Source organism: Ascaphus truei, chromosome 4, assembly GCF_040206685.1.
Source record: "Ascaphus truei isolate aAscTru1 chromosome 4, aAscTru1.hap1, whole genome shotgun sequence".
NCBI classification, from domain to species: Eukaryota; Metazoa; Chordata; class Amphibia; order Anura; family Ascaphidae; genus Ascaphus; species Ascaphus truei.
The window spans coordinates 312,830,703-312,894,328 of record NC_134486.1 but is presented as its reverse complement, the minus strand read 5'-3'; the positions used below and the strand labels follow the sequence as shown (position 1 = coordinate 312,894,328).

At 42.9% G+C, this 63,626-nt stretch overlaps 1 protein-coding gene across 1 annotated transcript; it reads right to left on the bottom strand.

The window, feature by feature from the left end:
• Nucleotides 1–39,323: 39,323 nt before the first annotated feature.
• Nucleotides 39,324–50,016, bottom strand: CGA (glycoprotein hormones, alpha polypeptide). Its single transcript, XM_075594815.1, has 4 exons — nucleotides 49,907–50,016; nucleotides 43,774–43,880; nucleotides 43,089–43,273; nucleotides 39,324–39,569 (listed from the first exon to the last, which is right to left on the bottom strand). The coding sequence occupies exons 2-4, from the start codon at nucleotides 43,871–43,873 to the stop codon at nucleotides 39,492–39,494; spliced, it is 363 nt and encodes a 120-aa protein (XP_075450930.1). The 5' UTR covers nucleotides 43,874–43,880; nucleotides 49,907–50,016; the 3' UTR covers nucleotides 39,324–39,491.
• Between the last annotated feature and the right edge of the window lie 13,610 nt (nucleotides 50,017–63,626).

The following is a 63,626-nucleotide window of genomic DNA, read 5'->3' as shown; positions in this document are numbered from 1 at the left end:
TTGGGGCCAACGGGGAGATTGGTTCCCTGCCGCACGGCAACACCAACCTCCCCGATGGGAAACGTGGCCGGGAACTCCACGTGCCCCCCCCCCCCTCCAGCATGTGCGCGCGTGCAACCCCCCACCAGCGCGTGCGCGCTCACCCCCTCCCTTAACCTCCTGCCCAGACTGCTTCCCTTCTTCCCCGCTCCTATTACCCTGCCCGCGCGGGTACCAAAGGAGCGTGGGACGGAGGGGAAGCGCCTACCTTGTCCTCCAGCAATGGGCAGCAGCCGCAGGGACCCCCACAGCAATGGGCAGCAGCCGCGGGGACCCCCCCCCAGCAAAGGGCAGCAGCCGTGGAGACCCCCCCCAGCAATGGGCAGCAGCCACGGGGACCCCCCCGTGAGCAATGGGCAGCAGCCATGGGGACCCCCCCCCCAGCAATGGGCAGCAGCCGCGGGGACCCACCCCAGCAATGGGCAGCGGCCGTGGGGACCCCCCCCCCAGCCTACATCCCGCCCCGGGCAGCAAGCGGGGATCGGTGCAGGTACTGACCCAGAGCTGCCAGCCAGCCCTCTTCCTGGCGTCAGGCCAATCAGGGAGGGGGATTAATTATTTATTTATTATAAAAAATAAAATAAAAAATTGCCGCGAGCAGGGGAATTCATAGAGCCGCAGCAGCGGCCTAAATCCACTCTCCAGCAGCCTAAATCCACTCGCCACGGGCGTGTGGTTATCATTAATTGTCGAACACTGACAATGTATATCAAGACATAGCCTTTGCTACCATGTTAGATCAATGCACTACTTACTCAAAATAAATCACGGGAAATTTGGCAAACTTGAAGCAAATCTCTAACCTTTGATTGTAACAAATAAAAAAATAAAGACATTTCACAGAGATCTCATTAAAAAAATTTGTATACTGTAATTGAGACTTTTCATATTACATCTCTGTGTAAGTATAGTGAGGATATTATTTATTGAAGTTGCAAGCCCAACCACACAACATTGATACCTTTCCTTCTTCCTTCAAAGATGCAACAGTTATACCATTACTCAAAAACAGCAAGCTTGACCCTACCTGTCTTTCTAACTATCAACCTGTCTCCCACGTGCCTTTTGCACCTAAACTTCTTGAACGTCTTGTAGTCTCCTGCGAGCTCCATTTTCTCAACACCTATTCTCTCCTAGACCCTCTACAATCTGGCTTCCGCACTGCTCACTGCACTGAAACAGCCCTCACTAAAATAACTAATGACCTCCATGCTGCCAAAGACAGAGGTCAGTACACTCTGCTCATATTACTCGACCTCTCTGCAGCATTTCATACTGTGAACCACCCTCTTCTCTTTCACATTCTCCATACTCTTGGCATTCATAACAAAGCTCTATCCTGGATCTCCTCTTACCTCTCCCATCGTACTTTCAGTGTCTCTTTTGCTAACACCTCCTCCTCCTCTATTGATCTCTCTGTGGGGGTACCCCAGGGCTCTGTCCTGGGACCTCTTCTCTTTTCTCTTACACACTATCTCTAGGTGACCTAATCACATTTCAAATATTACCTCCATGCTGATGACACACATTTATTTTTCTACCCCTGACCTTACACCTGCTGTACATACTAAAGTTTCTGAATGTCTCTCAGCTATATCATCCTGGATGGCCCTCCGATGCCTTAAACTCAACATGGCTAAAACAGAGCTCCTCATACTTCCTCCCAAACCTGGCCCTATTACCTCCTTCCACATTACTTTTGGAAGTACTATCATTCACCCAGAAGCCCAAGCACGCTGCCTAGGGGTCACACTCGACTCCTCTCTCACATTCTCTTCTCACATTCAAAAGGTAGCAAAAAACTGTCGTTTTTTTTCCTCCGCAATAATACCAAGATACAACCTTTCCTCTGTTGTTTGGTTGCAAAAACTCTGACACAGACCCTTATTCTCTCCCGTCTCGATTACTGCAACCTCCTGCTGTCCGGTCTTCCTGCCTCTCACCTGTCTCCCCTAACAATCTATCCTAAATGCTGCTGCCAGAATCACTCTACTATTTCCGAAATCTGTCTCGATGTCACCCCTGCTGAAATCCCTCTCCTGGCTTCCTATCAAATCCTGTATCACACACTCAATTCTCCTCCTCACTTTTAAAGATTTACACTCTTCTGCTCCTCCTTAGGCATAGTGAAAGTGAGCGCGAGCGCTACAGTGCTACTTGCCTCGCACAAGCTTTCCTCTCCGGCGATGTGTGGCCTGTAGGTTTTTGGAAAGCGAGCGAGGGGGTGGCATAATGCCATGCAATTTACAGAAGTATTCTGCAAACACTATGTCATGCAAGACATGCCTTGTTAAAAAAAATACATAAAATGCGATGCATTGAAATAAGCATTGTACTGTACACTACAAAAAAAAATAACAATTATATACAAGTAATGGACGATACATCAGAAATTTCTCTCCATAAATTATCATTGATATTTCTGTCATGGTATGAATTAAAAGTTCACGTTTCTAAACCTCAGAAATAAACTTTTCAATAGTTGAGTTGTCCATATTGTCACAGCAAGCACAACTCAACTAACAAAAAGTAATTTGAACAGTATCCAGGTAGAATAGCTTACTATATTTTCATTGGCTGTTAGCCGCTCATATGACCAAGCAGTCTCGCTGCAGTAGCAAACATGTTTGTCTCCTCTGCTTTTGGTATCCTTGTATCTCAAGTGCACATGCAAGCTCTCGCTCACGATGGCCATGCACTTTGGAATACACACGTTTGCATCCTGACTTGCGTTCTGCTCAAGGATGTCTTCTCTCTACCCCTATTGTATCTAAAGCCCTTGCCTGCCTTAAACCCTTCTCACTGACTGCCCCACACCTCTGGAATGCCCTTCCCCTCAATATCCGAGTAGCACCCTCTCTATCCACCTTTAAGACCCACCTAAAAACACAACTGCTTAAGGAAACATATGAGTAGCTCCATGGCTGATAATTAACACCTCATACATAAACCTTGGCCCCTTGCAGACACACTTACCAGAAAACCCTCCTATTGTCTCTGTACGTTCTTCCTACCAACCAATTAGATTATAAACTCTTCGGAGCAGGGAATACTTTTCCTAAATCTATCCTAAACATTCCTAAATGTTACTTTTATATCTGAAATTCTTCTCCCCTTTATGTGTTATCTATATTATTTGTTATATATATGATTGTCACGTATATTACTGCTGTGAAGCGCTATGTAAATTAATGGCGCTATATAAATAAAACATACATACATACAAACAAAAAGAAAATATAGTATGGTGCTATCAGTGGGAGTGGATATTAATTAAAGGCATGTGCAAAAAAATTAAAAGAAAAAATAGGAAAATTATATGTATGTAGCAGTACACATATGTATGTCTCAAAAAATCTAGTGACCCGTAAAATCACAAATGGTAGTCAGCCAAATACAACCTTGTATTAGCGGAAATCTCAAAGTTTTATCCTTATGGAAAGAAACGAAAAGCTTTTAGATCCTGCAGCTAGAGTTCCAAAGGTTTTCAAACCATTATTCAACAGATGTGAGAAAAGAATGACTCGACGCGCATGGATCGCAGTTTCCGAAATGGAAGAAAAGAGAAAAAAGTATAATAATGTTACAATAGTGTGGACGTAATGGTGAGAGATGTATTCACATGTTAATGCTGTTCTTTATCTTTATCCCTTGTACAGCTTGCAAGTTCTTTTTTTGCATGTGACCAGGCTAATTTATTTACTGTATATTGGAGAGTTTCCTTCCTTTAGCAGATAAAATGATATAGGTATATAAAATATATTAAGATTGAAAAAAAATATTGGTTTAAAAGACAATTTTCAAGAGCAATAGCTATCAAGTAACATGTTCTGAAAAGATTAGAAATGTCACTGAACAAAGTCCCACAGTAGGTCAGAAAGGGATTGGAGATACCACAATAGGCGTCAGCTTAAAAGGCTCAACCCTCTATTTATCTGTTCCTCACCCAGCAATCTCTGCTGTTAGGGAGGTATACAGCTAGGGAGATATGCAAATCCTTGTTTACTCCTAGCACAATCCTCTAACTTTATAGTGGTTCATGTTATTGAGGTAAGAACCACTGCTCTCTCTTCCCTTCCAAAACCGGATCGGACGTGCCTGCTGCTCTGTAGACACCAGAGGTCTGGAAAGGTGCTGTTTCCTCACCCTCCGCTCGTGCCTGCTTCAGAGTGTGCACGTGCAAAGGAATGTAGCGCACTTTCCCCCACCCCCTGGAAGATATGGCAGTTACGGTGTGTGTGTGGTGCGGTACCTGTGGCTCACAGGAGGGCCGAGCCTCCGCTGCTGGGAGCCTGGGGTGTGTCTGATCCATCTGGTGACAGCGCCTCCACTTGCGTGGGATCTTACTATGTTGGATAACACCACCACGGACCCAATGCAATAATACACACACTGATAAGAATAACAGTTTACTGTATGCATGAGAGAAAATACAATGCTATAAAGTCCCCACTAACTGGGCCTCGCAGGATCGTAACCCCATAATATCCTCCAACCAATATCCCCACAGTACTGAGGGGCCCTTGGGCACCCAACCACCCTGGTGTCCACAAGAGCAACCCACCCAATGTGTGAGACAGCATTGCCCACAACTAACATGTGTAAAGTTGGTGCACCTGTTGATACCTGCTGGGTACTCCAGCACCCGGTAGTGCCACGGTAGACATCCGGTCCCACGCCGTCGTCGGCAGCAACGAGTCCACTTCCACGTTGGGTGGTGTCCAGCAGGAGTTTCCCACTCTCTCTCTGTATGGTGGTCTGGTCCCAGACCACCGGATTGCCAGTTCGCCACCACATCCTGCCTGTGTCCCTCACACTGGTGCTACAGGGGCAGTGTCCCTAACTACTGGGCCTGTCCCTGCAGCGACCACAAGCTGAGGGGAGTCTGGGCCTAGCTGGGGCCTAATGGGGTCTCTGGCCTAGTGCAGGGGTCACAGATGCCCTGCACACACAACCTACCCTATCCTGGTCCCAGCTCTGACTGGCGTGCTCCTAGCACGCAAAATGTATTTATATCTTGAGCAGGGAGAAAACTTTAGCCCTATTGGCTAGTTTGCGCCATGTGAACTGCAGCCCCGGGGGCTGCTGAGCTTGTAGTTCCCATGGAGGACCTTCCCTGCTATGGCCGCCTCTCATGCCTACACTGCGCATGTGCGGCATCTCGCACATGCGCGATCACAGCCAAGATTGCGGCGCCCTGCAAGGGGAGACACCAGTAGCCTCTGGCAACCGGGTCACCTGCCATAACCCCCCACACTCCCCCCCCCCCCAGCCTCCACTGCCAGACGCAGCTGCAGCCAGAAGTAGGGGGCAGACGGGGGGCATGGTGGACCCAGGCTATAGGAACTTGAGTATGGAAGCCCCAAAAGTGCAGATCAATGCCACTTAGGCCAGCGACAGCCACATCTGCCCCACTCTCATCAAGTGCACCGCCACCCTTTAGATTTTTAAGCCTCTACGACAGCATGACTTAGCCCTGTTTTTCATCAAAGATCTTCAACAATGTGCAGATATTTTTTTAACATAGTGTGAGAGTGAGGGTGCAGTACTCATTGTTTGTGCTGTGTCATTGTGTAGCGGGGCAAAAGCAGGGGCTCATCTGAGTACCACTGTACAATATAGGGTACATGAGTAATCATCATAAGTTTACATGGCAATAAGGTTTAAGCTCTGAGAAGGGCAACATTGGCACCACAGTAATAAAGAGCGGTGATTCAATTCCTGATTGTCAGGAGACAGGTGGTTTTGGAGGGGAACGTCATCATGAGGTTGTGGGGCTGCTCTAGCAAGATGGGATACTCATGGTGGGCAGAATAGGCATGGGGACTGTCGATGTTTGCAAATTCACAAACAAGGGTTCGTTTGATAATGTGTTGTTTAATACAAGCTCGTACAGCACAGAGTCTGAACTTACACGGAAGTTGTCCATTAGACACTCTGCCACGGGAGGGCCCGAGCAGGCTTTAAATTAATTTTAGATTCCCTTGTTTAACATAGGTTACTAGGCAGAATATAATGACATCATATCATTCCCTATACAGTACACGAGGGGATAATCCTATTCTAAACCAATCAAGTTACAGGTCTCCTTATCTATCCCAGACTGACTCCAAAGATTAATACATCTAACCTAAACTGGTTCTTTTAGCTGACCACAACGCTTGAGTGTTTGAGCAACAAGGCTCCGTCCATATCCCCCCTCTTGAGTAAAGTTTATTTTTGCATCAACACGCAAACTAACATACTGTACAACACACACAAAGACAAGATGGATTCCGCACACTGCTAACAATTTCCTCTCCATAAACCCCCCCAGTCCTTTTCAGTAATTTCAACAGTATATTCATTTCAGCAATATTACTTAGTCAGGACATAAAATAAATTCTGGTACATTCAGCGTATTACGTGATTACTTTTGGTGGCACTTCTGTCTAGATCCCAGTGTCATGCTGTATGAGTATCCAGTAGACACACTCGAAGGTACTCAGCAATTATAAATAAAACAGATGCACTCATGGGATACCATGCCACACAAGCTAACTTTGCTTCCCTTTATTTATAAGATATCGCCATTATAGAGTGCATTTTTAGCAAAAAATCACTAAATGCACTTCCTGGCTAGAATTTCTTGATATTTCTTTTGAAAAACTCATTAAAGACACTGAATCTTCAGAACTTGTCATATAAAAATACTTTCCTTTTTAAATACAGAAATTATTCTGTCAAAAAGAACATTTAATCACCTTTTCATCAGTACTCAAAGAATGTAGTAAATGACTTTTACCTCTACAACGATGATATGAGAAAACAACATTAGGAATGTCATATTGGTGGGGGGCTAAACATCCCTTTCATCAGCATAGGTATTGGGGTAAGGGGTTTTCTGGCAGTAGATACACATTAGGACCAATTATGTCTAATCCAATACACCAACCAAAGGGGTTGGGACACTTTTGATGAGGTGTGCATGTAACATGGCTCACATCATATGGCCCTTGTGCTGAATAGCAAATTGGCCAAAATGCTTGCAGTTGTCATGATGCCCTGTAGCTTTATAATTGATCAGGGCTTTAGGAAGCTACTCAAATGCACTGACTCTTACTGGAAAATAACTAGTAGGGCAAATCTTGTATTAACAACAATTGACAAAACACAAAACCCCAGCAAGCTCTTTTTGGGAACCCCTGAGCCCCCACAAAATATATATATGTATATAAGTGTCAAAAAGGAGTGCTATTGAGCGTGGCATATGTATACAGTACAACAGACAACAGAGAAGCCCAATGCTACATCCAACATGACAAAAATACACAGTAAAATACTTACATATTCACTTGAAAAAGGGTCATTTAGTTTAACCCTTTGGTCAAAGCGTTGTAAGCTTGCGAGCCACGACAAGGCAGACCCAGTTCTCAAGTCTTAACACTACCAGATAAAATACTAAGTTAGTCATTTTTGTCATGTTGGATGTAGCATTGGGCTTCTACATTGTCTGTTATTAACAACAATTGGCAGTTAACTCCAGATCGCGAAGTGAGAACCCATATCAGAGGTAGAGAATCTCCCACATAGAGTTCCTGTTGTGGGGGGACATAAATATCCGGTCCTTCAGTCAAATTATTTCTAGAATAAAATAGTACTTCTAAGTTAAAAATGTTAAGATGTTGATTTTTAGGTAAAAATATTCAAAGTGACACTGGTATCTGTTACCTGCATGTTTTACTTGTTAGAATTTCAAAGAAATATGGGTATATTATCATAATAAATTATTTTGCTAATTTAGGTAATTTAACAATCTATAAGTGTATGTATTAAGTCAATGTATCCAAAATCATTAAAACGACACAAAAGGGGCCATGTATAACCATTAAAAACTGGTGCAAATTGCAATGCACCAGGACCTTGCTTGTGATTGTGCTGGTGTTTTTACAACACGATTTACTAAAGTATTATAATTTGTTACCTTAGATGTGGTGCTTAAGCTTATTAAAAATATGTAAATAAAACAAAAGGGATGTGTTTGATGCAAATATAGTGATCGTTGCGTGATGCAATAATTAAGAGTAATATACAGTATACCAAATAAAACGTCTTCAATTGTTTCATTCACAATCAGGATGGTAAATCAACCTAAAAATGTTTTGGCATATAACAAAAGGTCCAACTCCTTTAACTACAATGTTGGTAAATTACCCCTCAAGTTTATTTTACAGTTGCAAAGATATAACCTTCAGGTCTTCAATATCAATTAATTAATCAGCTTGCAATTACCATTCATTCATTTGAATCAATTAGATCAAAAATATAAACATACTTCTGCAGGACCCCTGGTAGTAAATGGGTTATATTTTAATACTGTATGTTGCACCTTATTCTAGCATCTCTACTATTGTTTCTGAAGAACACTATAGATCTTGGTTACATAATCACAAAAAGTCTCCAGTAGTGTTTACATTTTATCAACTACTAAATCAGATTTACTCCCATGTTTGAGAAATGCTACATTTAATACAATGTGAGGACAGTGTTTTTTCGGGCTTGTCGGTACACATGCCAGATCTTGCTGGACATGTCACCCTGAAGTTAATAGCAAATGATAAATGGCACCTAACATGGAAGGGCCAGTAAGCTAGTATAGACCTTTATTCTGTAAGGTGTGATAAGTGCAGATGATGTGCTGTCACATGAAAGTCCTATTGACTTTAATAGGACTTTTCCTGCGATAGCACGTCATCTGTGCTTATCACACCTGACAGAATAAGGGCCATGGGCTGCATCATTGCACTGCTAGTAAATATGAATGTACAATATGTACAAATGTGATTCGTGATACAAAACAGAATGTGACCATCTAAATCAGCACCACGTTACTCGGTTAGTGCTAATACGTTACTGGGTTAGTGCTAATACCAGCTGTGGGTGATAACTTTGACTTTGATACAACGCAAACGCTTCTATGTTCGTGTTTTTCCTTTTCTAAGTTATTGCTTAAAAAACGATTGATTGAGTCAAATAAAGTCTTCTCTAGAGCAGGGGTGCACAAACTGGGGTGTGCGCCTCCCAGGGGGGCGGGAGATTTTTCTGGGGGATGTGGGCGGTTGCAGAGGCCCTGCGCTCTTCCCCAAGGCATTTAAATTAAATGCCGACAGATCACGTGAGGCCTCTACAACACTGCACTTACCATGATTCAGCCGGCTGTGTGACGCGCCGTTATGGCAACGCGGCGTCAAATGACGCAGCGGTGCCATGTGATGTGACATCACACGCGTCAAATGCTGCCGCTAGTCACGTGATGTGACGTCACGTGACCCCACAGCGTCATTTGACATGGATGCATGTAGGTGGGGGGCGCGAGAGCCGGGGCAAGCAAGACAGGGGGGCGCAGCAGCAAAAGTTTGCGCTCCTCTGTAGTAGAGGGTTCTTGCTGTGCTGTGCTAGTACAAAATAAAACACTTTTGAGCTCTTTCATGAAAACAGATATGAATACATTGACTGCAGTATCCTCATGGCCTCTCACAGCTTTTAATGCATGGTAAACAGTTGCTCTGGGGGAGTCTTCTTGAAGTGCACTGAAATATGTAAAATTGCCAGGTTAAAATCATTGTAGTGTTTTGGCACAAACACATTGCTTGAGATTCTAAGATTGTGACTCATCCATACTTTGTAATGAGTAATGTTCAAGCAAATGAACTGAATTATTTCTGCCTGATTAACATTGGCCCATCCAAGATCCCTTGAGCACTACTAACAGTCATTTTCTGAACACTTTCATACATCAGGCACATATTAACCTACAAAGCTCTTTGCTTAATCTTTGTCCCTAACCATATACTAAGACTAATTCATAACTTTTTATAGTATGTATATGAGCCCATATGTGTACCAGATGACTATAATGTCATAAAAAAATAATTAAGCAATATAAAGCAAAGCAGTTGCTATGCCAACTAAAGGGAACAAACACTATGAAAAAAACCATCTGGCTTTTGTTTGGGATACTGATTACAGAATGAGATAAAGACATTAAGTAATATAGTGATAACATATATAGTAACTAGATATAAGACTTGGTATTATGATTAAAAGTAAGTTTCTAGTGATTCAACACAAAACAAATAGGATACACATTTGGTAAAAAGGGCCAACTGGGTGATAGCCACAGAGTGGCAAAGGAGTATGATTGAGTGACTCTGTATGTGAAAGTTTTAGACCTTATGGTGATTCAACCAGTCACCCCTTCTCTTCATCTCAGGAAGCAGCAGCAACTGTAGTGAAAACCTGCATCTATAGTTGGACAGCCCCGAGAGGGCTTTCAGATACTTTACTTGTACTGAGAAGTATCAACATTTCTACACACCTGTTCTTAATCTGATTATTTATGGACATATGTTGTTACCTTCCTATTTTAATCCAGTTCAGAACTGGCCAGAACATGGCCTGACATAATGTATCCAGTCCCTACTTACCTGTCTTTTACTTGATTCCTGACACCATGTCTTCCTGATCTTGTTTCCTGTCCTGATCTTAGGCTTGTAACCTGACCACGTTCATGTTTTGTCTTCTGTCCCAGGCCTCCAGTTCAGCATAGTTGTTTTTCTGTAACATTTATCTAGTCAGTCTTGTCTTAACCTATATACAAATTATTAATATTATTAACCTCTCCCTGCTTTTTACACTCATCCTGTTTTAGTGTACTGCTATTCCAACTGTATTACAGACACTGGGTTCCTCTGACCTCTGATTTATTGCTGGCCATGTACTGGTAACAGTGTCAAAAAGGCAGCCTTAAATATGCTATAACAGAATGAATTGGGGGACTGGCAGAGGTGCCATAGGACCTCTTAGAATCCTAGGTATAAAGTCATGTTTTGTATAGTAGTTATTTCTGGACCATAAAAAGACAATATGAACATGAGACAATAAATAAGTAATTAACTAAGGAGTAAGTGCTTTATATGGGTGTCTTTAATCTTCTAGATGTGGTTTGAAGCACTTCGACTTCAGCCAGGAGTAGGCCTATTTGGGATAACTTGAGGCTTCCAGTAGTCAATTAGCAAGCTAACCAAATTGTGAGAGATCATTATTAGAAATTCTACTCATGAATCATCCTCAGAGTCAAAGGCCATAGTGGGAAGCAGTGATCAATGTAGAGTGTTGTGTATTAACAGGAACAGTGTTGGTAACTAGTCTCTATCACTTTCTTTCAAGCAGCCCAGTTTACATCCCAGTGTCTTCTCCTTGTGACTTGGGCAAGACACTTTTACCTCCCTGTGCTGTAGGCTGCAATAGTTTAGATTGTCAGCTCTCTAGGATGTGTGCGTGAAAAATCCCATGTAAAAAAAGTAAGGTTCAAGTTAACTCCCTTTTACAGTATAATTAGAGAAATAAAAGATCAAAACACACTGTTAAGACATAGCTTGGTGAAAGTAACAAACGTCCTTGTGAAGCAAAGTTTAGAGATGGAAGGGATTAAAACGGAGGTTGTAACCTTCAAAATAAAGTGAGGAGGGAGGTGGACAGGTCACTGTATTGGGTACAGCAGAAACAGGAAAGGGAAAATATTTGTTTTGTAAAGTCATGAACAATAGAGAAAGTTATCCAGGTAAGAGCCACAGAAGGAATATTAATCATAAAGAAAAAAGGGGGTGTAAAAGGAAACAATACAGATATCTTAAATATAAGAGAAGGAGAGGTACAGTTAAGCATCATGAATATAAATGAAAGAAACATACCACCCCTGATGAAGTAGCTAAGTTGCTACAAAATGCGTTGGGTTATATGTCCAGTTGTTTGCATTGTACTCTGTGAAGAGACCCCCTCGGCAACTGTCTGCAATCCTTTCCAGTGGAATAGTCTTTTCCTGTGGTCCAATAGAAGAATCCAGGATAGAAAAAACGGAGCACAAGGCACAAGCCAAATAGGTTAAAAATAATTTATTGGAGTTACATCAGGGAGGGCGGCATGGAGGAGTATCACTGATGAGATTCGTGGTCTTGGTGCTTTGTCAAAGACACTCTTTGACAAAGTGCCAAGAGCGCAAAAGGCATGAGGTACTCCCCCATGTCGCCTTCCATGATGTCACCCCAATTCCAATAAATAGTTTGTAACCTATTTGGCTTGTGCCTAGCCCCCGTATTTTGCCTGCTGTGCTCCGTTTTGCCTATCCTGGATTCTTCTATTGCACCATACAACCGGAAGCACACCTCAGAGGAGAGACCACATAGTGAGTAGCTTAACAGGTCATTTGTTGGTTCACATACCTATATGAAGATGACATACTCTATTCAGCTCTAAGGGTATTTGTTCTTGAGAACAAAGAAGAGAACCAGCCATCACTGCCAGTTAGGATACCACAGGCTGCATTCTCCCATGTAGCGGGTATACATTTACCCCAATCTATGAGCCTTGAGGATTATATAGTTCATTGTTTTGCATCATCATCTCACTCCTTATGGGTTTCTCCCAAAGCAACCAATTACAGCTTCAGTCATAAGCTGTTTCTGCCCAATACTGAGTAGCACTGGTTCAAGAACTTTGTTCTATCTCTTTCTTTTCCTGTGGTCCTGTGATCGAGGATTATCAGCATAGACATTCAGGCATACTGAGACTATCGCTACAACACCTGGAGGTTTGATTGCGAGTGACATCAGATGGCAGAAATTACACAGGATTCAGCTTACCAAACCAGACGGTGACAGTTTTGGGGAGAATCCCCTCTAGAAGACTGCCCAGAACTCAGCTATTGCAGTTTAGCAACACGCTAATTTGAAGGCTGTTTGTGAGTTTATGTCGAGTTTTTTATGCTGTTTTTAACTTTTTTACATTAAATATTACACTATGGTGGTTGTGCATCCTTTGCTTTGTTTTTTTAGATTCTTTTTCAGTATTATGGATGTTTATTATAAACTCACACCCAACATTGTAGGGTGTACATTTTCAAACCTTCATGGTAACAACAGGAATTTTATCTCCCAATGAATTTAAGCACATTTATAATAAAAATCGACATACTGTATTCCCATATTATACCATTTCCCCAAATGTGTATGCAACCCCCTGGTCATCCCATTGTATCGGGAATACTCGATCACATCCAATTGATTGCAATGCGTTGACACTTTTCTTGCTCCACTCATAGCAGCACTTCCCTCTTACATACGTGGCAGTGTGGATGCACTCAATTCATTACAATGTTTTGTTTGGAAAAGGGAATTAATTTGGGTCACTTTAGATGTAGCTTCTTTATGTACTTGGGCAAAAACAAAACAAAGTTCCATGGATCGGTGCTGCCAAGACTTGGTTACATACACAAGTCAATATCAAAACTGATTTGAAGGTGGCCATACTCAAAGCTAATCTCAGAACACCGAAAGAGAGACGGTTGCATGAAAACAAATTTATGAAACTGTTCGGGACACTCACCGGTGGCCTAAACTGAGACCGCAGCTCCATGAAGCTTTTAAGTCTGAAGCAATTATTCCCATGATTTGTTATTTGTATTATTTGTTATTTATATGATTGTCGCGTGTATTACTACTGTGATGCACTATGTACATTAATGGTTCTATATAAATAAAGACATACATACATACATACATGAGCCACTACACGGAGACAAGAGAACTCTCTTCCCATGAGTGCTAAAGCCCATGTCTATAAATACTGCGCTATATGAATGTACACACCTGTCTCTTACACATACATTTGTACAATGTAATTCCATCCCTATATACCAATAGGGACTATATAGTCGCCACACACATGAACAGAAATGCAACACCCTCTTACATTTCAACACCAGCCCACATCATTGTGATCGTTCATCTTATGGCCAGAGTCAGAGAAATGTTCGCTGACAGGATTGTCTCTTGTTCCGCTTGTGATGCTGTGGCGATGTCGATACATTCTCTTGTTTAGCCCCTGTCCCATCTCACCTATGTAGTAGAAGCCCCTTCGGCATTTCATACACATGATGAAGTACACGACATTGCTGGAGGACTAGGTGAACCTTCCTTTGATTTTGTACTCCAGATTCCTGTGTGGTATTTGTATTGTGCCCGCTGAACGGTATAGACAATCTGTTTTTGATTATTAAGCTCGGCTAACACGGTACAGATACCTCTACAACAAAATATGGAAGATACCACATTGTACTGCACTCAAATTAAGCTAAAGAACTTACTGAAACAACAGGCACAACTAGACAGTGATATCATCTTCCTCAGCAAATGCAAAAGGAGCATCTGATCACAAAATAACTGACTTTGAAACTTTGCGAACACATACAACACAAGATACTCCCAACAACTGCGCGTCAGGACCTCGGAAAGATTAAGGAACCATCTTATTAAGATCTGCTACAGCAACAGGAGAAAGACAAAAGAGAAGATAGATAGCATCCTGAACTCACAAGAAATACACACAGACACATGGAGAGGAGTCCAAACATTCTAGAAAGGATTCCAGAAGGGTCTAATAGCAAAAAGGAAAAGAAACTTCACAGACTGAGGCTGAGAATGGGATACTCTGAAGCAGCCATCACAGCCACAAACAGGGACAATTACCAACAGCAGGACTGCACTGTTAACATCCCAGACTACACACCGCATCAAGCAGAGTCCTCAGTATTATCAAAGGGACTCTGTAACAGGGACATACTGTATCCCTGTTTAAATAAAGCAACCTCAGAGCTCTGAGAATCCATCAGAAAGATAGTTAATTGCAGCCACTCAAATAACTAGTCTCCACCTGGACTAATGAGAGCTCTGTAAAAAGCCTCATGTGAGACACTGGAGACATTCCTTAGCTCACATTTGGGCTGACATAAGGAGAAGGAGGACTGCAGAGATTTCCTTAGCCCAGAGCTGGGCTGACATGAGGAAAATATGATGTATTGATGCACACAGAAGGACCATATGCTGACAGCAAAACAAGGGGACAAGACCTCTATACCTGGACACAGAGAGTAGCATAGAATACAAGGATGCTGGCCCAGTAGAGCAGAGAGGCTTTCCCCTACAGCAACAACAACAGAAACAGATAAGAGACTTTCTTGTTGGACTGGTGTGTGTGTGTGTGTGTGTGTGTGTGTGTGTGTGCGTGCGTGCGTGCGTGCGTGCGTGCGTGCGTGTGTGTGTGTGTGTTATTCTTCAAAGTGGAGCAGGTTTTTCTGTTATGTTTTGTGTTTACATTGTTAAAGGAACAGGCAATAAACCCTTATATTAATTTCACCCTAAAACTGTCTCCATTTGCATACCTCTGCACCCATCTCTTACAGACTTACATTCTGCCCTACCGAGCCCATGGACAAGATTTAGCTGTGCAGTGACCTGGAAGAGTTCTTCAGAAGATTGCGTCTTAAGGAGTTCTTCCATGGCAAACAAGCCGGTCATGGTAGCCATAGGGTTATAATATACACCAAATACTCTGGGTTGAATTGAATACGACTATGATATAATAAAGAGATTTTATTCCTTAAAAGACAGGTGGACACACAATGTTGGACAAATAACAAATGGAAACATATACACTTACTTAGGAAAGGGACAATGAAATAGCCCAGGACTCAGACTAGCAGTTCATCAGCGACAGGAACAATTCAGGTAAAATAACGAAGACCCTGGGCATAGAGCTTACAATCGTTTATATGTGATTTGGGCTCTATCCCTAACTTTGGGACTCAGGTATTGGATGACAATTTAAAACCAGAGACAAAACATAAAACACAGACAGAGCTCAGTGCACATCCAGTGAAATTCATATACGGTACAGTGCCTAAATATATATGTATAAATATCTATTAAATAAAATGGTCTTTTAGTTTAACATTTTTGGCCAAAATTGTTGTAAGCCCCTGAGCCACTGCACGGCAGACCACAATTCCAGGGGTCCCTAACACTAATATAAATTCTTAATAACCTGTGCAATACCAATAATTGAAGCTTACCCCCTCCCACATTTAAATGGTTAAAAGCTCACTCCATAGCATCTCCCACTCAGGGGAACTTGCTTGCTTGCAGTTTGGTTGTGACAAATCTAATACAGAGTGCTTTTCCTGGTAATATACAGGTTATTAAAAGCTTCAATCAGACTTAGAACTTTGCAACTAATATTGACAGATTTATTATAAAAAATTCTTCCTGGTATTGCACAGGTTATTAAGAATTTATATTAGTGTTAGGGACCCCTGGAATTGTGGTCTGCCGTGCAGTGGCTCAGGGGCTTACAACAATTTTGGCCAAAAATGTTAAACTGAAAGACCATTTTATTTAATAGATATTTATACATATATATTTAGGCCCTGTACCGTATATGAATTTCACTGGATGTGCACTGAGGTCTGTCTGTGTTTCATGTTTTGTCTCTGGTTTTAAATATATATTGCCATGCTCAGTAGCACTCCTCTGTGACACTCATATGCTTATATATGTTGTGGTTATTTTGGGGGTTCAATAGGAGCTTGTTGGGAGTCCAGTATGTTTTACAATTGGATGACAATTACCTGGACCCAATTACCTTTTGCCAGCTAACGTGGGAAGCAGCAAGGTACCTGCCCCCAGGTGGTTGGCACATGCGCACAGCCCTCTAGTCAGAGTCCCATTTCCTGAACCCCACACTAAAAGGTTTGCCATTTGGGATTCCCAAGTCTGCCATTTGGGATTCTGGCCCGGGAAACTCCGACCAGAGGTGTGAAGTATGACACTTAACTTGAATAGCCATGTCCTGCTCTTTCTCCGCCCTGCATACTTAATCCGGGGGGTGAGCCTTTGTTAAGTGGTTTCCCTACAGACACACTGTCGCCCTCTGGCCATTAACATACCTTATGAGCCAGTAACTTTCGCGGGCTTTACAGTAGGCATGAAATACAGTAAACCTACAATATTTTATACAGATTAAAATATTCCGTTTGGTTGGGCCGAGCGGGCTAAAAATTGCCACTCCCTCATACCGGAGGGGACTCTCCATGGTGGCCAATTTTCAGCTCGCTGAGACCCACTTAACTGGAGATAACAATATTGGATTTTAATACCTCATGTTAAACAGACTGCATTTCTCCGCCATTGGAGTCAATGGCAGAACCACACTTTACACAGTGAACCGCACTCCGTTCGGTTAGCCCGAGAGGGCTGGGAATGGCCATGCAACCATGCCGGAGGCATGATTACCTGGTGGCCAAATCCCAGTCCTCTAGCCCCCACCGAACCGAAGATGCGGATTTCAAGTTTATACAATTTTACACTTAGCCATTTTCAAACCTAGCGGTTTTTCTCTGCCCTTGTGATCAATGGCGGTGACCCTCGCGACGGGCGCAACCCTTTCTCGTGGCCATTGCAGTCAGCCAACCCGGTTATAATGTATCACCTCATTCTTAGAAAGCGGACTCGAGGTATTTCCCATTGAAATGCATTACGTCATTAATTTCAATGGGGAAGCTCCGCACATCCTCTCGGGCGCCATCTGCTGGTCTTCCTAGGTATAGGGTCAAAAACCTCCCAATCTCCATTGACTTCTATGGAGCTCCAATGGCGACCTATGGGACACTGCCGGCAAATGGTGGGTGAAAAGGCGGGAAGGGGAACAAAGGGCTATAAACATTCAAACACAGTTAACCCTTTCCCTCCTGACCTGATCCCAGTGTATGTGTTTGGTGCCTCCATGGTAGAAGTAAAAACACATGTAACTAGAAAAATACATTACAACCAAAGGGGAATACACATTGTACTGAGGCAGGGGAATATAAATACATTTAACCATTTTTATAGTTAACCCCTCGCCTCCCAAACGATGGTAGGGGTTGCCTGCTGGGGAGTAAACCCTTCATTACCGGGCTGGTAACCCCCCACTCGTGACAACGACCAAGATTGTGCCATCACTGCAGAAGGAGGGCAGCTGCCCATGAGCAGGGAGAAGCAAAAATCCAACTGGATCCCACAGACTGTCACAATCCCAAACTGGAGTGATACATCGAACGATTTAGACACAGAGCCAAATCCACCATCCTGGACAAAAGAAAGGAAACAAACGTATCATTTGGCACCGATCGAGAGGAGAGCCATAGAATCGCTATTGGCCAACCACAATATAACAATCAAACCTGCGGACAAGGGAGGAGCAGTGGTCATAATGAACACCCAGACTACCTGCGGGAAGCGCACAGACAACTCTCTGATGCAAAGTATTACACCAAACTGCAGGAGATCCAAAAAAAACAGGATCATTAAAACACTCCCGATTCACACAGGAGAACAAATTCTGGACCTGATACCAGCTAACCCAGTACCTGGCATGTTCTACTTGCGCCCTAAAATTCACAAAGAGGGTTACCCTGGGCGCACTATTATCACTCAATCTGGCACACTGACTGAGAATATTTCTGGCTTGGTGGAAGGCATTCTAAAAACACATGTCAGAAACACACCCAGCTATATCCAGGACCACTGACCTTTTAAAAAAACTTAATACCATTGGCCCCCTGCCAACAGGAACACTACTAGCAACCATGGATGTAGAATCCCTTTACTACATTTAAAAATAGATTTCAGGCAAAAGGTGACACTGTGTGCTCATTTGCATATAAATATGTACATATATAATTCCTACTGACACGGCACTTAGATGATTTGTCAACAGAGCGACAAAGATTACTGTCTGATTGGTAAGTGGTAATTATTGACCTAGTGATTATACAGGTCTTACCTGCACCTAACTTACTGCATAGCAGTGAGTCATCAGCTGAATTGACGTGCCTGATAAACTGTTACTTCTGTAATTCTATGTTTTTTCAGGCAATTACAGCCTGACAGGCTGTTTTCTGTTCTATTCAGTTTCTAGATTTTTAGTTTTATAGACATTGTTTTTTGAGTCAACTCACTACCTCACCTCCCCCCTCCACTTATTTTAGTTAATTTCCATTAAAAGTTATATTGTAGTACATTGAACTCTAAGGAACAAACTGCTGAAAGAAAGTTGTCCTCTGCACGAAGGCAGGAGCCTCACTCAGTTACAAAATGCCATTACCAGATTGTTTTGGAAAGATGGGGTACACCTGTCAGCTATATATATTTAACATATATCTGCAGGAGGATGTAGAGAAGGCTGGCGTTGCCCAGGTCAATTAAGAGATACATATCCTTGGCCATCGCGGGTGGTGGACCTTCCAGGCTGGGAGAGCCCAAGAGGTATAAGGATACCAGATATAATGGTGCCCTCATTGGGGCTGGTGGAATAATTCTGCTATGCCTAATAAGGATAGCAGCGGGAGTTACGAGTTACAGTGATGCCGTTGGGGGTTCTGTACTAAAGTTAGACTGCCTGGCAGGTGGTAAAAAGAGTTGGTAAAACTCAGGTTAGAAATATAAATAAAGCTGTGGTTATTTTTTGGAAAAAGGTATTTACATGCATCAACACCCTCCTGGCAGCTCGCTCAGACCCGAGCTTTGGGCAGTCCTATTGGGTAGGCCTTCCCCAGACCAACATGGTCCCAGGACCAAATTATCAAAGCACATCCTCACAGCAGCCAGTTGCTGCATTGCAGTGTCCAGTGTGAGGAGGCCAAACCAGCTGGACCTGCGCAAATTAAAAATAGAATTTGGCACGTTATAATGAAACATGGTTAGTCCACCCTGCCTCTCATTTCCTCCTGTCACATAAGTCCTTAGCAGTCTAGACTGTGACAGGCAGTCCTGGGAGTAATTGACTCCCCTCATGCTACTCTCTGAGTGACAGAGGAGATGGTGACTCATGGTCTCTGAACCCACCCTTCTAGTTCCTCAGGGAGGCAGTACCAAATTGTAGGACTCTGCTTGCACCCTTCCTAAGGAGTGGAAGTGTGTGCTATCTCCTCCCGGCTGGGAGTGAGAGGTCAGTCAGCCCCTCATGGGCTGGCTGGGCCAAAAGATCTGAGGCTCTCCAATGCAGAGTACGGACCATTCAGAGACCTGGGATTCTCTGAGACCCCTGAAGCCGCTGTAAGACCACCTGCTGCAGTGATGCAATAAATTGCTTTGTTCATTTACACCCCTGCCTGAATTCCAGTCTGTGGGCAGGGATGTATGAGAGTTTGCTTTAGTGGGGACTGCCTTTAGAAAACCTTTGTTCACTGAAGATGGAGGCGCTGAACAACAGAAAGAACATCAGAGGTCACCAAAAGCCTGTCCTGGTCTCCATCTCATCGCAGACAGCTCAGCTGTTCTGGACCCTCACTGGTACACCACACCACAACACCTTGTAGCTGAAGCAGTATCTCCCAGAGGGTGGGGGTACATGTGTTACAATAACAATAGAAAGAATCACATCCTTTCTGAGAGAAAACTGTAGTAAGTTCGCAGGTGTTTGGAGTCCGTGGATGGACTCTACAGGATCATAACCCAAATTGATCTCACAAGCCCTAAAGGCTTGCAGACAACATGCAATTGGGTTCCCATTCACTGAAACAATATAAGGTCCCACTCCACATCAACAAAACCCGATCCTGGCGCTGCGCACTTCAGGCATGTGTGAAGGGTGGGGCCTATGGCAACAGTTGGTGTGATGTTGATCCACTGATAATTTGTCCCCTGCCTTCCTCCGACGAGCTTCATTTTTTGTACCCATAAGCCCCTCCCACCCTCTCCCCTTTTATTTCTTGTACCCCATACGTTTCAAAATTCTAATAAAATACAAAGTTAAAAAAAAATGTTTGTAAGAGAAAAAAGTGACCCTCTCACCAATTTGCTAACGAATGATAAAACCTGAAAACTTGATATTTTATAACCACCTTAAAGTTTTATGCCAAGAGTTCATGCTCACTACCTATAAGTACACAGGTATATCTCGTAGATTTCTTTTTCTATAGACATTTCTCTTGTGTTCTGTTGTCTGAAATGTCTAGTTTAATCTGTCTTCCCTAATCAGTACTCATGGATAAGGAATAATAAAATTAGGACATCTGGTCAACCATGCTGATGGAAAGCACTTGTTATGCCTCAAGTATTTTACTGTAGCTGGAAGTAAAGAGAGGTGAACCGTGCTTATAGCAAATTTTAGCTAGGGGTAAAGTGCTTCTACAATGCACTTGCCTCTAGAATTCATTGTCTATGCCAGTGTAAAGTATTCTCAATATAAATACTACTTACTGATATACCGAGGAAGTTTGCTAAATTACTATGGCTAAAACAAAATGGTGCTAACAAGTTGAAGTCAAATTGGCTATTAAAATAGTCAAATTTAGCATTTGTGGGAAAATCAGGAAATATGGGCTACATAATGTAGATACATCTTTAATCTCATTGCTTAACATGTCATTCTGTGGGTTTTTTTTGTAAATTATGCAACGTAACTGTGATGGTAAAATTATCACTAATACGCCACTATGTATGCTTCAAAACATAACCACGTGACTTTAATGCTATATGAATTTTTGGATGAAATCCAAAAATTACAACAACAAAATTGTATACATTTGCAATAATTTGACTTAACTGCGAAGGATGTAATTCAAAGATCCACTATATGGCACTCAAAACCCATTAAACATAAATTTCGCGTCTCAGGTACTATACTTGGTTGGTCAACATAGGAAAGCTGTGGTTGACATATGTTTTCAGGCAATCGGGAATGTTTACAGCTATTCTTCATGTAGAAAACTGCAGATTTTTAATTCCAAATTTCCAATAAATGTGTTAATTTCATGTCTTTTTCTAAAAAAAAAGAAATGTGAGATAACTGCAGGACATGCAGTCTTTTAATGGACACACATCAGAGTTCTTCATTGGTGTATTTGTACAAGACTTCCTTTACACATAATGGGGGATGTTCTAGCACACAGGAGGCCAATTCCAGTCCTCAAAGGCCACCAACAGGTCAGATTTTCAGGATATCCTTGCTTCACCACAGGTTTCTCAATCAGTGGCTCAGTGGAAGAGTGAGCCCCTGACTGAGCCACCTGTGCTGAAGCAAGGATATCCTGAAAACCTGACCTGTTGGTGGCCCTTGAATTAACTGCTATCAACAATAACATACACCACATCATACACCACCAAAGGCTAAAAGAGTCCATGTTGACAATGAATAAGTGAGTCTTTACTAGGGGGTGTCAATAGGCAGCTAAGTAGGCCATGTGCCTTTTATTTTAGGTCAACTGTGATATTAGGAAACTATGGGCATGTAATTTGGGCAAGATACTTTCTATGTTATGTTTTGTTGTGTATTGATATTTCTGTAGGGGTCCAACTTATTTCTACAATGTAAATCATGTCAACTGTAGTGTCAAATGGTCAAGATTAAAAGAGAATACTTAATAACACATATAAAGTAAGTCCGTCTATGTTCTGCAGTCCTGAAATAGGTTGTGGGGCTTGTGAATATGCTATCTCGACAACGTTGAGGTAGTGAGAGAAAAAAATGCCCGTTAGTTGAAGAGCTTTGCCTTTTGGAGATAACAGAGCTACTAGAATTCCAGCGAGTTGGCAAAAAATGCATGTTTGAGCCTTTGTGGTCATATTGCTCGAATTTGCAGAGGTGGAATGAAACTGTTCTTAAGGAAGCCTTTCCTGCACCGTTTGGACATGCGAGAACGGCTTACAGGATACTGTATCAAAACCTGCCTATCCGATCAGAAAGCGTTCTTTCCGCATTGATATGCACAACTCGTAGCTACTAGAATATGCCATTACTGTTCAATAGGCAGAGATTTATACATGGTATATTCAGGCTGTTCTGCTTCTCCCTTGTGCCACAGATTAATCGCCCATTAATGCCATTAACTGCTGACACGACGAGGCCTATTCAGCAACTCCGATATTGTCAATTTATGGTGTATGGGAGAATGAACCCCACGGTGTCCGGTGCTCCAAAAGCCCACTGGTTGAACCGGGTATAGAAATAGAAACAGTCTCTGACGCATATGTAGAAAGAGAACGGCAACTTAAGCAGGCATAAGGATCCTGTGTGAAGGGAAATGGCAAGGAGGCATATAACGGGATAACCAACTGAAACCTGGGTTGGGGGCTAGTGCACAGGAAATAGTCTGAGACAGGAAAAGAGGCAACCATAAGCTACCCCTCTCGTGTACTCACGCTTGTATCGCCTGCTGCCCTTACCCGACCCGGTGTCTTCACTGCCCGTGCCTGGCCGGTCCCAACTCCTCGGGCGTCGCGCTGGTGTGTGATGTCATCCCCAAGGGCCAACAGCTATGCTGTGGATGAACGTAGCGTGCGTTGCAACTCAGCGCTCTTGGATATCCCTGAAGCGAGTACAAAGGGCGAATCCAGACACACTCATCAGGAAAGAGAAAATGAAGACCAGCTCCCAGCTCTGGGTAATTGCCTGCGTGCTCAACACAAATGGATGAAGTAGAGAAATGGGTGGTTTGTAGGTGGTCACTGCAACAGGAACTCAGCCGAAAACGTGGATGAATAAAAACAGCTTTATTGCACAATAGTGCTGCACATCACAGAGAACACCTCTGACGCGTTTCATACCATTGTGGAACTTTATCAAAGAGTGAAGCTGTTTTTATTCATCCACGTTTTCGGCTGAGTTCCTGTTGCAGTGACCACCTACAAACCACCCATTTCCCGATATTGTCAATGCTAAATTATTTAAAAATGGTATGCAATTTTTTTTCCTTTTTCCCTGGATTCATTCATGCAGTTTTCACCTGATTTGCTGCCATACTGGTTGGAGACTGATAGAATTCTCACCACCATCAGGTAGGAGAAATATGACGTTTGCTGTAGAGGAAGAAAAGTGCCTTTCATTGTTGCACACATTCTCATCTCACTGTAGTCCATAGTAAGTCCTCGAGGGCCGCAAACAGGTCAGGTTTTCCGTATATACATACTTCAGCACAGCTGGCTCAATTAGTGGATTGGTCATACTGAGGCACTAATTGAGCCAGTTGTGCTGAAGTAGGGATATCCTGAAAACATGGACTGTTTGAGGCCCTCGAGGACTGGAGTTGTGCAGGCCTGGTCTAGATGATATGCAGATATATCTATCCACGCCTAATCTCACACCTGCTATCCAATCCCTAGTCTCTGATTGCCTCCTGGCCAGATCCTTGAGGATGGCACTCCGTCCCCTTAAACTTAATATGTTTAAAACTGAGCTCCTCATATTTGCCCATAAATCTGGCCTAATATCCCTTATTTCTTTCATAGTACAGTCAGTCCTCGGTTATCCAACGGAATCCGTTCTGGAAGTAGCGTTGGATAGTGAAACCGTTGTAAAGTGAGTCCAATGTTAATCAGTGACGGTGAGTGTTGGATAACGCATTCTGGCGTTGACAAAACGGCCCATAGGGTTGCATTGTAAAGCGTTGGATATGCCATTCGTTGTAAAGTGAAACGCTGGATAATGAGGACTACCTGTAAACAGTTCTACATGCATCCTGTAAGCGAAGCATGTTGTTAGGAGTGACATTATACGGCTCCCTTTCCTTCTCCATTCACGTTCACATTCACGGCATAGCCAAAAATTGTTGTTTCTTCCTCCGCAATATTGGCAAGATCTGCCCTTTCTTCTGTAAGTCTGTTGCTCAAACTCTAATGCATGCGCTTATCCTCTCCCATCTGGATTATTGTAATTTACTGCTAACAGCCATCCCTGCCTCACAACTTTCTCCTTTGCAATCTATCCAAAATTCTGCTTGCTAGGATAATTTCTCTTTATCCCAATAACAATCTTTGCTCATCTCCTCCTTAAATCCCCTCCTTGCTCCCATCAAATTTCGGATCACCCACAAAGTTCTCTTCCTTACATTTAAGGCTCTCCACTCATCTGCTCCTCCCTATTGGCTTTGATCTCTCATTATGTCCCTGCTCATCTCCTTTGCTCCACCCATAATGGTCTCCTTTCCACCCTATTCACTTCTACTGCTCTCTCTCACCTTAACATTTTTCCCTCACTGCCCCCCTTACCTGTGGAACTCCCTCACACTCAGTAAATACCAAGAACCTTCTCTCCCCACCTTTAAGTCAAACCTTAAAACTCACCTCTTAAATGAAGTATTTCAATAGCTTAGATTCATGGCTACGGACCCTCACCCACAGTCGTTCATACTAACATTGTGGCCAAACACTGCCATCTACTGCACATATTCCTTCACTTCCTCGGTAAGTCTCCTAACATAACACTTAGATTGTGAGCTCTCCGGGTCAGGGATTTCCTATTGTGTGATTTTGTTTGTTGCACTTATTGTATCCTAATTACCTGCATTATAATTTCCTATAATTATATATTGTCTCTCTTGTAATGCACAGAGTACATTGTGGGCGCTATATAAATAAAGATATTCATATATAAAAATATACATATTTTAACAATTAAGTTTTAGATATCTACTAGCAATAATTATACCTTATCCATTAACACCATTCTTACATGACAAACTACCAAAGAATTTCCTGAAAACTGATATCATCTTTGACATTGAGCTAAACTGCTTGAACACCTTAAACAATCCCACGATAATGTAAATAGGGTGTCCCTTATTCATAAAAGTATTTAGTAGCATCATGCTTCATGGTTTTAAAAAAAATAAAGGTGCATGGAACACCTTGAAATGTTTTTGAACTGCTAATTTTCAATTTCATGTAACATTTTCAGATGAGACAGCTACATCCACAGCACAAACACAGACTCAAATATCCGCCTTAAAAGCACAGGTCACTTCCCTAGAGGATAAAATTGAGGACGCAGAGAACCGCGACCGACGCTGTAACATACGGCTGAGAGGGGTCCCAGAAACTATAACTGACCCAGAGGAATTCACCTCGAGGTGGCTGGAACATATATTCCCAGACATGGCTGCCAGAGACCTGGTTCTGGACAGATGCCACCGGGCGCTGAGGGGAAGACCTCAGCAAGGAGACCCCCCGAGGGATGTGGTAATTAGATTCCACTGTTACCGCACCAAAGAAGAAACATGCCGGATAGCAAGGGAACTGAAGGTAGTGGAGTTTGAGAAAATAAAATTCCAAGTGTATCAGGATCTGTCACCTGTCACGCTAGCAAAAAGGAGAGCAATGGCCCCAGTTACCAGAACGCTACGAGATAAAGAGATTAGATATCGCTGGCTGTTCCCATGTGCCCTTATGGTCTTTAAAAACGGAGTGGCACATATCCTCAAAAATGTGGAGGACACTGAGGGATTCCTTAGAGGGTCCTGGGTTCAACACAGAGCCCCCCTCGCCATGCGGCAGCTAAAGATGGCGCCCCCGTGCAGCCATGAGCTAACCCAGGACTGATGCACTGAGCCCTGCATGAAAGACCCTCCACTAGCCACAACCACCGGAATCTACTATTTGGACCAACCCCAATACTGCCCCTCATGCCCTCGGGACCGCTTGTGACCCCTTCCGCAGCCCTCACCAGTCCCTAGAGAGTGGAATCAGCGTCCTACATCGCAGCAGGTCCTACTCACGTTTTTTGGCCGGCAGCCATCATCCCTTGCTCCTTCCCTGAGGCGCGCGGGAACTTCACTGATCTTCGCGGGCTTGTCCAGTGACGTCATCACCCCGCGCCGTCTTCTCACGAGAGCTGGATCCCTTGCGCCTGCGCAGTAGAGGGAGGAAGCGGAGGCACCTGCTGCCCTCACCAAGATGGCCGCCGAGGAGTGCTACCACGTGCGGGACCTCCGGCGCCTGCGCAGAAGAGGGAGGAAGCGAGGGCGCTTACTGCCCTTTACCAAGATGGCCGCCGAGGAGCGCTGCCACGCGCGGGATCCAGGCGCCTGCGCAGAAGAGGAGAGAGGCGGAGACGCTTGCTGCCCTCACCAAGATGGCCGCCGAGGAGCACTGCCACAGAACAAGGAAACTGGCAGGGGCACAGACGCGGAGAAGCTCTAGACACGCTACAAGGGAGTGTGCATAGCAGCCTCCGCTCGTGCCCATGCCCCAGAACTGTGGTCCCCCATATACATAAATACACACAATACACACAATAAAAGGGATCTAAGGGAAAGGGAGGGGAGGGGGTGGGAGGAGGAGGAAAGGGGGGTGCGGGGTAGGAAGAGGAGGAGAGGGGGGGGAGGAGGAGAGGGGGGGAGAAGGAGAGGGGAGGGGAGAAGGAGAGGGGGGGGAGAAGGAGAGGGGGGGGAGAAGGAGAGGGGGAGGAGAAGGGGAGGGGGATGAAGAGAGGGGAGTAGGGGAGGAAGGAGGAGTGGGAATGCATATGTACACACTCAATAAAAAGGATCTAAGGGAAAGGGGGGTGGATGAGGTAAGAGGAGAGGGGGGTGGAGGGGGAAGAGAAGAGGGGGGGGTTGGTTAACATTCTCCAAGGAGCTAAGTAGATGGGCCCCAAATAGGTGACGTGGTTCAGGGAGGGAGACAGAAGGTTAGACACAGGGCAAAGTTTTTCGTTATGTTTGGGAGGTGTTTATTGATATGCAGTTTCTGTTCCAGTTTCCATTGTTGAAGAGTTTAACGGAGTTACATATAGTAGCTGATTATGAAAAACACGCCGGCGGGATCCCCCGTATTGGCATGCATGCGTTTCCACTTACGATCCCTGAGAAAGAGGGATCGCACACAAGTCCCAGGGAGGTCGGGTCCCAGCAAGACGGAGAGATCCCTCTATAAGACTGGTCCAGGAGACCAACCCCATGGGCGCAAGAGACACACTCGGGGGCTCCCGAGGTGGATTCTTGTTTTTTTATTATTTGATGTCTCTACCATGTTGATGTTATATATGCATGTTATTTTTTGTTCCCTCCCTACTGTTTTTACCTACATGTGGTCCCCCATCCCCCGCCTTCCCACCCTCCCTTCCCTCCCTCTCCTCCCATCCCCCCTCCCCCCCCCTCTCCCTCCCACCTCTCCCTCCCTTCCCCTCTCAGGGAAACATCAGCCACACCGTCAAAACATACAACTGATGGTACAGATGCATCTCAGCACTACGGACCGGGCATGCTCCAAGGATGGAATCTTGGGTGAGTCCAAAGATTTCACGAAGCTATTCCACACACACATTAATAAATGGCGTTGATACTTATTTCCCATAACGTACAGGGCTTTAACAACCCAACCAAATGGAAGTTGGCCTTAACAGACTATAAAAGGAAACACGCTGAAATCCTTTTTCTACAAGAGACACACTTTAGTAAATCAAGTGCCCCTAAATATCTTGACAAAGATTTCACTCAGGTTTTCACATCATCAGCAGCAGTCAAAAAACGGGGGGTAGCTATATTATTCCGGAACAGCATTCCGTTCGAGGTGCAGTTAAGTAAACGTGATACGGATGGTAGATACATTATTGTTGTAGGTACAATTAGGGGGCAGAGAATCACGTTGGCTTGCTTATACGCTCCCAGCGAGAAGAGCACGATCTTTTTCGATAAGTTTTTCAGAACCCTGAACTCAGTGGCCCAAGGGAGCGTCGTGCTCGCGGGTGACTTTAACATAGTCATGCAACCGCACCTGGATAGGTCAGGGGTTGTAGGTCAGTACAACAAGGGAGCGGGTGTATCTTTGCGCCGGGGCCTCAAAACCAACCAGTTATCAGATATATGGAGGGAATTACATCCGGCAGAGAGGGATTACACTTTCTTCTCTCACCCCCATGGCTCGTACAGCAGAATTGATTACTTTTTTGTGTCATGTCAACTGGTTCCTAAGGTTACCCGAGCAGGGATCCATGATATTTCGTGGTCAGACCATGCGCCAATAGAGCTAAGGTGCAATAATATCCGAACTGATAGACCTGGGACGAACTGGAAACTTAATGAATCAATTTTAAAAATACCCGAAATATGTGATGTTATTGGCAACGAGATTGACCAATTCTTCAATATCAATACGGGGTCTGTCGACTCACAGCTTGTCCTATGGGAAGCCCATAAAGCAACGTTACGCGGCACGTTAATAAATATCACAGCCAGACGAAAGAGAGAAAGAGAGTCCAAAATTATTAATCTCCAAAACAAATTACAGACTTTCTCCTCTAACCATAAAAAGAATTTAGACCCCAAAACCTTACAGGAGGTAAAAGATGTCAAAATTGAACTTAACATGCTACTAGCTTCCAGAGCTGACAATTCACTGAGTTGGTCAAAGAGAAAATTTTACGAGAAAGCGAACAGGCCGGATACAATGCTGGCCCGCATGCTAAAGGACAGGCAAGCTAAGTATAACATCCAAGATATACGCTTAAAATCTGGTACCCCCACGTCTAATCCTCAGAAAATTGTAAACGAATTCGGCTCCTTCTATGAAACACTGTATAACGGTGAAAAAGTGGCACATAACTCTACAACGAGCGGTGCCCTAAGAGATTTCTTAGCCAGCTCGGAACTAGGGAGATTGACGGACACTGATAGAGCAGCTTTAAATTAGGACTTCACTATGGAAGAACTATCTCAGGCCATTAAAGAACTGAAGCCATCAAAGGCCCCTGGGCCTGATGGATTCTCAGGGCTTTACTATAAGAAATTTATAAAACTGCTCGCCCAAAAGGTTGCTCCGCATGTTTAACGCTATTTTAGCGGGAGCCCCCATCCCCAAGGAGATGTTAAAGGCGTCAATATCACTAATTCATAAAACTGGGAAAGACCCGCTAGACTGCAAAAATTACCGGCTTATATCATTAATTAACACTGATGTTAAATTATACGCTAAATTATTGGCCAATAGACTTAGTCTCATCCTACCCAGACTTATAAACCCAGATCAAGTCGGATTTATCAAGGGCCGGCAAGCAGCGGATAATACACGACGATTTATTGATCTGTTGGATTTGGCAAATAGTAAGGCAACTCAAAGCATGTTGTTAAGTCTGGATGCAGAAAAAGCTTTCGATAAGATAGACTGGCCATATTTAAAAGAGACGCTTGCGACATTTGGCTTTGGAGATCGGGTGAGTGAGGCGATTTTATCGCTGTACTCTAACCCCACCGCCAGGGTCATACACCAAGGCTACCCCTCTCTGCCATTCCAAATAAAGAGCGGCACGAGACAGGGCTGCCCATTATCCCCGCTTTTATTCGCCCTATGTATCGAACCACTGGCGGCACAAATCAGAGGAAACCCAGACATCTCAGGGTTAAACGCATACTCCCAGACCCATAAAGTGGCCCTGTATGCGGATGACATCCTCTTGATTATCACAAAACCCCTTACATCCCTACCAAACCTCTTCGACCTACTAGATCGATTCTCTAAGGTCTCCGGCTTCAAAATCAATCAATCCAAATCGGAAGCCCTCAACATCAACCTCCCTAGACACATGGAGAAATTACTAAAATTGAATTTCAAATTTAACTGGCAACAAAACCACATAAAATACCTGGGTGTCCACATCACCAAAACTGTAAAAGACGTGTACAATGCAAATTACCCCAACCTGATTCGGACCTTAAAATCTGATTTACGGAAGTGGACATCCAAAAGGATATCCTGGATTGGACGTATCCATAGTGTCAAAATGAACCTACTCCCCCGTATATTATATTTCTTCCAAACTCTTCCAGTGCCACTCAGTTGGAGGGACTTGCTCTCACTTCAATCTGAAATCTCCAAATTTATCTGGGGAGGTAAAAAACCGAGAGTAAGTAAATTAAATATGAAAAGATCTGTGGTGGCAGGCGGCCTAGCAGTACGCTGCCTGGTATCATACTACAAGGCGGCACAATTAAGTCAGATTGTACAATGGCAATCTAACCCAAAGTTAAAGAGATGGGTGGAAATAGAAAATGCTGCGTGTGCACCTCTAGAACTGAGCAGCTTAATTTGGTTACCTAAAACGGCGCGAAAATTTACCGCCATGCCGCTCTCCTCGGTGACCAACTCAGTGTCAATCTGGGAGTCTACGAAATTTCGACATTCCCTCACGACAAAAAATTCTATGGCAACACCCATTTGGAATAACCCTGATTTCGCTCCAGGTCTATCAGTCAGTAATATCTCAATCTGGAGACAGAGGGGCTACAATCGGATTAGAGATCTGGAGGGTTATGACAGAAAAATCAAAAAATTCGACCATATCAGGGAAGAAAAAGAGATCCCTCACTCAGAATTCTTTAGATACCTCCAGATCAGGGCATTTTATAACAAATTTGCCCCATACCCCCTACTAACATCTTTCGAAAAGCTCTGTCTGGCTGAGACCGACACGAAGGGACTTACATCTCAGCTATACGGAGAAGTGATCAGTTCTGGTGAACATGAGCAGCAGATACCCTCATTCCGATCTCAATGGGAAACAGATCTGGGAGAAAACTTAGAAGATGAAGAATGGAGCACCATATATATGGCTACAGCGAAGAGCTCCATATGCACCACGCTCAAGGAGAACGCATATAAAGTCCTAATGCGATGGTACCTCACCCCACTGAAATTATCAAGGTTTGTGCCGGGTTCCTCTCCCCTGTGCCCCCGCCAGTGCGGAGGAACAGCCGACCTGTTACATATGCTGTGGTCTTGCCCACGGATCTCTCCACTGTGGGAGGCGATTAGACATTGGATACAGAGACTGTTTGATCTCACCATTCCCCCAGACCCGTGGTTGTTCCTCCTGAACAGGCCATTGACGGGCCTTTCCAAAGCAAATAACAAACTAATTGCCCATTTTGCAATTGCAACGCGGTGCGAGATCGCAGCATTATGGAAACAATCTGATATCCCAACCATCCCAAAGATTCGGAATCGAATTTGGTTCATTTGCCAGATGGAAAAATTAACGAGTTTAGTTAACGATACTGGTGACAATTTTCTAAAAGTCTGGACGCCTTGGCTGGCACAGACAGATATCCCGGGGATTGAGAGGTCCTCAATATGGCTCTGATAACAGTAGATGCGTTCTTCTTGGGAGGGACATACAAGAGGTATTCTATACACCCAAGACCCCTTATAGCAGCATTATAATATAAGTATTGTGAGAGACGAAACATCTGTGATGCTTGGCACGGGGCCACGTGTCGCACATACTGCTAACACACTCCCCCTACCTCACCCCCAACCTACCCCTTTCCCCTCCCCACCCCGCCTCGACCTCCCTTTTCCTTATATTTTTTTTTTTTTTTATTATTATTTTTTTTTTTGTGTGTGTATGTATTGTCTCCCCTTTTAAGTTGAGTTATAAGTGTCTGTTTGTCCATTTAAGTAGAGTCGGACTTGGACTGTATGGTCCACACCAAAATACCCGGAAGACCGGGTCCCGAAGCACAGCAGGACCTCGCTGTTACTCACACAGTTGTTAAAATATTGTTTGCATACAAGACAAAAGTATTCTGTAATGTATTTTATGATGTTTTGATTCAATAAAATTTAAGTTATAAAAAAAAAAAAAAAAAAAGAAGACATTTCATCATTATTAGTGAAACTTTCCACTGTTTCCCAAATTTAGTGATGAATCACAGGGCCCAAACCAGGCAGGCTGTGAACCAGTTTACTTTGTCCTTTTGTGCTAATATCTCAGTATTTTTTCCGTTGATTTTGAAATGAAACAGAAACAATGTTTCATTAATTGCTGAATGTTTTTTTCCTTTTTAATGTGTTTACTTACAGTAACTGTGAAAGTCCTCACATGGTCCTCGTGAGCTCTGTTTGATAATGCATATCCTCTGTTTAGTACAGTCAGCTCACAGTCAGAATGAAAAAGAGAACTTTATTTTTCAGGCATCTCCTCACACATACAGTATCCCAGACATTAATTAGAGCGGTAATTGTGCAATGATGTCCTCCAGCCCAGATATAGTATAATGAGTTCACTTCATACTTCTGTAGGAATCTCCCTTTTTGTAAACGGGCCCCAAATCCCCAAACTAGCAATGTGAATACTTCACCTTTCTTAGACCAGGTCCCCAGTGGCCGCTGCGTCGCACGTTATGGCGTGTGCACAACACACCACAGCGCAGCCCTCTATGGGGCAGGCCCCTGTGGCCATGTGTGTGGGCGCGCAAAGCGCTGGGATGCGTACGCTGGCAGTGAAGACAAGAATTTTGTCTTCCCGTGCCGCGACTGTAACCTTATAGGTTTCGACAAAATTATCACTATTTCCTTGTTAATCTTACTCGGCTTGGCACGTGTACAACAAGATACATGTCCAGGCCATATATTTACAGGGGCGGGGCTACATGTGGAACACCACACAGAAGAGGGGCTACACATGGGTCCCTACAGGGGTTGTACACATGGTTCCCCATGGGGTATGGGGCACACATGGGCCCCCCACAGAGGCACATTGATGCATGCGGGACGGCGGTGGCAACGCACGAGGTCTCAGGGACACATAATATATTTTATTTAAAAATGGTTATCAGGAAGTAATACATAGAAAATATTACCTCTCATGCTAGAGTAGGTACATCAGGTGGTAGCTGGTGGTCCTCGGCCCTCTCTGTTTCTTCCCTGTCACCACTAATGCCCCCACCCGCCGGGGGAGATACACTTGGGCACACAGTCGATACTACGGCCAACAAAGGAGGGAGCGGTGACACAGTGGGCCCCCACTGGGGTGTGGGCCTAAATATGGACCCCAAATGGGATGGGGGAGTCAACACAATGTAGCATAGAGCTGCTGGGGTAGGGGGCTGCCACATGTAGGCCACCCCCCCCCTTGGGGTAGGAGGGACTACTTACACAAAGGGGTTGAGGAGTTACATCATGGGCCCCCAAAGGGGAGCCCAGCTTAGAGGGTCATGAGGGATCACCATGACCGCACATTCTGCTGGGGTAGGAAGGAGATACGGCACAGTACATGTCGTCGCTGGGATAGGAAGGAGACGGGGCACAGCACAGGCAGCAGGGGTAGGAAGGAGACGCTGCACATGAGAAACACTGTACAGTACATGTTACTAGGGGACACGCTGCAACGGCATACTGCAAAGGGTGCAGTCCACAGCTTAGCCAGAAATGGCAGAAGCCTAAAGAGAGCGGACAAGGTTATATGCGGACCAGGGCTTAGGTCCGCGGGCAGGGCAGCACCCGCTTTAGTGTTGTAAAGGGTCATGTCTAAGCATAGATATTTAAGGCCACCAGTAAACGAGCTGGTGGGGTTTCAACGTGTTATGTCAATGCGTTGATATTTAAGGCTACCGGCGGACGTGCCGGTGCGGAAGTCAAGATCATCCTGTAATTTACTGTAGATGGGTTGGAGGTTGCAGGCGGCTCAAGGGGGAGTCAGCAGCTTACGGCTGTGGCGCCATCGCCACCCGGCATTGGTGGTACGCCATGAATGACTCTGCTATGCTCCGGACGCCTGGGGAGGCCTTCTACTAGAGGGCAGGACGAGGAGTTCACCAGGATGGAGCCCGAAATGTGGTTATCAGGTTAAACGTAGAGGCGGCTGCACAACCACGTGTGTTGATGCTTGGCCTCCATCAAGCATTAGGGTGGTCCCAGACATGAACCACAAGGCTCGTTAGCGTTGCAAGGGGGTGGGTCCATGCGCAGGTTTCTAAGGCCATCATCTGTCAGTGAGATGATGGGGGTTCGGCCGCAGTCTGCAGGACAGGTGGGCTGGAAGTTGCAGGTAGCTCCAGCTCTGGGCAAAGGCGCAGGACAGCACACAGGTATTTAAGGCCATCGTCTGTTGGTGAGACGATGGGGGTTCAGCCGCAGTCTGCAAGGTCAGGCGGGCTGGAAGTTGCAGGTCGCTCCAGAGTTGGGCAAAGGAGCAGGGCACCGCGCATTTAAGGCCATCGGCTGTCTCTGACAAAACGCTGGGGGCTCAACCTCATTCTATAATTTCAGGAAGGTTGGAAACGGCTGGGACATGGTCACCCTCATCACACGGCGGTGGGGGAACATTGTCTACAGTTCGGAGATGCTCCAGATGCCGTGGAGGACCTTCGATCGAAAGGCAAGACAAGGAGCTCAAGGTATCGGGGCCCGACATGCGGTTCGCAGCGCAGCTTGGGTGGCCAAGGGTAAGCATCAAGGAATCTCAACCGCAGGAAGGGGAGGTGCTACTCCCGCAGGTCTTGCGGTACCCCGCCCCTTCAGATTACAGATTCTGGGGCGTCAGGTGATGCCAATTATTGAAGTAGTATTGAAGGGCATATGGCTGACACTGTTACCAGTGACGACACTATTGTCGACAGAGCAGTTACATAACACGGAAGTCTCAAGCGAGGCCCAACCAAGGGCAGGAAGGCACAGCAGGGGTCTTGACTCGGGAACCTGCGCAGGCAGCATTGGAACAGCAAAGTTTAGCGGTGTTTATGGGCGCACCCACGGCAGACATGAGGAAACCAAATAGTCAGGCATTAGACGAGCGCACGGGTACATCCATGCCAGTGGCAGCATCACCTTCAGCTTTGCCCACTCAAACCACAGTACGGGACACAAGCACAGCTGCACCACTATCCGCTTTAGTCAAACAAAGAATAGTTCAGAACATAAGCCTGGGCACACCAGCACCAGCATCAGAGGTTAGGAAGTTGTCGGATATTTCGTATGAGGATTCTTACACAACCATCGTCCAGTCATTAGGTACACATCTGCCAAAGGAAGTGAGAGATAAGATCGGGGCGGGGGAATACGTAAAGATTTTGTCGTTGCTTCCAGGCTACAGGGAGGCATTGGCTAGCTCAGCAAAGAAAAGGGGAGGCCAAGAAGGAGGACGTTGAAACGCGTCTGTTTCCATGAACATACCAAAATTGGGAGTAGGCTTTCAGGATTTTGGCAAGGTGGTGGGTGAAAAGGAGCTGCAATTATGCTCTGCACTTTTTAAGTACCAAGACGCAATTGGGAAAGCATACCAGAAATTATGGGGCATGGGGTGGTGGAAATATGATGAGGAATTTAGGCTGAGCATGGAGGCCAACAAGAGAAGGGTATCCTGGAACATGAAAGATATAGACCTATACATAGTGCATATCTAGGGAGGAGGGGCAACGCCTTTTCACGGGGCGAGCAATGGTAGGGACGCATGGCATGGGGGAAAACAAAATGCACATGGCAGCAGGAGGTCATACAACAGGAAAACAGCCAGGCATATGTTGGGCATTCAATGGGTCCAAATGTGAGTACGACAACTGTCGTTTTCAGCACGCATGCGCCGCTTGCGGAGGCCAACATACAAGGTCAGAATGCTTTAAGGAGGACCGAGGACGTTTTAGGGAGGGGTTTTAGGATACCAGTTGAATATGAGACAGGATCAATCTGCGCAAGGAATTTCGAAATCGGTGGGGAACTGGGTGGGTCGTCAATCACCCAGATTTTGATCACAAAATAAGCATATTGTTTAGAGCAGACGGGGTTCATTTATCGGAGATCGGATCGGGCATGTTCCAGAACGAGCTGCAGGAGGGTGTGGAGGTCATTGTGAGTTTGGCGGTACAGGCCTAATTTAAGGGGTTTAAATAGTCCCGTCGGTGGCGGCAGTTGGGGGGGTAGGTGCTTGTCCTTGCCAGAAGGGGCTCAGGGCTGTAAAAGCCAGGGGTGAAGCGAGGGGACAAGTCACAGAGACGTACTTCTGGGATCCTTCTCGCGATTCGGGCCCTAGGCCGGCAGACATTTTATTTAACCCATTACCGAGCATTCTGGCAGGGACTAACAGTTACGCTATCTACATTTATAAATAAATAAAGCTGCAGCCTTTATACCTCCAGATTGTGTCTTCTAATTTTTGTATGTTCTGTGGGAGTAATGCTAAAAGGGAAGGGGGGGGGGGAAGCTTGCGCTTCCCTGGTCATGTCTTTTTAACCATGGCATTAACAGATGATACACAATAAACAAACTCAAGACAACCTTTGTCTGCCATCTGTTGAACAACACCATGGTTGACATACGGTCTCTTACAGAGACATACTGATTACAGATAGACAAGAGTAAAAGCCTTGTGCTGCCTTGTCTAAGGGAAAGGTAAGACCTTTCTACATATGACCCTTAGAAGAATAACCTATATAAGTGAATATGTTTTTTCTGCATTTCCCTTTTCCTAACATTATTTAAACAGGTCCAGCTTGTGTTCATCTTGCCAGGTACTGTAAGTTTACTAAATTGTGCAAAGCAATGTGTGGGATGGGATGTCCATGCTGTGTTGGAATTCCGCCTAGTTGACGCACTCTCTGTTGAAAGTGATGTGTTGGATGCTTAGTGATGCTGTGTCTGTGCTGTGATTGTGTGTGATTGAATGTAGCGGTGCACAAACTGGGGGGCACGCCCCCCTTAATGGGGTGCAAGATTATTTAGAAGGGCACAGGTGGCGTGCGGCGAAACCTGGTATGCGCGGGCCAGCAGGGCAAAAAAGCTGTGCACGGACAGGCAGCCGAAAAAGATGCGCGCAGGCGGGCAGCCGAAGAAGATGTGCGCGGGTGGTCGAACAGGATAGTGCATGTGGCAACCACGTGATGGTGTGTGTGCACGCACGGGGGCTGCGGAGGTACGGGGGAGGAGCACGTCCCAGCGCTGTGATGTCAAATGCCCCTCCTTCCGGTGTCTGCCCTACAATAGCGCTCTGGTCCTGCTCTCCTCCACTGGCAACCTGTTTCGCTGCGATCCTCTGCAAGTGAAAGGGTCGTCTGCACCTATATCAATCATACTATGAATGTACAGAAATAATGTAAAAAAAGTAAAAACACAACATTGAAAATGGAAAAAATAAATAAATAATACATAATACTGTAGATAGGAGTGTGGATGACACTGGGGACAGCAAGCCAAAGAGCAGGGAGAATAAAAAGGCAAATGGGAGAAGGAAAAAAGGGAGGGGAAAGGGAAAAAAAAGGGGGGTGAGAGGGAAGGGAGGTAGCACAGAGGTGGATGAATGCCCCCCTCCCCCTCCCCCCCCAAAGGATTGCCTTCATGTACGTACGCTCTCCCAAGCTTGGAGCTTGGGGAGACAAACAAAAATGACTTTAAAGCGCGCTCAGCAGCAGTCAATGCACGCACACACACACACACAGCCACACACACACACAGATATAGCCCCGATCCATGCCGCCCCGCTCGTGCTTGCAAATTTATGTAGGACACCCTGTGCTCATGCTTGGAGAGTTGGTGATGTCACCGCTCTCAGCAGCAGCGTGGACACAGCCTAATTTTGCAGCGCAAGCTGTTGAAATATGTAAGTATTTAGACATATTTGTATTTACATTGTATACCGTTTAATAAAGGGTTTTTTTCATGTGATTTTGATTACATCAGGCAGGGGGGAGGGGGGTGAGAAATTTCCTGGATGAAAAGGGGACTCAGCATAAAAAGTTTGCTCACTCCTGGGTAACAGTACCCTCAACAGCGGAGTGTTTCATTAAATCAAGTTAGCTAACACAGATGTGGATTTACAGTATCAGACAGCCACTAGTAGAAAGGAATAATATGATTAGTTCATATACACAGACTACCAACTCTGTTTGTTTTTCTTTCTAATAGGGATGATACTGTTTTATAATTTTTCACGTATGCTGCAGGCTTCAAAGTTATTTTCTTTTATAGCTAGGCGGCAGCTTATTAACTCTCTGTGGTTTGTTAGAATTTAGCAACACAGTGAGTGTATGACCCACTGTCCTCATTATCAACTAGGAACTCCCCACAGAGCTTATTCACAGGTTTTTTTTTTCACTTTGTATATATGCACTGCTTTATAGTTTTATCACTGTCTGTAATTAATATATGGTCACCTACAGTGAAACATCCCTTTTGGAATAATTATGTCCTGATTACCACTCAGATATCAAGTTTATTATCACCAGCAGTGCCTCTGACACTTACCTGAATCAGAGCAGATTCATGCACACAGAGACAAGGGAAGATATCCCAGTCCCCATAGCTGTTATGTCCAAAGCGCTAATTGTTATTATGTTTTAATTTTGTTTTGCTTATGTCTTCTCATTAAATATTTTGTATTTAGTGGAGGTGGAGCTTCCCCTATGGGCACTCCCTCTCTTTCCCGTATACGACTAAGTTCACAACACAGTATACATGTTACATTAACCAGTGAGGTTGAGTGCATTGCTAAGGGATCTTCCCTTTTTTTCTTTCCCTTCCCTTGACATTATTTAAACAGGTCCGGGTTGTGTTCATCTTGCCAGGTACTGTAAGTTTACTAAATTGGAAAAAGCAATGTGTGGGATGGGATGTCCATGCTAAGCGTTGGAATTCTGCCTAGTTGACACACTCTCTGTTGAAAGTGATGTGTTGGATGCTTAGTGCCACTAACGGTGTGGCGCGCAACCCACTTCAAAAGAGTTTAAAAAAAAAGGCATCTTAATCTTTCTGTTTGGCTTTTTTAGAAATATATATTTGCTTTATAATCTTTAGAAGACAATAAAGTACATTTCTTGGTTCAAAATAAATGATAAGATGACATATATTCCTTTCCCCAGGTACGCCAACTTCTTACGTTTCATATAAGTCATGCAGAAAGCAGCTTCATTTTTATTTCAAAGTACTGACATTCATTTTATGATGAAGAAAAGATAAATGGCTACGTACAAAGAAGTGTTTATCTAGGAACACAGCATTTCTTTGTGCAATGTTATAAAATTCAATTATCACCTACAATACTGTTTGACATTTGTTAAACAATTAAGATTTGTGGTAATAGCAGGTACCGCAGTGACACTCTGTGTGGTTTTCAATCTTCAGGTTGTCCATCACTGTGACCTGCAAATAAAAGTTGAATTAGTAAAAGTGTGTTACGTAGACATATTAGAATATATTCTTTATAAGAACAAAATCATTTTATGAACCCGTTACTATGTATAGAAAAAGTATAGTTGGGAAAAAAATCAAGATTTCAAATAAATTATTATTTGTGCAACATATACAACACTGGAAGTTATTTGCCTAGATCTTATCCCGGCCTATTCTGCAGTCAGTCAATAATTCACTTAATATAAATGACACATTTAAATTAAGGAACTGATACAATGTCCCTATGATCAAGTTAAATTTTCCTAAGAACTACTGTTTACACTATAGTGTCTCAAGTCATTTCTGCTTTGTCATTATAAACAAAGGATCCTTTTATTTATATATAAATATATATATATATTATATATATATATATATATATATATATATATATATAATATATATATATATATATATATATATTATATATATATATATATATATATATATATATATATATAATATATAATATATATATATATATATATATATATATATATATATATATATATATTAAGATAAACATGCTGTTTTCCCTTTTTTTTTCAGATGTAAGCTGCCATTATACTCCTGCCATAATCAAGCACTGTAACAAGACTGTCTCCTCTCTGTCTCCTTTAGCTTTACTGTTCTGTCTTACCTACAGTGTTTTTTCTTGCTGCTTCCTCTTTCTTGCAGCTAACGTTATTATCATAATTTTTATACAGATTTATTTGTTTTATTAAAATAAACTTGTTTATCCAGAAAGGTACATCTCATTTCCAAGCATTATCTTGAGAAGGTCCCCATTCACAGTTCATTTCTTCCAATTATAAAGAACCGCATATTGCAGGGTTTCATTTTTGTTGTTGTGATGTAAGATCCAGGTTAGTAATAAGTTGCATACTTAGATGCACATGTAAGTTTGTACGCTGCCCACTTCTTAGCTAATAAAAAATCTACTCCGCCCTAATCTTCAGGATAAAACTGCATACAGAATTTCTTTATCTTTTTCCCCCAAATCTAAAATATTTGCTTTGTTAGGCAATGCAAAGCTGTCAGACATATGAGGTGAAATAATAATTTGCAAAAATAAATATTTTTGTGTCTGAAAACTGCTTTTCTCCAGAATCCGCGTGTCAACGAGACAAATTTTTGTATTTTCCTGTCCTTGAAACTTTATTCAAAACCAGTTGTGTGACCAATATTATCTTGTAGCTCTTCAATTAAAGATTTCAATTTGCCATAGCCATAGAAGTCACAAGGAAAAATCTTTGTAGGGAAAACAACAGATTCAGGTCTATCACTAGGTATGTTCCCTGTACACGATTTATCACTTAATTCCTCATTTGCTGTACATAAAGTAGTGTCTGTGGCAGATTAGTGGGGTTCTGTTATGTTTGTACATTGTGAATTAGTAGGTTTGCGAAAGAAAAACTGAAGTGTAGTTCATCTCTTCTTGTTCTGTACGACCTCTCTCCTTTTGGTTCATTGTGCTTGCTGTAGCTATCACTGCTGGTGCATCCTCCCAGAGTTTGGACTCCCCACCCGACGTATTGCATGTGGGGGACGCAGTGTGCAAGCTCACTCCAGATATCGGAGATTCGTGGAGGTCTTACAGCTGATCAGAGGGAGTTACACCAGCATTAAAGAAGGGTGCGGGTGTCCCTTTAACACTACCCAGGGCTTGCTATACGCGGATATCTTGTCATCTTCGGGGCAGTGACTCCTTTTCCTCATGTTACTTTTATGTCTGAAGCGCTTATTCCCATTATATGTTATTTGTATTATTTGTTATTTATATTATTATTTCACGTGTATTACTGCTGTGAAGTGCTATGTACATTAATGACACTATATAAATAAAGATATACATACATAATACAAGTGAAACCTATTGCCTATTGTTCACCAAATATTTTAATCGATAAAGTGCCCTATCGCAGCTATTACTGGGGGAAACTCATGGGAAAGATGGAAAATCAATACACCTCTCACTTTTCCTTGTACAGTTTGTACCTATGAACAGATCTATTTCTGTTAGGGAACATTATTACCAAGATACAAAGCCAAAGGCATTTTCATGTGTGATGTATGTACAGTAAGTTTCAATAGTCTCGCTTTTTAAATTGACAATAATGCATTAACATGTCATTTTCTGATGAATTAAACCCAATTATTTGGACCCCAAGACTTTAACAGTAATGCAGACATAAGGTAAGATAACCATTTTCCTGCTGTTACTTTTTCTTTGCAAAGTAAGTATGAAGGGTCGCAAGTTTCTTGTAGATAAAGATGATGGGGTCTATACTGTATATCACACAGATGGAAGTTAACCTTACAGCCAAAGCACTATTTTTTATTGCTCATGGGACTATGTAGAAAGTTCTATACATTACATGTGAGAGTGACTTGATACTTCAGTAAAGGACAGAGTTGTATATGGAATAATAGGTGTTCACTCACTAATTGTAATGTGATCAATAAAGATGTGCAATTTTTTCGCCTAAGTTCACAAACCTTGCCCATTTTTTTTAACTTTTTAAAAAGTGTTATGACAGAGAGAGTACTATTTAATAGGGTAACCATTGATTTATATACCTCCCAAAACACCCCTGCATTCAACACGTGGAGAGATACCTGTGAAATAAGCTCATTTGAATATGCAAATAAGCTTATTTAAATATACAAATGAGGTTATTTCCCAGGTATCTTAGATGCGTTCATAGGTATCTCCCCACTTGTTGTACAGATGTGTTTTTGGAAGTATATAAGCCAATGAGTACTTTATTAAATAGGACTCTCCCTCTCCTCCAAAACCCATATTTTGGGGTAGATTCTTCATTCTTCTTTGACAAAATTCAACCATTTCATTAAAATTGTTGAATCTTGTTTCAACTTGTCAATTTTGCCTGGTGAACTTTTTTTTTTTAAATTCAATTTTTATTTTTATTTTATTTTGAGCGAAATATCGGTTAAGTGAATTTGGGAAAGTTTGTTCATATCTAGTGATGTAGACATCTATGTGCCGCTTGTCCTCAATTTCTCCACTTTTAATACCTCTATAAAACCTCTGTGTCTACGCTACTACAAGCCCACTGGCGAAGTGACTTGCAAGGAAATGTATCAAATGTTATGAAGTTTCTGTACATAGTTACATAGTAGATTAGGGTGAAAAAGGACGTACGTCCATCAAGTTCAACCTATGCTAAATTTAAACAGATACTTTATCCTATATCTATACTTACTTCTTGATCCAGAGGAAGGCAAACAAAAAACCCCAGAGTCATATCATCCAATGATATCTCATAAGGGGAAAAACAAATTCCTTCCTGACTCCAAGAATTGGCAATCAGATTAATCCCTGGATCAACATCCTTCCCATGTATACTTATTTGGTATATCCCAGTACGATGGATTAGTTTTACACACGCGCTCACTCATGCACAAACCCTGTTTGATACTTGGACTACTTATTGCTAGAGGTATAGATGTAATATAATTCCTTACCCTTGTGAAGGCCTTCGCCACGCAACATGTTGCCTCTGATGTAATGTTCTTCGGAACCAGCATGGTTTTCTTTGATCTCATTGGAGTAGGATAAGCCCTGGAGAAGCAGCAGCCAGTGCACTGTAGAATGGGAGCTCCTACCTTTGAAAAGTATTTGTTTTCTTTCAGTTTGCATTCTGGACAACCTGTTACACACAAGCAGATTTTTTTTTTATTATTCTCCTGTACAATTAACTATATTTTAATATCACTTGTCTCTATGTAAATGAACACACAGTTAACATGAAGAACCGGGAGTGAAAAAGTTGGTGCCAAGGCAACCTTTAAATTATGCATAAATATTCATCTTAAGGGGCTGATGTGTCTATTATTTTTAATGTAAATATTATATTATACGGTATGTAGATTTAAGTAAAACAATTGATATCGAGGTATAATAGGAAAAAAACCTGGAAGCTGGAGTTCAGTGTAGGCGTATTAGAATAAATGCACAAATATGGAAAAGCTACTGAATATTGTCATTCTCCATAAAACACTTTTAAACAAACAGATAAGCCATAAAAAAAAAAGCCGTTTGTCTAACATAAATGCTATAACTGGTTCATAGTTGATCAGCTCTGTATTCAGCATTTTTATTACATTTGATATACTCTAATATTATAAATATTAGGAAACTGTATCTTACCCTGAGCCATTAAATCTCCGTCTGGAAAGGAATGAAGAACATGCATAAAGACAGACAAGAAGGCCAGAATAACTGCTAAGTACTTTCCACAGTAATCCATGGTGTTCCTGTAAATTATAATAGCAATACCTTAGTTCAATATACAAAAAGTATACAAAATATACAATATATACAATATACAAAAATTATTTTTACATATATTTATATACTATGTTCATAAGTCAGAAGCAATTAAACTAAACCTCTCTTCTACACCCCCTTTCTGCATCGGGACCTGCATTGCATGTGTTTTGCATTTCGTTTTGGTTTTGAAAAGGTTAACATCTGGTTCCTCTCGTTTGGCAATCTTTCAAAAAATATTTTTAGCCTCAAAGTGGCAGCATTCCCTAAAGAAACATACCCATCGGACACTTTTACTGCGGTGTCTAATGGTAATGATATTTTGGTTCTTATTCTGAATAGCCTAAAAAATAAACTGTTTCTTATAGGAATTATAAGAAAATACAAGCCACACTAACTAGATACTGTACATTAGTACTAAGGCTATTCACTGCCACCTTGTGGCTGGTAATACAGGAGCATGTAAGCAACAGAACCTTTGTAACAGCAAGTAAAGGGCTGGTTGTCCCACCCACTCTGCTCAAATTATAGACTGTACAAGACGAAGACCTTATCTTTGGTATTTCTACTCCCCCATAAGGATACATTGCATCTGTCCCAAGCATGCCAGAATTATTTGCCTTAATGTGACTCAACGACTTCTGATAAAAGACTGCTCCATGTTTCTACTACTCTTTCAAGAGAATACTTTGTCTGATTTCTACTGCCCTATAGTTTAAAAACATGGCCATTTGTCCAAGTGTTTCTCTTCCTCTGAATGATACTTCCATCCTGTACCTTATGCCTTTGAGGCTATTGAATGTTTTTGCTATGCCCGTCTCATCCCGTTTCCCTAGGGCTGCCAGATGTTACGTATGTACGGGATTGTCTCTTATTGGATTGCATTGTCCCTGTAAGGTTTGTCGGGGCGCGTAATTGTCCCATATTTTAGTGTCTTGATGCAGGGCGGCAAACGGGGGGAGGCGAGAAGAGCTGGAACAAATGGCCCAGGCCTGGCAGCTGTGAGGGGCCCGGCCAGAGGTTCGGGCGAAACGTCTGAATCTGGCTGCTGGGACCCAGCTGCTATGGCGGTGCCTCCCCACTCACTGGTCGGTGCTGGAAGTCGAGTCCACCCGGAAGTTGAGTCCAACTTCCACATTCCCGAGTGGGACCGTCGAAGCCCCAGAAGCCTCCATACCAAGGTAATAATGTATGTGTGCTGTGGTGGGGAGAATTGTGTGTGTGTGTTGTGGTAGTGGTGGTGGTGGTGGCAATTGTGTGTCTGTGTTTTGGTGGGTGTACGGGGGTTGTGTGTATTTTCGAGGGGGGGAGTGTCCCGTATTCTAAAAACTTAAATGTGGCAACCCTACGTTTCCCGTCTCTCTTCAATGGTGTACACTTTAATTCATTTGTAATACAGTTCAAAACAGCCTTTCTTGCCACATACTGTAGACACTCTTACTACATGTTACTGCCAACTGCCTTATCCATCATGTTGTGGTGAAGAGACAGCTAAGTCTTTTATGTACAGTATGCGAGAGGTTCAGCTACTTGTTTCCAGAACAAAGAGATTAGAATTACAGAATAGTAACATTTTTTAGGGAGGACTCTGTTAGGGGATGCTGGCCATGGGATCTCTCTGGTAGATCTGCGAAAGTCTGAAAAGCAATGCTCCTTATTCCCTGCATGATGGATTTAAAAAAAGGTTCCATAGTCATTCAATTAAAATATAATTTTTTACTTATAACCCCCACATTTTTAAATGTCGGTTCTTTACACTGACAACAGATTGAGCATACATGTGCAGTAGATTGGTTCTGGATTTTCAGTATAATATATATTTGTCTTTATTGTTCCACAATGAATGGTGTTTTTTTTCATTGAAGCATCTAAAAGTTTTGGAAGTTTGCAGGAGCTTTTTTCACCAGCAGAATATAGGCCTAAATGCATTAGTGATACACTACTAGTCTGACCCCTCTATACAAAAAGGCAACATTGGCATATTGAATGCATTATAAATACATTTCTAATTCCAATAACACATGGATGAACTCTTGAGTGTTTTTGTGGCCCTTCATTTGTCTGCCTTGTTTATCAGTACAGTTGATTAGATGAGCAGAAGTGGGATAACACTGCTGCCCTGCACAATGATAATAGTGACTTGGTGACAACATGTATCTGTCATCCACACAACACTTTGCACATGGCAAAGGGGCTTTAGGATCTCCTTGACAAACCTGTCTCCAGTGCCTGTTGATCTATTTGTTCAGGCCACAGTGTGCAGATCCCAGGATTCTTTCAGTTCACACACTCGCACTGAAAATGCAAATCTGGAAAGAACTGTGGGTGCTCTTTAAGAAAAGAATTGGTACGCTATCCAGGGGTGCGCAAACTTTTCAGTCTGCTTCCCCTCTGCTCATGCCCCCCCCTTACCTGTTGTCCTGCGTCTTCTGAGGTCACGACATTGCGTTGCCATGGCATGACCTCGCCGCGTTACCATAGTGACGCTTCGCTGGAAGCCGCCGGAGGCCAGGTAAGTGAAGTTACAAAGGCATCCCGCGCGCTCCCCGGCATTTCATTTAAGTGCCCTGGGGAAGAGCGTGGGACCTCTGCAACGGCCGCGCCCCAAAAATCCGCCCAGTTTGTGCATCCCCTGCTTTATACCAACGCAAGAGCTGTAATAGCTCATTGAAGAATGGTTGCACTAGCGAGTATACAGCACCACTACTTTTTATTTGTAATCCATTGATTTCAATTACATTTATAGAACAATATTTTTAGACCGGAAAAGGGACCACTCTTTTTCTAAAGCACAAACCGAGAATAATCATATTTTGATAATGTGCTTTAAATAACTTCCTCTCTAGTTCACAGAATCATTTTTTTTAGGTAATTATGAATATTAGCACTAAGTTTAGTAGCATTTAAACCATTGGTATTAGTCCTGGTAAGTAATGTTATTTGGTCCATATTTGCTAAATATTTAGAATATCAATAAAGAAACATTTCTAGACAGGAAGTACAAATGAACGTTTGTACATAAAAAAAACAGTGGCATTTAATATTGACTGGAGATGTGCAGCGCTACCCAAGTTTGTTTTGGAAACGTTGGTATGAATGTTTTAAGAAAATTGCTGCAAAGAACTAACAAATGTTTCTTACATTCGCAGGCAAAGTTTTCTTCACGTTTGAAACATTGGAAAACACAGTACTGAAAACATAATTCCCCGGAAAAGATATTGGGGCATATTTACTAAGCATTGCTTTACCATAGGGCACCTTCCAGCACTGGTAGAAATCTTACAGACTTTAATGGTCAATAATGTGTCTTCTACCACTGGGTGGTGTCTTATGCCATAGCACAGCTTAAGAAATATGGGCCACTGTCATTTAGCAACTTGTATTGTATTGTATGTCTTTATTTATATAGCGCCATTAATGTACATAGCGCTTCACAGTAGTAATACATGTGGTAATCAAATAAATAACAGCTAGTATAAATAACAGGTCATGGGAATAAGTGATACAGGCATAAAAGTAACATTAAGGAAGAAGAGTCCCTGCTCCGAGGAGCTTACAGTCTAATTGGTAGGTAGGGAGAACGTACAGAGACAGTAGGAGGGAATTCTGGTAAGTGCATCTGCAGGGGGGCAAGCTTTATGAAACATGTGTCCAGAATTATCCCCAGTGATATTCATATGCTTCTTTAAGCAAGTGTGTTTTAAGGTGGGTCTTAAAGGTGGATAGAGAGGGTGCTAGTCGGGTACTGAGGGGAAGGGCATTCCAGAGGTGTGGGGCAGTCAGTGAAAAAGGTTTAAGGCGGGAGAGGGCTTTAGCTACAAAGGGGGTAGAAAGAAGACATCCTTGAGAGGAACGCAAGAGTCTGGATGGTGCATAACGAGAAATTAGGGCTGAGATGTAAGGAGGGGCAGAAGAGTGTAAAGCTTTAAAAGTGAGGACAAGAATGGAGTGTGAGATGCGGTATTTGATCGGAAGCCAGGAGAGGGATTTCATGTGGGGAGATGCTGAGACAGATCTAGGAAAGAGTAGAGTGATTCTGGCAGCAGCGTTTAGGATAGATTGTAGGGGAGACAGTGAGAGGCAGGAAGGCCGGACAGCAGGAGGTTACAGTAATCAAGACGGGAGAGAATGAGGGCCTGAGTCAGACTTTTAGCAGTCGAGCAACAGAGGAAAGGGCGTATCTTTGTTATATTGCGGAGGAAAAAGCAACAGGTTTTAGAAATGTTTTGAATGTGAGGGGCGAATGTGAGAGAGGAGTCGAGTGTGACCCCTAGGCAGCGTGCTTGGGCTACTGGGTGAATGATCGTAGTTCCAACAGTAATGTGGAAGGAGGTAGTAGGGCCAGGTTTGGGAGGAAGTATGAGGAGCTCTGTTTTTGCCATGTTGAGTTTAAGGCGGTGGAGGGCCATCCAGGATGATATAGCAGAGAGACATTCAGAAACTTTGGTTTGTACAGCAGGTGTAAGGTCGGGTGTTGAAAAGTACATTTGTGTGTCGTCAGCATAGAGGTGATATTTAAACCCAAAAGATGTTATTAGGTCACCTAGAGAGAGTGTGTACAGAGAAAATGAAGAGGTCCCAGTACAGAGCCCTGGGGTACACCCACAGAGAGATCAATACAGGAGGAGGAGGTGTTAGCAGAAGAGACACTGAAATTTAGATGGGAGAGGTAGGATGAGATCCAGGATAGAGCTTTGTTCCGAATACCAAGAGAATGGAGAATGTGAAGGAGAAGAGGGTGGTCCATGGTGTCAAATGCTGCAGAGAGGTCGAGTAATATGAGCAGAGTGTAATGACCTCTGTCTTTGGCAGCATGGAGGTCATCAGTTATTTTAGTGAGGGCTGTTTCCGTGGAGTGAGCAGTGCAGAAGCCAGATTGTAGAGGGTCTAAGACAGAATAGGTGTTAAGAAAGTGGAGCAAACGAGAGAATACAAGACGTTCAAGGAGTTTAGAGGCAAAAGGCAGGAGGGAGACAGGTTGATAGAAAGCCAGGTAGGGTCAAGCTTGCTGTTTTTGAGTAATGGTATAACTGTTGCATGTTTGAAGGAGGATGGAGTTGTACTGAATTTGCCACTTTCACAACTCTTTCTAAATTTGAGTTTACATTTTTGAGATTTCACATTTGCACCTTATCTCCCGTCAATAATTGGCAAGGAGAACATTTCTGGCTGATAATGGATGATTGTTTTTTATTTTGGGTAACTCTCCTTTTTTGGCTCCTTAAGATGTATAGAAGTGTTCTTTTTGGCAGATCATGCCCTCGGACATTTGTTTCCCAGTACTAGCTATGTACTCACAATAAACTCAATTTGATTAACCAGTTGGCTGCTAGAGGACCTAGTAACACACTGTACAAATTTAAGTTGAGTTGAAAAAATTGTATTCCAGATAAGTATCCAACAGATAAATAAACCAGCCGGATATTAGTATTCACTCAAATTGTGCTGTTTCTTATTTTATTTGTTTTTCTAATTTACTGTAAGGTTAATTTAATAGCTTTTCCAGTCCTAAGACCCTGAACGAAACACAAAAACAGATGGAATTGTATGGACAGATCTGTATGTTCATACCAATATCTGAAAAGAGGGGGAAAACATATTTTATGACCCGTAGTGTTTTCATCTAATGGATATTCCACAAATGTCATTGATTAAGACATTAAAGCAACAACTAAGATATGTCCTTAATGTAGTAATGCCAGCCGGGTTCTATTTAATCAGGATACTGGCGAGTGGTCCTTGTTTTCTAAGTCTCCATTAAGCATAAAGACCCAGGGCTAGCACTAACCTCAATACACTGACACGAGAGTTTAATCACAAGAATATGACAAAACTCTCATGATATCAAGGATCTAGGTGGACAATACTTCCAATGCTCTTTTATTATTGTTATTCATAAGGATTACTTTTGATGAAGGCATGTTATTGCGTTACCAACTAGAAAACAAAGAAGTAATTAAAAAAAAAATAATAATGGTCAATACAAAAGTAAAACAAAGTGGTTGTCTGTTACCTTTCTCCTGTACGAGCACAGAGAGTGGGAGAGTAATTTTGTCAGTGGCAGGAGAGGAATGACCTGTTGACGTTCTGCTCCTCTGCTAGAAAGCTGTTACTATCTTTTCCCTTTTCTTCTTTTATACCAATTGCAACCACAGCATAGGACTTAGGAGATAAGCTGGGGATCAACTACCCGCCTGCCTAGCTACAGAACACTGCTTGATGTAATTACTTTTCCATCCATTTAATCATATCATATTTTTAAAATATAGCATACATTTCTCTATCTTCCACCGCTGCCGGTGTCAACTTCTTCAAGAACAAATGTAGAATTCATTATTGATTGTCTTTTGCTCATTATTGTCGCTATTATGTTAAAATGTTCCTGTTCTTAAATCCTCTCCTCCACAATGAGTTTAAGCAAAGTAATTAGATTTGGTGAGTTATACCATAGTGTAAGAATAGCTGTGGCTCCCAAGGGTTTCCATGTCTTGTAGAATTTGTTTCATAGACATAAACACACACCTTCTGTTTTTTTGTTGAATGTTATCCTGGGCTTTTCAGTTATTCAACAGGACATCTTGTCTCCTCAAAATCAATGGGTTGATGTTTCTCATTGAAATTATAGAGATGTGCACTATTAGTGAACTATTAATGCACTATTAATGACCATAGAATTCCAAAAAGTACAACTTGTATTGGATGTAAAGAAATATCAACTACAGTATGTACACTGTGTGCAGTGACCACGCCGATAACATCCTTTAAGCTGTCAAAAACACAATTTTGTCTATTGATATCATGTACTGTATGTCAATATGTGTCAATCTATGTTTCAAATATTTTCCCCTGCGGTATATAAATCTCACAGGTTGTGCTGTTAAGGGTTGCAATGTCGTCTCTTTCTTTATCAAATACCAATTACTCTGTATAATTCTATTAATATCCCTTGTATTTGTAGAATATGTTGAAATGAATTGAAATCTATTACTCGTTGTTTTTATTTTGGACACAATCTTTCTGTTTAACGAGTGAATGATTCTGTTTAATGATTGTCTTTTGTATAGTGTCAGTAATAAGGGCCTCCGGGTAACCTCCTTCTCAGAATCTGTTAGAAAATATATCAACTTGTTTACAATATTCTTCTTCCTGATCACAATTTTTTTAATGTGCATAAACTGACTTTTTGGAATGTTATTAATCATGTGTGTTGGATGAAAGGCATCAAATCTCAGTAATGTATTGCGTGTCATAGGTTTGCAATTGTCATGCCTGTATGCCCGCAGACCAAGCTAGACCCCAGTACTGAGGTGGGAACGGTATGATACCACACACCCACAGCAGTGGGAGCGAGCCTGGAGTGTGGTATAGCGTTGCTGGGCCTGTTGGAAGAGTTGTTAGAGTATACTTGCAACGCTTGGGGATGTCCGTAAGAATAGTCGTGTCCGTTTGCCAATGTTCAGGAGTCCAGAGGGTAGAGTCATCAGAGGGTAAGCCAGGTCCTAAGAAGCCAGAGGTAAGCGAAGTAGTATGTGTACTGTAGCAGGTTAACAGGGATACCAGAGAGCAGAGTATTCCAGGACAAGCAGGGGTCAAAGCCAGGGAAATCCAAGATAGCACAGGAGCAGGACAACACAGGAACGAAGAAGGAGCACAGCATAGGTCAGGTACACACAGGGAAACAGGAACTATGCAGAGCGGGGAAGAAGTGGACAGACAGGGATTATAAAGGAAGGTGCACCAATGACAGAGAGGGGAGGAGTAGAGAGAGAAGTGGGAAAAGCTAGAGATAGGTCAGGGAGAGAAGAGGAGGAGACAGAAGGGGCAGTGAGAGGAATGGCCTATAAGGCTTGGAAGGCGGAGACAGGGGAAGCCTGATAAGAGGAGTCTGTGCGCGCGCCCCCTGTAAGCTGGGACTGCGCGCGCACCGGCTGCAACACAGGAGCGGCCCGCACGGAGCAAGGGAAGACCTCAGAGGGGAAAGGAAACCAAGAGGAGGGGAATGCGCACGGCTTGCGAGCAAGGGCAGAGCGGAGGGATCAGGTGAGTCAGCGGAGGGGTATGTGGGCACGCTCCCCGTGGGCTGCGGGAGCGCACGAGTCGGACACGTCACCAGGCACGCGGAACGCCGCGCCGCAGTTAACACGCAGGGAGGAGGCAACGGGACGGATGCCACCACATTGGAAGGTGATGCGGGCATTGCGGGAGAGAGGGCACAGGGAGGATCATAGGAGGGGCTCAGGGACCGCGTGGGTATGTGGGATTTGCAGGGTACGTGCTGCGGCAAAGGGAGAGAAATGGAGGGTAACGAAGAGGCTTGGGAAGGAGTGGGAAGGGCAACAGGAGACGGGAGAGAGGGACCAGGTTGGGAAGGAATCTCCTGAGTCGTCACAGCAATATAAAGTTGAATATATCGTATTGTTCTTTTATACTGTAAATCACACATCTAAAAAGTCACTTTGTTTCTAGTGCTTAGCAAATGTAGAATGCAAACCTCTAAAATTATTATTCAAATAACCTTGATATTCTCCAAAATTTATTTAATCTCCTTTCTGTAGTATTAGCACATCATCAATAAATCTAATGTCTCTTTAGATATTTCTGGGATGGATTAGATTCAAAGATAAAATGCTGTTAAAAATATAAATTCACAACTGACGGTACCATAGAGGATCCCATTGCTATACTGTACCTTTTACTTAAAAGACAATTGTTTATCAAAATGAAAAAAGTATTCCTAAGAACTAGATCTGCCATACCTATTAGCGTGGCTGTTGATGGAACATTATCTGTATCCTTAGGCCCTGGTCAACAACTTAGACAGCGGCTCTAACAACTACTGTAGTCACTGTCTGAAACTATAGCCTGTACAGGTGTGGAAGAATCTGTTTATGTATGTAGCCAGGTCCCCTCTGGCTCCCCGGTTCCCCGTTTCCCCCTCCCTTACCTCAGTTATGGTAGGGGTGGTTGCGGGTGGCGACGGGCTGGCCAGCGGCTCCCTTTGCAGGACACTGCCATGTTTAATGTGTCTGCGCATGCGCAGAGTGTCGCGCATGCGCAGAACCGATACGGCGGCCATGTTGTAGTCGCTATGCGCAGAACCGATACGGCGGCCATGTTGTAGTCGCTTTGTGACGGTGGGGGTAGCCAGCCTTCATAATAAAGGTAAAGCCACCCCTAAAAAGCATGGTTTCACGGTTTGTTTTCCCAGACTCGGTGGAATCTACCCAGCGTGAGGTATGGGGCTGGTAAGGTGAAGCCGTTACTCGTAGGCATGGTTCCCATTGGCCAGTTCGAATTTCCTACTTTCCGGATTCCTGAGCCCCTCGACACACCCTCTCCTTTCACACGTGCAGCAAGCCCAGCCTCCAGCTTGTGATTGGCTGTTGCAGTTACGATCCGTTCTCTGATTGGTCGCGAGTCCCTCATCCACTTTAAACATCCAAGGTCACCAAGGTCTATGTAAGGGGACTGCCCAATCAGAGAGCCAGACAATCTTGGGACTTGGTCCGGTGAAGTGCTGGCAGGCTTTTCAAAAGTGCTTTGCTTTGAATAGCAAAGTACTCGGCACAGAGTTGCGTGTAATGCTTAGTGTAACTGAGGACAAGTTCAATAGTCGCGGCCAAGTTATGAGAATCAACGAAGACGCGGTCAGCAGGGAAACAAGCTCTGAGAAACCCCTACCATTACAACATTATATATATATAATATATAATGATATATATATATATAGATATGATAGATAGATATATATATATATAGAGAGAGAGAGAGCGACAAGAAAAAAGAACAGAGAGCGCACGCCCCATAGCGTAAAATTGTATGATTTATAAAAAATAGGGATGGGGAGGGGGGTATTAAAAACACTCACAAAGGTCGTAATAAACAGGCAATTTGTGATTAAATCACCACCAGCGAGATAAGCAGCGTCCTGGATCACATCCACAGTCCAAAGAGAGTTCCTGCTGGATCACCAGTAAAAGTTCATCCTCTGGTATGTGTCGCGGATGGTATTCCGCGTGTGGGCTTGCAATGAAGCTTGCGACTAGAACGGCCTCAATACAGCTCCCTGCATGCTCCGGCCGTAAAGCGTGCACTTGCGTGATGACGTAGTGCCGTAATCAGCATACCCTGATGCGTTTCGTCACAGCTTATGCGACTTTATCAAAGGGATTGCTGTGTGCAAGGAGGACTATGTATTTATGTCTAGGCGTCTGGGGTGATTGGTGGAGAGCTTGCACAGGCCACTCCCCCAGATACATCCCAATAATGAGGCATCGGGAGCTAGCCAATGAGGTGAAACCAGCAAACATCCCCCTGACTATCATAACAGGGACGAAACGCGTCAAGGTATGCTGATTACGTCATCACGCAAGTGCACGCATTACGGCCGGAGCGTGCAGGGAGCTGTATTGAGGCCGTTCTAGTCGCAAGCTTCATTGCAAGCCCACACGCGGAATACCATCTGCGACACAAACCAGAGGATGAAATTTTACTGGTGATCTGGCAGGAACTCTCTTTGGACTGTGGATGTGATCCTGGACGCTGCTTACCTCGCTGGTGGTGATTTAATCACAAATTGCCTGTTTATTACGACCTTTGTGAGTGTTTTTAATACCCCCCTCACCATCCCTATTTTTATAAACCATACAATTTTACGCTATGGGGCGTGCACTCTCTGTTCTTTTTTTGTCTCTATAGATTCACCTTTGGATCTGGTTCTTCCAATTGAGAGCAGCCGTGGACCCCAGGATTCTCATTGTTCTGTTGAACTCATCAGGACTTATTTAGGGTTGGACTTGTTGCACTGTTCATTTATGCACTTATATTCTTATGCATGTTAGAATATTATTATTTTTTTTAGTTTGTTTAGTAATCATCATTTGTGCAAATTAATAACAAGATATTTTTCACACAGGTTTTTGTTAATTAATATTCACATCTATCACTTTTTACACTGACTTATTGCACATATATTCACATACACACCTTACACTGATTCATGAGTGGCGCTACTTAATTTCTTTTTTTTTATTTATATATATATATATATATATATATATATATATATTAAGGGAAGAGAGTTATATATATATAAGGGAAGAGAGTTTTTTTAGCTATTGCTAGACTTATGTACTCATTGGTCACTGCCTATACACCACGGACACCTGTGGGACATTTGTGAGGTGTGTTCGACTATCCATTGCCTTGCGGAGTCACAAGCAACAGACTTCACATCCGGATTACACTGAGAGTGTGGAGGACTTCCGGGTCACACTGTGGCTGTGCAATTCCTGTATCCCCTGCCGGTTGTCAGTCCAGAAGAGCTGGGACTACACGGAAGGAGAGATTGACATGCAAGCAGAGTCACATCGTGGGCGGTTGGCGAATGAGTATACTCATTACATGCTTTTACCTTTTATTTGTTTGTGAGTTTGCATTTGTTGGTTCAATTATTTTTTATTAAATTGTATTTTTCATGCTGCACTAGGATCGGGCGCTTTCTTTTCTTGTTGTTCGCAGATTTCAGGGAGGTCGTTGGTCCTTGCGGAGAGCAGCCAGATCCTAACATATGGACCCTTGGTTTGGTTATTTTCATTTTTTATTTTTATTTTTTCATTTTTCATTTTTTTCATTTTTTCGTATTTTTTATATTACATTTTTATATTTATTTTTCCAGGGGAGTATCCATTTGTGTGTTATTAGAACTTTCATGACACTCACGGCTTATTTGTAGTATTTTTATTGATTTATTGGTATAGTATTATTATCAGCAGCTTTTAACCATCAGCACATATAGCATTTTATTATCCATCACATTGCGTGTGTTTTTATTAGTGTGAGTCAATCAGCCATTACATTAATATTATTATTCGGTCTCATGCCAGTTCCTTATTGTTAATTTAAAATTAGCAACCACTTCACAGACACCAGTGTCAGTATACACCTGAGGAGCGCAGTCTTTTTTTCTTTGTATATATATATATATATATGTATACAAGTGTCAAAAGGAGTGCTAGTGGGCGTGGCTAAATGTATACAACAAAAAACATAGGTAAGGGTAGGGGTTACTCAGAGCTTGTTGGGTATCTGTGTGTTTATTAACTGTGTGCAGCTGGTCTCAGTTGCTTTTGGGAGGGTAGTGGCACCTCCCCCTAAGGTTTAAGCTTGCCCCTCCCCAGTTTCAAAGTTGGCAGGTCAGTTTCATTTAGCCAGGTTACGACAGATCCAATGTGATCATTCTTCCTGTAATTATACAGGTTAATAAGAATTTGAACCCAGGGAGTGTTAGGACCTGCTACGGTCATGCCTTGAAAGTGGCAGCAGGCTTAAGATGCTTTGGCCAAAGGGTTAAACTAATGGTCCCTTTTTCAAGAGAATATATAGGTATTGCACTGTGTATTTTTGTCACATTGGAAGTAGCTTTGGGAATCTCTGTCTGTTTTTTGTTGTATTCTTCCTTTTAATATTGCAGAGTACATGAGTAGTTTGGGAGATACCTTTTTTATTTGCACTATCAATTGATAGTCGGGTCAAGCAATACTGATTTACAAAATCTTCTAGGATTTTAACAGATGTAAAAAGCCAGTTAATAATCTAAGGCTGAGTCCATAGAAGGCACGACCGTGCTGAGCTGTGCGGACGCTCCGCGCTGAGCCCCTGCATCCTCCATGAGGATGTCTTTAGAGGGGGCTCACGCGAGCGTCCGCAGGCGTGCTGGGGTGCTGGATTTTTCAGCCGACAGCCAAACTGTTTTTCAGAGCGCTGTCGGCTGAAAACATACAATCAGCGCGGAGCAGCGTCAACGTCACGGCGCCGTGACGTCGGTGCGTCGCGGGCGATTGGCCCAGCGACGTCACTGCCCCGCCTCCCTCAGTCTCCCCCCGCCTCCCGTTCGCGCCCGCTGGCTCGCCTGCATGGGCATGAAATCACGCAGATTTCAGCAGGCGAGCCTCAGCGTCAGCGCGCCTCAGCCCTGCTACCCCCTCTATGGCCCCAGCCTAAGACATGATGTGCAGGAGTCATGACAGAGGGGGAATCCTGGAAGATTTTGTAAATAAGTATTGCTGACCTGAGGAAGAGAGAAGAATTCTCGAAAGCTTGTCTTATAATGTCAATTATTACTCCAATTAAAAAAAAGTATCACCTTAATATTTAAGTAATCATTTACTCTGCACTATCGCAACTGAACAACCACGGCTATTTTTATTTAATCCTTTAAATAGCTTATTTGTAGGGTATAGCTGATTTCATCCACTTTAATATGTCCCCAGTCATGTAATCGCTATAATTTTATATGAGAGACATCAACCCACAGATTTTGAGGAGACAAGATGTCCTGTTGAATAACTGAAGAGCCCCAGAATACCCTTCAACAATAAATAGAAAGTATGAATATTTCCTGCATTTATCCTGAGAGGCACTACACTTAGAAGCAATGAATAGGCTACTGAATATGTCACTACGTATATACAATAATTTGTTTCATAATCACATTTTTGTTTGTTTTTATCTTTTAAACAAATTGCAAAGAAAAAAAAGTTCGCTGAAATTATTCTTTACAAAGGATGGGGGTTTTGGGACTCCCCGAATCCAAATACTTAGGAATTCTGTGGTTCCAATTAATCTGAACAGATGGCTTGGAACTCTGTGCTTGAGATGAATCAAAACCTTATTTTTTTATTTCCTCTCGAGTTCGGTTCTTGGCGCATTTCCACAACTATTGGGATGCTCCTCCCTTCTACTGCTGCCATCTACTGTCTAAAACGGGTGCGCAAATGTTTCTTGCTGCGCCCCCCCTGCCTGCTCTCCAACGTTGTCGCGCCCCCCTCCTCTTCACCCCCCTTACCTCGGTGCGGCATTACCATGGTTACCATGGCAACCGTGACGTTACATGATGACGCCGCATTGCCATAGTTACGCATACTGAAGCTGGCTTAACCTTGGTCAGTAGAGGTTACAGAGGCCTCGCTTGGTCCCCCGGCATTTAATTTAAATGCCCTGAGGAAGAGTGTGGGACCTCTGCAACCGCCCATGCCCCCCCCCTACACAATACCCTCCCCCCCCATTTGCACACTGCTGGTCTAAAAGGTAAAGGAGTGATCAAGCATGAGGGGGAGAATGACATAAAGAGACACAAAGGAGAGGGGCAGAGAGAGACAGAGCAGAGGACCGAGTAAGTAAAACAGAACAGAAAGGCAAATTAAGAGACACACAGCAGAGGGTAAGAGAGAAAAACACAAGGGCGGGGAGAGACAAAGGCAAACACAGACAAGTTACCGTTTTTTTTGTTTGTTTGTTTATATACACAGACAAGTTACCGGTTTTTTTGCTTGTTTGTTTATATATATATTTTCGACAAACATATACATTTGCTCGCCCCGGGCGAGTGGATTTAACATCGTGGTGAGCGCCTATTGGCCCAAGCAGCATACGTTTGGTACTAGGTGGCGAGTAGATTTTTTTGTGTGGCGAGTAGATTTTTTGGTGATTTGTCAACCACTGTATATATAGATGTAGCCTAGCACCCCTGGCTATAGATTTCCCAGCCCTGGCACATAAGTCCTGGTAAGAGCAAGCAGTGTTAGGGTTAAATACTTCCTCATGAGCCAGCATGAGAGTCCTGCAGGACATTAATAATTGTATCCGAATGTAGCCATAGCCAGGTGCAGGCTAGTGGCCGTTGAAAGCATCATGCCTGGGGGGGTGGTTATAGGTGTCAGCACTGTGGGGTGATGCCTGTTCCACCCTCAGACCTGCCCCAGTTTTGGCGCAGAGTCACTAACTCCCCCCACCCCCCCCCGCCGGTAAATAAGATGTTTCCCTCCCAAATTATGATAGAGGGATTCCAGGATGAAGCCTGCTCCATAGTGAGCGAGGTGGTTCTACCTCAAACCATCAGGGGGTGAGGGGGTGAAGACTAGTCTCAAGGGCTCAAGCCTTTGGGGGCCTAATCAGGGACAAAGTGACTTCAAGATGCAAGGGAAGGTGTTCATCTGTAGGGTGTGACGAAGTACCTCCTATGCGTGGGAGATGGAATCTGCTGGCCTGCCAATAAATGGTACAACGTTCTATGTCTCCTGTCTAATTACTGGAAAGAGGTTCCTGTGGGGTCATTCTCTGTCCCTGGCAGATCCCTCCAGGATGGAGGCGCTGCACCAGATGACATTCCCTTGCCTTTCCCTATACTGTACCAATGCGGAAACTCAGGCTTCCTGACAGACAATAGGTGAACCCATACAGCATCAAGGTACACAGTAACAGCCATATTTCCCTCGCGGGGGGGGGGGGGTGAAGAGGTGTTACATAGCTATATGAGAAAGCATCTAACATTAAACAGATTCTCAATAAACATTGAAATATTTTAAAACAAGATTCAAATTTAACAAAAGAACTTCCAGAGCATCCAATGATAGTGTACAGAAAAAGCAAACATCTAAAAAAAAAATTTAGCACCCAGTGGAGTGAAAAATAAGAAAAATCGGACCATCAAAAAAACAGGTGTCCTATGGGACACAGGGAAACCACATGGGTGCTTTAATTGCAATGTCTCGAGATGCCTCACCTGTCAATTTATAGATATGAAAGATTCAAAAAGCATTATTTCAAAAAGTACAGGTAAGAAATTTGTGATTAAGGACTTCATCAATTGCAACACTACATATGAAGTGTACATACTGGAATGCCCCTGTGGCAAACAGTACAGTACATGGGGCAGCCTAAGAGAAGCCTAAAAATACGCTTCTTAGAACACAAGCAAAATACATAAAGTATAATGGCTTCATGAAACATGGGCGCAGATAATAGGTGGGTGTTCCCAGCACACACAAAAAAAAATGAAATAATAATTCAACACTGAAATATGTCAAAATGATATTGTATTATAACAAAGCACTTGTACTTTCTTCCAGGTGAGGGGAGCGCAGATTGTTCACAGCATATATGAAAAATAAGATTTAACAAACATAGTGTGACCAATATGAAGTGAATCTTTTGAAGTAAGTGATAATGTTCCACACATGCCACCGCTTCATAGATAATATTATACTGAATTGGAAGGGGATTATGATTCCATGGATGGTTTTTTTTTCACTTCCCTTGATGAGAATGATTTAAATTTAAGATTCACATAGAAAATAAGTATGGTAGAAATAGAGTTTCTTGACTCGGTGTTATATGTTGAAAATGATCATCTAAAAAGAAAAACCTATTTCAAACCCGTTGACACCAATAATTTCATATTGGAGTCAAGTTGCCATGATCCAAATTGGGTCAAAAACATCCCATACGGCCAGTTGCGCCATATCAAGCGCAACTGTGCTGATGATGCCGTATATAATGAACAGTGAAAAATTCTAATTAAGAAATTCCTGTTATGGAATTATACAGCTAATACAATTGATATTGCAAGGAAAAAAACGGAGAAATTAAAACGAAGTGAATGTACAAGTATAAAAAATAGGAGTAGAAATGATGAGCAAAAAACATATGGAATGTCATTTATTACTGAGTATAATAGAGAGGCAGCCAAGATAAAGGGAATAATTGAGAAACATTAGCATATTCTTCAAAGTGACCCTGTATTAAGAAACAATTTACCCGAAACACCTAATATTATTCTCAGTAGAGCACCAAATTAGAAGGGGAAATTGGCCCCTACGACCCTAAAAAGGAAATCGATGAATCCTAATACTTGAATGGATAAACCAAAAGGTTTTTTTGGATGTATAATGTGCAAAGCATGTATTCATAGGGACCCAGAGAAATAGAAGTTCAAATCTAACCGAACAGGGGAAATTTTCCCAATAGAAAGTTATATCAACTGTAAATCAACATTCGTCATATATGTATTGGAGTGCCCGTGTGGCCTCCAGTACATTGGAAGGACCTCTAGACCTCTACGAGTTAGAATTTTAGAACATCTGGGGAACATCAGAAAGGGTCTATTGACACATCAAGTGTCTAATCATTTTAAATTAGTACATCAATCGGGCCCTAAATATCTCAAATATAAAGGTATAGAGCACATCCCCATTAACTGGAGGGGGGGGGGGTAACAGACACAATACATTAGCTAAACGTGAAACATATTGGATTTATAAGAAGGACACGCTATTCCCTGGAGGACTAAATGTGGATATTGATATTGGAGCTTTTCTTGTACAAATATAGTATATGCATTATCATATTGGACTTATTTATCCTTTCAGGTCTTATTATTATTATTATTATTATTATTATTAGTTTATAAATATTTTTAGACAATTTGATGTCATGAATGTCAATATTTTTATTAATTTCATGTTCTCTCTCGTTTTTTCCTCTTTATAGAAATTATCTTTGGGCATTATTTTATTTGCGCCGTTTTAATAAACATACATGTTAGTATTTTAGTTAGCTAATTGTATATTACTGTGATGTTATATTCAAGCACTATGTAGTTAGATCACTTGTACTTACAAATGCAACAATGACTGCATATAGAGATACATTTGGGATGTAAGAGCAACATGTTTAAAATCATGAAACTTATGACAGAAGAATAGTATAGATACATTCTAAATGTTACTATGTTGTGGAGTAACATAAACAAATGTTAGAACAGTGATTGGATGAATAGTGTAGATCATTTACATATACAGTATATATAATCAGGCACTGGCAATTAACAATTAGAGCTAACAACCTATATATATCGAGCTAAAGACAGACTGGTTTAGATTCCTGAAGAAGCTAATCAGTGAAAGGCGTAGAATCCTGCCCGAATTGTGTCTAAGCTGTGCAGAGGAGTCCTGACAACGGTATTAGCACATTTCCACCAGCTCCGCCAGAAGTCGAGTCATCACCGGAAGTGAAGGAGGGTCCTGGGAAGGAGACACACGACGGAGATTGAGGAGCCACGGACGAAATCCTCAGCACTCATACAACATCCTTTTCATATGTACAAAATGTGAGTGTAATACTATTGCAATACGCTGTGATTCTGAATGTAATCCTGAACATACTATACCATGTGAGTTTTCCTTTTTTCTCATATCAGAGAGAGAAAGTGTCTATAATACATTACCCTGAGAAGATCGCCATTGATATCTTGCTTCACTGCAGCTCCAGTTAGAGAGAGAATGAGTGTCCAACATGCTTTCAATTCAAGGAGGAATATGCGAGGGGAACATTATCACTTAGTTCAAAAGATACACTTCATTATATTGGTCGCACTATGTTTTTTCAATTTTATCTTTCATATATGCTGTGAACAATCTGCGCTCCCCTCACCTGGAAGAAAAGTCTTACATAGACCCTGGAACGGTCTACAGAGGGTTTATCTTGGGCTGCTTTACATTTGTTTATCACATGATCACTTGAACTATTTGTGGTGGAAATTTGGTTTTATATACATTTGGGATTATCAACATTTATACTCACATGTGATATTACACCTTTTCTTTTTTTTAAAAAACACTTGTGCGAAATATATACAGTCACGGTTGCAACATGAATAACTACATCTTTTATATACAAAAATTCATAAGCCAAAAACGGCGTGAGGGGGGGGGAGGGGGGGGGGGGGAAATGGGGGAACGAAGGGGAGAAAAACAAGTAAGGGGAAATGAAAAAAAAAGGCAAAAAAAGGAGCTGCTGTGGTGGAGAAAGGGGAGCAACGTTTTGGGGCAGGATGCCCCTTCCTCAGACCCATTCCCACAGATCCTCAACAAACAGGAACCCGTGGTACTTCCCTTTCACCCAAACCACAAAGGTCACCCACCATAAAAATAATAAAATCACTACACCAAATGATGATACCAGGATGTAATCCCAAGGCAGGGAAAGCACTAATGTAAAAGTGACCTCTAGAGAACTAAGTCACAGATAATACAGTATATATGGTACAGAGATATATCAGTAAGATGATAAGTAATATTTATCTGCACAATTGTAAGCACATAACCAGTAAGGGATCCCCCAAAAAACGGGTAGAAGCAGGGACAGAATAACAACAGAGAGAACCCTGTATGCATAGCCTTTTGGGGTATGAATAACACTATGGGGAATAGGCCCAATGTTTAAGGATAAACCTAGGATTAATACCCCAATGGATAATGCCATGAACTTCTAATGAGCATGAAAGCAATGTTCCACTAAAACAATGTAATGCATGGGTCATACGTGACACTCAATCAGTGCTGCCAATCCGTCTGTGTAGCCGCCAGTTGTGCCTGTCAGTTGTGCTGAGGATTTTAAAAGGAGTGTAGTCATATGCGCGCTGGCGGGGTGGGCGGAGTCAAATGCTTGCAGACATTCACATAGAGGTACTGGAAACAACAACCATGTACAAGCTCCAAGAGTAAAGGTCAGCAGTGCCTGAAAAGGCAATGGTTAAATGGAATAAATGCTTTAAAGGAGTTGACACCGGAATGTATGTGTTTAAGGACTGTAAATTCCAAGCATGGTAATGGGGGTAACAAGGAGGGCTAACCGCAATGGGGATAATATGCCGTGAATATGTACTCACTCTGTCCCCGTAGCCCCGGCTGTGCCCGTGTGGAGTACACTCTACCCACTATTAACCACCGCTTTGCTCCCCCTCCTTCTAGCTACAGTCCTGACGCTGCTCAGAAGCGTCTCCTTCTGCGTGTTCATCCGGTGGTGAACGCTGATCCTCTCAAATGACGACAGGAAAGGGTAAGGATCGGTTGTCCATCCGCTCCGTGGAAAAAGGTAAGAACTCACCAGCAAAG

Excerpts from the sequence above, each read along its gene's own strand:
- CGA (XM_075594815.1), bottom strand. The coding sequence starts at position 43,873 with ATGGATTACTGTGGAAAGTACTTAGCAGTTATTCTGGCCTTCTTGTCT. Across the intron at positions 43,274-43,773 it reads CGGAGATTTAATGGCTCAGG|GTTGTCCAGAATGCAAACTG; the intron begins GTAAGATACAGT and ends TGTGTGTAACAG. Across the intron at positions 39,570-43,088 it reads TGGCGAAGGCCTTCACAAGG|GTCACAGTGATGGACAACCT; the intron begins GTAAGGAATTAT and ends TTTTATTTGCAG.